The sequence below is a fragment of the Miscanthus floridulus genome, chromosome 5 (genome assembly GCF_019320115.1).
Source record: "Miscanthus floridulus cultivar M001 chromosome 5, ASM1932011v1, whole genome shotgun sequence".
In the NCBI taxonomy this organism is placed as follows: Eukaryota; Viridiplantae; Streptophyta; class Magnoliopsida; order Poales; family Poaceae; genus Miscanthus; species Miscanthus floridulus.
The window spans coordinates 25,786,954-25,859,042 of record NC_089584.1 but is presented as its reverse complement, the minus strand read 5'-3'; the positions used below and the strand labels follow the sequence as shown (position 1 = coordinate 25,859,042).

The 72,089-nt window shown below is 45.9% G+C and overlaps 2 protein-coding genes across 3 annotated transcripts; one reads left to right on the top strand and one right to left on the bottom strand.

The window, feature by feature from the left end:
- Window positions 1-40,084: 40,084 nt before the first annotated feature.
- Window positions 40,085-45,876, top strand: LOC136451817 (probable glycerol-3-phosphate acyltransferase 3). Of its 2 annotated transcripts, none has more exons than XM_066452501.1 (2): window positions 40,085-40,904; window positions 44,807-45,876. In XM_066452501.1, the coding sequence occupies exons 1-2, from the start codon at window positions 40,208-40,210 to the stop codon at window positions 45,706-45,708; spliced, it is 1,599 nt and encodes a 532-aa protein (XP_066308598.1). In that variant the 5' UTR covers window positions 40,085-40,207; the 3' UTR covers window positions 45,709-45,876. The 2 variants fall into 2 exon arrangements, with proteins under 2 accessions (XP_066308598.1, XP_066308597.1); XM_066452500.1 differs by having other exon boundaries at window positions 40,085-40,942.
- A 15,055-nt stretch (window positions 45,877-60,931) lies between these two features.
- On the bottom strand, window positions 60,932-61,432 carry LOC136454427 (uncharacterized). Its single transcript, XM_066454856.1, has one exon. The coding sequence runs from the start codon at window positions 61,430-61,432 to the stop codon at window positions 60,932-60,934; it is 501 nt and encodes a 166-aa protein (XP_066310953.1).
- Window positions 61,433-72,089: the final 10,657 nt, after the last annotated feature.

The following is a 72,089-nucleotide window of genomic DNA, read 5'->3' as shown; positions in this document are numbered from 1 at the left end:
GTCGCTAACACGAAGTGTCGAGTGCCAACCCAAGCATCGGGCATGGCCGAGGGGTTAGTCTAGTTTCTTGCGTTACCCTGTTCATAGTTTCCGTAACTGGAGGGGTTGAGCTAACGTCACTTACCTCGATGGCTCGAGCAATGTGCTCGGTGAGCTCAATAACAGGTATGTTCGAGTGGAATCCGGGTCCATCATTCATAACGGGGTCGGCATAGCCCTCATGTGGCATTCCATTGCTCCTTAACCTGCCTCCTGGTAGATGCCCAAGCTGTTCCAAAGACTGATTCAGGTGGCCCGCTGGCCTCCCCTCGATGTAGATTCTATGGGCATGGCTCGAGCTAAGAACAAACGAGAAGGTCGAGATGACCCTGTCCGCTTTAGAGTGGATTGGGCGAGAGCCACTGGGGCTCATCTGCATTTTCTCACCTGACTCTATTTGATGCGAGGTGGCCTCGAGCCCTTCATGGGCCAGCCTTTGAACCCCAGTCGGTTGTCGCTCATATCGAATGAGGCAACTACCGCTTTGTGATGCAACGCGAAGTGTTGTGATGCAACAACTACATATGCAATGCTTGGATGTATGGGATGAATGTATGGGTGCATGTATGAAAATGGATGAATAAATGATCATGCACCAGAAAACAAAAAGGGGTTTTGGTAAAGTTACCTTGATGGCTCAAGTGATGGGTTTAGGGAGCTCTTTATCAAATATGTCCAAATGGAACCCAGGCCCGTCGTTCATGATGAAGTCAGCATAGCCCGCATGGGGCATCCCACTGCTCCTTACCTGTCTCTCGGTAGCCACCCAAGCCATCCGATCAACTCAGGTGACGAATTGGTCTCTCGATGGAGATCCTATTGGTGGGCCCTTCCAAACCCTACTTGGGAAGGCGGAGGGTCGTTTACATGCGATTGCGCCTTGTTTCCTGCACCCAGGTTGTGGTAGTGGTGGGCCCTACCCAGGCCACATCCCATTAACCAAGCGTCTTTTCATTGGGCAGGGCACGTCCCATCAGCCAAGACATGTCCCACCACATGCCTCTCCGTATTAAATAGGGGGAAGGGAGAGGGTTTTTCCTCCCGTTCCTTCGCCTTTCTCCAACCACTGCCTCTTCTCCTTCTTCCTTTTCGCCAAGCCCATTCATGCGCCGTGGTGGTTTCTAAGAGATAGGGTAAAGTGAGGGAGAGGAGAACGTATAGATCCGTTCATGAATCCGAGGTGTGATGTCGAACTGGAGGCCATCCAACGTGGATGAGGAGGTGCTAGCCACCTTCACCAAGAAGGGGCTGCTCCCATCGAAGGAGGTGGCGCATTGGAGGGCTCCTACATTGTGAGAAGTTGTTCGACAACCCTAGGCCGATGAGGTCGTCTCCTTCCTCACTTTCCATGAGCGCGGGCTTGGTTACCCTACGCACTGGTTCTTGTGCGGGCTCCTCAACGAGTGGGGCCTAGAGCTGTAGCACCTCAACCCGACTGGGGTGCTACACATCGCTGGTTTTGTCACTGTCTGCAAGGCCTTCCTTGGGATGGAGCCGCACATGGACCTTTTTTGGTGGATCTTCAGCGGGCGAGCCCTATTCGAGGGGAAGCCACCCAGAACCACACCGGTTGGGGGATTCGCTTTGTAGAAGAAGCTAAAGCTGTCGACCCCCTACCCTATGTACTCCCCCTATGACTCTAATTGGGGGTGGCACGATGAGTGGTTTTACATCAGGAACCCAGCAGAGGCGCCATTCCTGTCATTCACCTAAAGAAGGCTAGAGAGGTGGGAAAGCTGGTCGTGGGGTCCTGCTGGTTGGTAGAACAAGTTGGAGGTTATCAAGGTGGAGCTTTAGAAGCTTGTGTAGCATGGCCTCGATGGGTTGTGGATCTTCCACACCTTCTTCTACCAATGGGTTGCCCCATTGGCGGAATGAACGAGGCCGATGTGGGAATACATTGGCCCGATGGATCCCGATCGTGCATCCCCCGAGGAGTTGCTGAAGGATGAGCTCTGGAGTCGACTTGATTAGGTGCTACTGCTGAGGGATAAAAGACTCCCTTGAAGGGATGCCCAGACCTCTTCACGCCGCGAAGCTGTCCAATCTAGTATGCCCCCTTTTCCCATGACCTTTTTCCTCTTGCTCTTCTTGGTTTTGATTTCAAGTTGCCCGTTTCGTAGGGACTCATGGGTTACAAATCCTAGCCGCACCTTTCGAGGGGGATGGAGGGTGTAGCTCAGCAAGCTACTTAGAAGGAGGTGGCCCTAGCTAAGAAAAAGAAAAGAGCTGAGAAGGCCTGGAGGAGGTCCAAAAAGGACAAGGAAATCAGCCAGTGGGTTGGGGGGTGAGAGCCAGAGTGACATGGAGGCAGAGCTTGAGTCGGAGGAGCCCATGGAGGTGGGTGGTGAGGCAAGTGCCTCTGAGGACGAAGGAGACAGGGCACTATCGTGACCTCGGTGGAGCACCATGAGCCTACGACCGCATCCGTCGGCGGTGGACATGATACGGAGATGCGCGGCGATGTTCCTGAGTCAAGGAAGCATGCCACGATTGAAGACACCATTGTCGAGCGAGAGGCAAAGTGAGCACAGTCACCGCATCCTTCGGAGGTGTCATTGGCTCTACACCCCCCTTCTCCATGTGTGGAAGAGCACGACGGCCGATCAAAGGAACGTGTTCGTCCCCTACATCTTTGCGGTCGGCGCATGTGCGTGACCTCCAATGGGGGGATGTTCCACTAGTGGCTCTGGTGGTTCCACCACAAGCTGGTGGTCGTGGCCATTGATGGGCCGACCGGGGATCGGCTGGGTTAGCTCCTACCTCAGTCAATATGAGGGGGTGTGGGTTGTGACCCACGGGCAGACCTCATCTGGTCAGCTCACCGTCGGCTAGTTGAGGCTTTAGGGCTCTACCGCTTTCGGCTAGGTAAGCCTTCATGCTCCCTCCTGTTCTCATAGTAGAGCTTTTTGAGTGTGACTAACCCGTGTTTGTTTGATAGCAGCCAGGGGCTGGCGGGACTAGGTGTCTCCCCACCTCCCGTGCTAGAAGAGTGGAGACCTAGCTTGCAGCGGGTCTCAACACATGGAGGAGGAAGTAGGCTGGTGGCAGCGTAACCTTCCTTACTAGGGGTTGCGTCTTCCTAGCCAGTTGCAAGCATGGCGACAGCGGTAGCGGCGGTGATGGCGGCGATCCCTATGGTGACGGTGGAGGTTGGGTGGGAGGTGACCCTCGTGATCCCTCCCTCAACAACTACGGAGGAGGAGAGGAAGGAAACTAGGCTCCCTACCTCACCTGGTGGAGGAGTGCATGGTTCACCCTCCTAGTCAGAGCTGGAGGGGTTGAGAGGAGACATGGCTAGGCTAGAGGTAGAACATTCACCGACGAGCCATGGAGTCTAGGTGGTGGAGATCCCTTGCTCCAGCAAGGCAGGCACTAGGGTGGAGCTGCCACCTATGCTGCCACCATGGGAGTTGGTGATGATCCGATCATCGCATGACACTTTGATGGCTGGATCTTCTAGCAAGTCGGTAGCGACCCATGAGCTAGTGTGGCCTTGCCCTAGTGAGCCAGGAAAGGCCCGGTTTGTTCTTTGCAATGAGCAGGAAGTGAGGCTCTAGCTCTTGCTTGGGGAGAGAGGACTGTCAATGGAGTCCAATCTCACCCATACCAAGGCGAGACTCAAGGAGGCCTTGGAGCGGGTTTTGCTCATCCATTAGGCGGTGATAGTCGACCTACCACATGTTGCCAAGGTAAGTTCTTTACGTTTTTGGTGTTGTCTTTGACTTCTTGGCCTTTCAATGGTTGTCTTAGTATGCCTGCTTCTTGTCTCATAGGATCTGGAGGTAATGTCGATCCATAAGTCTCGATTTCTTTAGGAGGAGCATAGTCGGATGGGGCAGGAAGCAACAACGTCATGGCGGGTTGATGATCTCAGGCACCAGCTGGAGTCCACCCGCCATGAGTCCCAAGACTGGGCGGCTGAGGCGATGGGAGCACGGGCAATGGAACAACGTGCGGTCGAGTAGGTGACTACTATCGAGCAGGAACTCAATGTGGCTATGGTCCACTTGGCGGAGACTGAGGTGGTGCTTCAGAAGTCCTTGGAGGCTCTAGAGGTGGAGTGGAAGGCCCGGTCAGATGTTGAACAAGAAGTGGTCGCACTTCGAGGGCAGGTGCTCGGGGCAGAGGAGTCAAACGCCTGACTGCTTGAGAAAGTGACCCAACAAGAGGAAGGACTCTCCATCCTCAAAAGCGCCCACCTTGGTATGTATCTGTTCCACCTTCGGTTGATGCCTTTTTTCCTTTCCTTTGCTTCTAAACTTGTCGTCTTCTTCTAGAACTAGGTGGAAAAATTAGCTCTTTAGAGCAAGAGCTAGAGAAGACCAAAGTGGCGATCAGTCATGGCACAGAGGCGTTAGCCAAGTCCCTTGAGGAGCGACATGCTCTCGAGGGAGAGCTCGACTAGATTCATAACATCGCTCAAGTGGTTGTCTCCGAGGTGTTCGAGCTAGGACCAAGGACCAGTACGCCTACCGTCTAGCTGATGGAGGTCCCAATTGAAGTTCAGTCAGTCAGCTCTGATGGCATGTTCTATAGGATATCGGGGGTGTTGACCTCGGTGGCAACCCATCACCCCAATCTAGACTTCATGTCCATCTATAGAGGATATGCTGATAGGTGGAGCGTAGATGAAATCCATGCGCTGGGGGAGAGCTTTGTGCCATACGCATAGATGGTCACCAAGCAGGTCAGCGCATAGTGGGTGATGGAGGTTTGTCATTCGAGCATGGCTAAAGATGCACGCTAGGAAGATGTTGTCCTGCCTATGGAAGGAGTGGAGACTAGGTTAGAGGCGAGCATCGTCCTACCCCCAATAGAGCCGAGCATCATCCCAACCAGGAGCGAGCTGCCTTTGTCCTCGTTGATCATGCCATCAGCCGATGCCGCCGGGCGGCCATAATATAGTTTAGAGTGAAATAGTCAGTAGATGTAAATGAACGAGTTCATGGGGAAGCCCCTGTGTGAACAAATTTACACTTGTGACTATTTTGAGTTCATTTTTTGTGATGAAATCACTCATGAGGGGAAGCTTGTCCCATCCGCCCTTATTTTTACCCTAGCGTAGCTTTGTTTCTTGTCCTTTTTTTTTGCACCTACCCGTTGACCCATAGGCTGCAACCATAAGAACCTAGGCGTGGCCCATGAGGCTCAGCTACTCGTTACCATAGGTCATGGAGGGGTGTGATCGATCAGGAGGTTAAAACACAAGTTATGTAGGGTAATCAAAGGAACAAAATGCCCTTTCGTTTGGGCAACACCCTTTCATTTGGGCAAAAAGTATTACTATATGATAGTAAAAAAGGAGGGTGGTATCACACCCCCATGGAGCCCCCGAGCGACCCAGGCCAAGAGTGCTCGGGCTGGGGTGTTGTAGGACCAAACATTGAATGGAAAGAAAAGCGATAAGACTAAGCTGTAGGGGAAGAAACGACGTACCTGTTCAATGTTCCATGTGTTGGTGAGAATGTTGCCGTTGTCGTCCTTCAGCCGATAGGCGCCCGGTTGGATCACCTCAATCACCATGTAGGGTCCTTCATATGGTGGGGAGAGTTTGTGTTTCTCTTTGGTTGACTAGGATCTTCGGAGCACAAGATCACCAACCTTGAGGATCCTCCCCCTAATTTTTCTTTCATGGTACCTGCGAAGAGTTTGCTAGTAGCGGGCAGAGCGTATGACGATCATCTCATGAGCCTCCTCAAGTAGGTCGACCGTGTCCTGCTAAGCCTCCATGGCTTGGTCTTGATCAAAGGCCTTCACTCTTGGGGAGCCATGGTCGAGGTCAGAGGGCAACATTGCCTCAGCCCCGTAGGCTAGGAAGAAAGGTGTGAATCTCGTGGATCGGTTCGGGGTCATTCTTAGGCTCCAGAGGATCGCTGGGACCTCTACAACCCATCACCTGGCATACTTATTGAGTCAGTCGAAGATGTGGGGCTTGAGTCCTTGGAGGACCATGCCATTAGCCTGCTTAACCTGACCATTAGTACATGGATGTCTGACTGAGGCCCAATCAATCCTGATTCCATATCCATCATAGAAGTTCAGGAACTTCTTTCCGGTAAAGTTTGTTCCATGGTCGGTGATGATACAGTTTGGAACACTAAACTGATAGATGATGTCGAGGAAGAACTTGACCACCTCCTCTGAGCAGATGTTGGTGATGGGCTTTGCCTCTATCCACTTGGTGAATTTGTCCACGGCTATGAGCAGGTGAGTGAAGCTGCCCGGGGCATTTTTGAGGGGTCCGACTATGTTGAGGCCCTAGACCATGAATGGCTAGGTGATGGGGATGGTTTGAAGCTCCTACATCGGCAAGTGAGTTTGCCGAGCGTAGAACTAGCATCCCTCACACCTGCAAATGATCTCCTCTACATCTCATAGTATGGTGGGCTAGTAAAAACCTTGGTAGAAGGTTTTCCAACTAGCGACCTTGGGGACGCGTGGTGTCCATAGATTTTGGCATGGATTTTGAGAAGAAGCTCTTTCCCTTGGTCGGTTGGGATGCACCTCATGAGTACTCCCAATGGGCTTTGCTTGTAAAGTTCATGACCAATGGCGACGAACGTCTTGGCACGTCAAGTGATTCGTTGCGCTTTAGTACTTTCTAGTGGGAGAACCTCCTCGAGGAGGTAGGCGACCAGTGGTGCTCTCTAGTTGACTAGATCGAGCACCACCATGGTGATGTTGGCATGAAGGTGGCAAGGGTGGAGCCCTTGAGCACTTGGTCAGGGTCGAGGGCACATTGGGAGGTCGGAGCCCCCGGGTGCCACATTGGTGTCAGAGTGTGTCTGGATCAGATCCTCTAGAATGCGAGCAGATGGCTCATGGAGATCATTGATGAAGACCCCATCTAGAGATAGATCCCACCTGGCAGCCAATTTTGTGAGGAAATCAGTGGCATCATTATCCTTTTGGGGGACATGATGTAGTTCGATCCCTTAGAACTTGTTCTCGAGCTTGCACACCTCCTAGCAGTATGCTGCCATAAGGGGGCTCTTGTAGGAGGACTCCTTCATGACTTGGTCAATGACTAACTATGAGTCACCACGGACATACAGCTATGTAGCATTGAGCTCGATGGCGATGCGTAGTCTGTTGATGGGGGCCTCGTGCTCCACGGCGTTGTTTGAGGCCGAAAAGTGAAGATGAATTAGGTAGCAGAGCCTGCTCACATCCAGGGAGATCAGAACCACTCTAGCCCCTGAGCTAGGTGCCATGACCGACCCGTCAAAGTACATCATCCAGTACTCATGGGTGACATCTTGGGTCAGGAGTTGGACTTCTGTCCATTCAGTAATGAAGTTGGTGAGAGCCTAAGACTTAATAGCAATGCAGGGGATATACCTGATGTCATGGCCCATAAGCTTGAGAGCCCACTTGGAGATCCATCGTATAGTGTCATGGTTGCGGACGATGCCTCCCAGTGGGTATGAAGTGATGACCATGACTTTGTTGTTGGTGAAGTAGTGTAGGAGCTTCTGGGTCACCATCAGCACGGTGTATAGAAGCTTCTGCACCTAGGGGTATCAAACCTTGGTGTTGGTGAGTACCTCACCGATGAAGTATACTAGTTGCTAGACCTTTAGGGGGTGTCCCGTCTCCTCCCTCTCGATGACAAAGGTGGCGCTCACAACATGGTTGCTTGCCGCAATGTAGAGGAGGAGGGATTCTTCATGTTCGGGAGCGATGAGGATTGGGACCAATGTTAGTGATGTTTTGAGGCTTTCCAAAGCCTGTTGTGCCTCCTCTATCTAGATGAACACATTTGTCTTCTTGAGATGTTTGTAGAGAGGCATCCCCCGTTCGCCTAGTCAGGAGATGAACCGGCTCAGGGCGACCAAACAGCTAGTGAGCTTATGTATGCCCTTGATGTTGCATATAGGGCTCATGTTAGAGATGACCATGATTTTTTTGGGGTTGGCTTCGATGCCACACTCAAACACAATGTATCCAAGTTGCTTCCCCTTTGGAACCCCAAAAACACATTTTTGGGATTTAATTTGATGTTGAACCTTCTGAGGTTCGCGAATGTTGCGGCCAAGTTTATGATTAGGTCACTGGCTTGAGCTGTTTTCACCACTATGTCATCTACATAGACGATGATTGTTGGTTTTGGCCGCTTGACTTGGTTAGGCTGGTCAGGCAAGTCGATTTGGTCGGCAAAGCACTGCTGCATGCACCATTGATAGGTGGCGCTAGCGTTCTTCAGACCGAAAGGCATGGTTACATAACAATATGAACCATATGGGGTGATAAATGAAGTAGCAACCTGGTTGGACTCTTTCATCATGATCTGGTGATAGCCAGAGTAGGTATCCAGAAAGGAGAGGATTTCGCATCCTGAGGTGGATTCGACTATCTAGTCTATGTGTGGTAAAGAAAAATGGTCCTTTGGACATGCCTTATTGAGGCCAGTATAATCAACATACATTCTCCATTTCCTAGTCTTCTTTTTAATATGAACAGGATTGGCTAGCTAGTTGGAGTGGTATACCTCTTTGATGAATCTGACTGCCAGGAGTTTGGCGATCTCCTCGCCTATGGCCCTACGCCTCTCATCGTCAAAGCGGTGCAAGCATTGCTTGGTGGGCTTTGAGCCCAAGATGAGGCATAGTGTGTGCTCGGTGACCTCCCTTGGTATGCCCAGCATGTCAGAAGGTACCCACTCAAAGACATCACGGTTGGTGCATAGAAAGTCAGCGAGCTCGCTTTCCTATTTGGCCCAAAGCTTGGTCCCAATCCGCATTATCTTGGTTGGGTCGGCGAGGTCGATTCCCACCGCCTTGGTTTCCTCAGTTGGGCGAAAGACACTCGATAAGGTCAGCTCATTGTAGTCTGGGACTACAGAGATGATGAATTCCTGAGCTTTGGGAGCTTGGTGGAGTTGATGATGGTAGTGGCGAGCTCGTAATGCTAGCAGTCGCACGTGTAGGCATGCGAAAAGGTGCTATCCACGGTGATGACGTCGTTTAGACCCGGCATCTTCAACTTGAGGTAGGTGTAGTTGGGAATCACCATGAACTTGGTGTAGCATGGCTGCCCCAAGATGGCATGGTAGGACCCTAGGAAGTCCACCACCTTGAAGGTGAGGACCTCCAAGCAGAAGTTGGCTTGGTCGCCAAACATGACGGGTAGGTCAATCTACCTGAGCGGATATGCCTACATTCCTAGGATCATGCCATGGAAGGGAGAGCCCACTAGGTGGAGCTCTAACCAAGGGATGCACATGGCATTGAGGGTATTGACATAGAGGATGTTGATATCGCTACCTCTGTCCATCAACACCTTGGTGAGGCGCTTCTTGTGGATGATGGGGTCAACAATGAGCGGGTAGCGACCCGGTCGGGTGACGTAGGAAGGATGGATGGCCAACTCGGTGATGCATGCCTCTCTGTAGCATACCTTGTGCTAGTGCTTGGAGTGGACATCGTTAGATCCCCCAAAGATCATGAGGCATTCCTTGGAGTTGGGGAAGCCATCATCATCCTTGCATGTCGTGCCTCCTTTCCTAGCCACCTCCTCCTTGCCTTTCCCTTCCTTTGGCTTGCTGGTGTGCCACAGAAAGCGCTTGAGGAGCTCTCAGTCGTTGTAGAGGTGCTTGATGGGGTAGGCATGGTTGGTGCATGGACTCTCCATGAGCTTGTTAAAGTGGTTAGGCTAGCCCTGCTAGGGCTGCATGCCTACACGATCGGTCATGGCGACCAAGGCTAGGCTAGCCAGTTGGCACCGATCCTTCTTGTTCTTCTTGCCCCTTTGTGCAGAAGGGCCTTCACCTTGGTCCTCGCGCTTGGCCTTGCCCCTATACCAACTACCACTAAAGACTACCCCAACTGCCACCTCGCTAGAGGCATGGTTTGTGGCAATGTTGAGCAGGTCACGGGTGGTCTAGGGCTTCACATAGCCAAGCTTGTGGATCAAGGACTCACAGATTGTCCCATAGAGGAATGAGCTAATGATGTCTGCATCGACGACATCAAGAAGGGAGTTGCACTGCTTCGAGAACCTAGAGATGTAATCTCATAGGGACTCATTGGGCTCCTACTGGCAGTTGTTGAGGTCCCAAGAATTCCTAAGGCAGACATACATCCCCTGGAAATTGCTGACAAAGACCCTCTTGAGATCCACCCAGTCATGGATGCTGTTGGGTGGAAGGAATTCGAGCCATGCTCAAATAGTTCCCCCACACAGATGGGGAGGTACTGGATGATGGAGTGGTCATCATCCACTCCTCCGGCTCAGTAGACGAGCTAGGAGTCCTCGAGCCATATACTAGGGTTCGTCTCCCCAGTGTATCTGGTGATGTTGGTGGGCAGCTAAAAGCGCTGTGCGAACATCGCTCTCTAGATGGGATGACCAAAGGCATGTGCCGCTAGGCCATCCGAGTTGGGACTCCAGTTGTCTGGTCAGCATCCATGCCTAGGGTGCGTGTCCCCACACTCCTCGATGGTCAAGTCAAGGCCTATATCGCTTGCCCTCGCCGCCACTCGACAAATGTTATCATCACGCTGGGCTTGGCACCAATTGTTGATGATGCTATGAGCATCATGGTTTGGCCCGAGCCGCTCGCACATAGGCGGTTGGTGCAGAGCGGGCGCCGTGTCAGGCCATGGTGTAGCCGTGGCCTCCTACTCCATGCCCGACAACTGTAGTGGTGAGTAGATAGAGCGATTCGACTGGTGTGGCCCCATTTCCCTGGTGGGGAAAAAAGGCCATGAGTTGATGTCATGACGCGAAGCTCTCCACCTGTTGAACGGCGGTGGTTTCCATGAGCGCCCAGGGAGGCCACGTAGAAGCAACTCCGTAGCAGCGATGTTTTGGCTAGCCCAAGCGAACTAAGGGGGGTCATTCCCTCCATCCAAGATGTTGCACTGGACCTAACGGCCATGACCCCAGGCGCCGCTCATAGGGTTACGCGCGCGTGGCGTAGCGTGCTACGCTGAGCGCGCTAGCCTAGGTGGTGGCTAGCTCTGCCACCATTGTTGTAACTACTCGTTGTGATCCTAAACACGCATGAGGGCCCCCGCACGAGGGTCCAAAGGCGTGTGAGTCTGTAGAGACTCTACTACCACCGATGGCCATCCCAAAGCATCCACCATAGCGCACTCCCAGGACAGAGGGTGGTCGGGTGCTATGACATCGCCGATGCTGGAGCCATCGCTTTTGACCTCGTCATCCACAAGGTCATGAAAGGAGACGAGAGCGTTGCCTACCATCCCCACGAATTTGGATGTGAGAGGTGGTAGCATCAGCATCCTTTAGAGCCCCTGTGCATATGTGTCCCATAGGGGACGCGAAACCATAGGAGAACCGGTCACACAATGGTTGTGGTGGGGACAATGGGGTCCCTCCGGAGAGTCGACGGAAGGTATTAAATAGCGAGTAAAGAAAAATATGTACATTACTCACCAAGGGGTTCAAGCCCAGGATGGGCTTGAGGCGAAGTACAAGTGTCTCGACATTGAGGTCGTCGAGCGGCCCGAGGCTAGTGGAGGGCGCTCCTCCTCTAGTGGAGCACGCCGAGCTAGTCTAGAGCGGCTCGAAGATAGTAGGAACCCACATCCCAATAGGTGAGAGCGTGGGAAACTCCAGCGAGCCAAAGTGAATCTTATTGCTTGAGCCTGCCATGTCAAAGATGGTGGAAAGATGGGCCATCCGATGACCAAAAGCATGAATGCATGACGCATTCCCCACGGACGACGCCAACTATCGGTGCGAAAAGTGACCAACATGTAAATATTTGTAGTTTTGCCATGCGCTACGATCGAATGTGGCCTAGCACTCAATTACATAGGATTTGTACTAGTTCAGGCAACGTGCCCTACGTCTAGTTTCAATCGGTCGGTGACTTTATTCCTGAGCCCAGGTGCTCAAAGTTTACTGTGGGGTTACAAATGAGTTGGAATAAGAAGGGGGGTGCTAATGGCCCGGTTGGACTCTGAACCAAAAGGCTAAGAGTGACGGGGGCTCTAACCTGCACTAAGTATTAAAGCGTGTACTTTGTGTAGCTTTAGAGTTCTAGAGCTATGGAGCTGTTTGAATGCTCAGATTGTCTAGAGCCAGCCTAAGAGAGAGAGAGAGAGAGAGTCTGAACGACTGTCCCTGTTGGGAGAGAGTGCATCCCCTTTTATAGGTGAAGGGGATGGCCTTACAAGTTAGAGAGAGGAAGAGAGAGAGTGTGTACATGTGCTACCTAGTCTTGTTACTCATGCCATCAGGTACAAGATGATTGTCGGTGCCCACAATACTATTCATGCCCAGATGCGTCTAACAGGTTTTACCGTGTTCGCCTGGTATGGTAAATGTCATCGCCTACAATACTATAAGGCAAATGTTGGTGCACATAACACTGTTTGGGTTCTGACATGCCTAGAAGGTTGCACAATACCCATCTAGCATGGCCCGGTGGCACTGTCCTATAGGTGTGCGGGGTGTGGTCCTCGACATTGTGGTTTACTAGAGCGCCTTATCTTATCTGCTCCGCTTGATCCTTGGGTCCTCACCAAGTGGGCATCCCTGGTTGGTTGTTCCTAGTTGGCTCTGACCATGTCGGTCAGGGAAGAATCATAGGCAAAGATCCGGCGTATCCCCAGTCAGAAAAAGCAGGTTGGAGTCAAACTGTGTCCCCTCCTTGGTTAGGCCTTCCGATCGGAGACCGGATCGTTCTCCCGGTCGATCGTTAGGTAACTAGGCCGGCCTAGGAGGTGTGCGTTGTCACTATGCTGTCTGCTAGGCTGAGTTTTTGCTAGGAAGCGGGTCCATTGGGGACCCTAGGTTTAGGAACCCAATAGGTCCCGACCTTTAGTCCTGGATCCGTAATCCCGGTTGGAAAACTGGGACTAAAGCTAGTTCCCAACATGGATTGAAACCCACCAATGTACTAGTGCGAATTCCATTTGATTGTTGCATAATTGTACGTGTATTGGAAACTTTCTGTAAGGACTTGTTTGGAAGTTTAATTGCAAGCTCTTATGTGTCCAACAAACTATCGCTATAACACACATGGATTGAGCTGAATATGAGTGTATCTATACAAGGTTTGAGCGAGCCTGACATGCATGATGCATGGCGTCCATTGCCATGAGACAAGTACATGTCTACCCAAAGCCCCTAGTCTTCCACTACAACCATCTCGCCTTCGTGCCCATGCCGCCCGCAACACTCGCCATATAGAGCTTCCTCTCATTCAGCATCACGCTAGTTGTCTTCTGCACCATCTCCATCTCCTTCCTCCCCTACCCTGCATGCCACCCGCCACGCTCGCCATGTACACACCTACTAAAGCATCAACATAATTAGCCATGTAATTACTATAGTAGAAACCAAACCACAGATACTAAGTTAAGTAAAAATAGGTCAACACTTTACGTGAGCAGTCAAGCACATACAAACGCCCATTGAAGCCAGAGGACAAGTACACACTGCTACAGAAAGTTCACCACAATCGGTTGTCTGATTCATAACCCCCATCATAGCCATTTTTTACCAACCTGCTACAGAGAATGAAATAGCATGAACAGCCATGTGTTTCAAGGGACCTACTATGCGTACTATAGAGTAGTACACTTTATACGTGTGTGGCCCTTCCCCCTTCCCTCGAGCACTCCCAATGGGTGACTCAGGGGTGACCATGACCACGTCTGAGCACCCCCCTCCTGGCCTCCTCTCCGGCCACTGTCGCTACCCTCTAGCATGTGGCAGCGATAGCCAGCGGCGGTCCTGAAAAGCAGTGCCCATTCACACTTCCCCCTTGTTCCCCCTTGCTCCTCTACCTCCCCCTCCACCCTCTTCACTTCCGGTGGCGACTGGCTAGATCCAGGCCCCCTAGGGTCAGATCTATCATCTGGTGGTGCCCTGGACATCCGCCCTCCCCTCCTCGTCGGTGGCCAATGGTGTTTCGTCCGAGCGGTCAATAGCGAGGCTTGGGCCACGCGCCTATGCACTGGTGCTTGGATCTGCTCCTCTATCATGGTTGGCCGTGGCCAGGCCATTAATAATGGTGGTCGGGGCTTACGGCTGCTGGCCACTGGTCGCCTGATCTGGCAGCTAGGAATCCTACGGCCATTGGCTGGTGTCTGCTTAGGACTGGGCTACCAGTGACTAGTGGCTGGTTCTGGATGGTCGGTGTGTGGATGCACCCTACCTCGACTCAGCCATGCCCTACAAGGTCTCTGCCTGCCAAGCCGCAACTAGCTACTACTCTCCTATCGCTGGCCAGATCCTCCTATAGGCCAGCCTATAGCTCGCCTCGTAAGGCTAGATGACGCTGTGGTGGCCGGGGTATGGTGCTCGTGGGTCTCTCGAAGATGCGGCGGTGGTTGCATGGGTTCTGGGTGAAAGCTCTACCTAGCTATGGCTAGGCGGATGATGGTGATGCCTCAGGCGCCACATACCTCCTTGGAGGCATCGTTGTTGAACCCAAGCTTCTGCATCATCATTGCCAGATTCTAGGTGTAAGCCTTGCCTTAGATGCTTCTAAGGCCCATGCCAATGGCATCTAGGGTGCTACCCTTGGGTGTCACCTCCTTCCTAAAGGTGTTAGTGCAAAAACATGTCGATGCGCCTAGCACACAGCAAGCCAGAAGGATCTGCTTGATGGAATAAGGCTAGAGATCTGCTTGGCTTCAACGTAGGGGTAGCAGATCCTATGAATTCTTCTCGAAGGCGTGCTAGTCAATGTGACCTACAATTGACAAGGAGAGAAAGTTTATCAGTAATTTAAGGTGGAACATGTTGGTTTTGCCTAGACAGTTCCAAGTGTGCCGCTACAGGAGTAGGTAGACAGGAAAAATTGACTAAACGGTCGATGCATGAGGAAATCGGCTGTTATGGACTATAAAGCTCATGGATTGTGATTGATTTTATGTTGATAAGTACAATACACATAGATTTATGTGAAAATCATCAGCTAGGTGGGTATTACCAGTGTAAAGCATTGAGCCAATGAATCTAACGAGAAAGGATATAACATGCGAACAAATCGACTGTTTAGTACAAATGGATCTACAAATGCTCTGAATCTAATATGTTACCATCAATAGTGAGGTTCGACTGAATCGATGGCAGCTATGATGATAATAACAAACTAAAACCGAAGAATCCGCAAAACCATCTATACATTGACAGGCTTTTCGAAAGACATGCTATATGTGTGAAAGCTCAAGCGGATCAGCTAAAATAGCCGATTCAGGTGGAAAAGGGACTATAGCATGTGAGCAATCGAGTATTTAACATGGACAAATCTATGAACTCATCAGATTTAACATGCTATCTCTAATAGTGGGGTTTGACCGGATCGATGGCAGCCATGATAAAGACAACGAATCAAACCTTTAAAATAAACAGATCTATTCATATTTAATAGAATCATGGAGACACACTGTAGGAGTTAAAGCATAAGCGATCGGCTATTTAGCTGATGTAGGCACAACAAACATTCAAGGTCACGCCTAATCGAAAACAAATCTACCAACTAGCATCCTCCGATCTAAAGTGCCATCAGTGGGGATTGATCGGATCATTACAGCCATAATAGAGAACTATAAACCAGATTTAACTAGCCAGGAAACCTCCTCAAGATCATACGTGCCTTAACCGCATACTATGCATGATCAAGATTGAGGTAGAACAGCCAATGAAACATAACTCATCGCTCAAAGTAAGAAACATCATATTGTAACAAGGCAAACGATGGACTAAAAGGATGTGAGACCGATCAAGATCGATCTCGACCGGGCAGGTTGATGTTGCTGAAACTAATGGTAATAAGAACATCAGCAAGATCGGTAACTTAATGAATCTACCCAAAGATGCCACTCTTAGGTAGAGCCGATAACTTGACCTTAATCTAATTCGAGCAGTGGAGGTCGAACTTAACCGATGCAGCCGTACTTGAACTAGATAAAGATCGATAACTAGCTTATGTTAGAGCTCGCAGTGGAGGTCAAACTTAACCGATGCTGCCTTATGAACGGAAGTATAAGCTATGACGGTACTTACAGACAAGCCAAAGGTCGGCCGGACTGATGTAGGCCTACTTGTTGAAGAACTCGCCGTGATCTACACTACCTCTACTCCTAAGGGTTGGTGTAAAGCCGAAAAAGTAATTTGTATTGATTGATTGGATGTCCTTTTTACAATAGCCGAGGTCTAATATTTATAACCGGAGCCTAAGCATGAATCCTACACAAGTACGACTCATTACAATCTTTGGTATAAGAGAAAACATTCCTAACTTAAGATAACTTGGACCCTAATCTTTCCCTATTTGTTGAGTCCGACATGTATTTCCCGACGCCAACTGTAGCTTATTGACGTTATCTGTTGATGTCATCTAAAGGGAGCCGATTCCAGTGCTGCATCTGAATCAGCTGATATTGACCCTTATGCAATTGATTCCTTGATGATACAATCTTGGAAGCTTCGAGTTCCCATGTTCTTCTTCTCAAATTTTGGTGCAAACACATGCCACCCAATTTTAGGATAAAAGTAATTTTATTCCAAAATTACCATGTCTGTACCCCCGATAGGTCCATGGTCACGGGTAGAGAATCTTGATCTGAGGTCTACTATCTATCACCGTCCTTGCCTGCTTATGAGCCCATGCTTCAAAGCTTCACAAGAGCACCATTGTTTCACGGGCGCTTGGATCCATCTTTCTAGATCGATTATAAATGTCTATCCAACTCAGGCGAGAACAACTCAACAACTCAATTATGTTTCTCTTCTGCTTGCTTCTTCGAGTGCCTTTGGCTCTCATCATAGTACCCCCTCAGAGTATCTTCTTTACATTCATATAGGCCAATCAACTGATTAATGATTAACTGCGAATCTCTAAATACTTCAATTGCCTCGGCCTTTACTTCATGAAGAAGTTGAAGCCCCCTGATAATAGCTTCATATTTTGCTTGGTTGTTGGTGAGCATTGGTTCAATTGGAAAAGCAAACTCAAAACTTGCGCCCCGAGGTGAAATAAGAACAATACCAATGCCACCACCTTGCTTGCATGATGATCCATTAAAGAATAACGTCCAAGGTACCGGCTCTACATAGCCAATACTTGGCTGGTGATGCTGGGTGACAAAATTAGCTATTACTTGCCCTTTGACTGCTTTAGCCGATTCATACGTCAAGTCAAATTCTGACAACGCAAGAATCCACTTCCCCATTCTTCCATTTAATATTGGCATTGATAGCATGTGCTTGATCACATCAGCCTTGGAAACAACTGTACACTCAGCCGATAACAAGTAATGTCGCAACTTAGTGCAAGAGAAATATAAGCACAAGCATAAATTTTTGATGGGAGAATATCTTGTCTCTAGATCCAAAAGCCTTCTACTTAGATAGAAAACAACTTGTTCTTTCCCTTCAAACTCTTACATCAAGGCCGACCCAATTGTTTGGTCATCGGCCGATACGTACAACCTAAAAGGCTTACCTTGCTGAGGAGGGACCAGCACAGGTGGACATTTCATGTATTCTTTTAAACGCATTTTGTTGTACGTCGCCCCACTTAAATTTTTGATCATTTTTCAACTTCAACAAGGGAGAAAATGGATGAACTCTTTCTGACAAATTTGAAATAAACCTCCTAATAAAATTAATCTTACCAAGCAAAGATTGTAACTCTGTTTTAGTAGTCGGGGGCACTGCCTCATCAATTGCTTTCATACTTGTTTGACCAATTTTGATTCCTCTCTTATGGACCATGAAACCTAAAAATTGTCCAGCTGATACTCCAAAGGCACATTTATTGGGATTCATCTTTAGACCATGTTTTCTTGTGTATTCCAGAGTCTCCCGCAAATTAGCTAGGTGTTCCTTGTAACCCTTAGATTTTACCATCACATTGTCAATGTAGATTTCAATAATCCTACTGATCAACTTATGAAAAAGATAATTCATTGCCCTCTGATAAGTTGCACCAGCATTCTTCAAACCAAAGGTCATCACAACCCATTCAAATAAACCGATTATGCTAGGGCATCTAAGAGCTATTTTTGCTATGTCGCCCTTAGCCATAAAAATTTAATTATATCCTACATTGCCGTCCACAAAACTAATAACCTTGTGCCCGGTTGCTGCATCTACCAACTTATCGGCTATCGGCATCGGATAACCATCCATGGGTGTAGCCTTGTTTAGATCTCTAAAGTCGATGCAAACTCTCAACTTCCCATTTTTCTTATACACAAGAACAATATTCGATATCCACTCTGCATATCAGCACGGTCAGATAAATTTCGCTTCTAGTAATCTTTCAGTCTCCTTTTTGATATCATCAAGAATGTTTGGGTTGAATCTCCTTGGAGCTTGTTTAAATGACCAATATCCAAGTTTGATTGGTAACCAATATTCAACAATCGATCGGTCTAGACCAGGCATCTCATAGTATTCCTAAGCAAAACAATCTTTAAATTCCTTTAATAAATCCACTAACTCCTGCTTATACTCAGGATCCAACTTGGCACTTACATACGTCAGCCTAGGCCTATCTCCAGAACCAATATCTATCTCTTCTAATTCATCGACCAACGTAAAGCCATGTCCTAGTTTACCATCTGTACCATCTATTGGATTATCTATTAAAACAACTTCTCAAAGTGAACTGCTTGGATCGGCTGTTGGCTTTCGTTATTGACTTTAATGAAGCCTCCTTCCCATAGCTTGCTAGAAAAACACTTGAAGTCTTCTAGTTCCCAATATACTGGATCGATTGTTGCAATACTTACAGAATCATCAGCGTGAACCAGCTCGACATCATCTCCATGCCACTGAATCAAGCACTGATGCATGGTCGATGGTACATAATAGTTTGCATGGATCCAATTACAACCAAGGAGTAAACTATATGACCCTTTTCCATCAATGACGAAGAATGTGGTGAGCAAAGTCTTACTTCCAATTGTCAATTCGACGTTCATTACCCCCCTAGTCCTAGATGTATTACCCCCAAAATCCTTAAGCATCATATCGGTCTCAATCAAGTCTTTTGGTCCCTTCCCAAGTTTATGGAAAGTGATGTAAGGCATAAGATTGACAGAAGCACATCCATCCACCAACATCTTGCTCATTGGCTTCCCATCAACAAAACCTTTTACATATAAAGCCTTTAAGTGTCGATGCTTGACTAGCCTATCGAATATAGCATGTTGTATCACTATCAACTTGGCAACTATCTTCTCATACTCTAACTCATCGAAATCTAAATAGACTTCTTGATCTGCTAGAGCCCTAAATTCTGACAGCAACAGAAAAGCCATTTGAATATCAGCCGATGGTTGACCCCTATTGGTTGTTTGTTTAGCACGCCATACTTGAGGTCTACTAGATGCCTGAGCTTGTTCTAGTTCTCTGTTCCTTAGGCGTTGCACCCTTCTTTTCTAGCTTCTTATCAAACCTCTTGGACACCATTGTCCTTCCTGCCAAACATACTCCTCATTACTTTCTTCTTCATAATTAGCCCAGTTTTGATCAATAACTTGCTTCCCAAGCCGATCATGAATACTTTTATTTTTTAAGCACCAATCCATATTATTGTGATGATACTCATCTCGAGCATGGATAGACCGGTGGTTGGCTTAAGATTGCCTAAACTTCTAATATTGCTCACTGCACTCTAGGCAATTATTTCTAGTAGGCAATTTCAAACCTTCATTCCAACAATGTTTGAAGAAAGGACAATTTCAATGTGATTTAGCTTACTTTCTTTCATACCTCTCTTTCTCTTATTGATGCTGGTATTTTTTCTCTTCTAACCAATGCTGATAATCAGTTTTCTTCTGCCGCTATTTATTCAACAAAATTTGAGATGTAACACGTGGCCTTATTGCCTCGTCCCTTGATGTCTCTCCCCATTTGTATTGGCTCTTTTGTTGGTTACGATGCCTTCTAATCTCTCTATATTCATCAGCCGATATTTGTATTTTGGGATCGACTGTTCTAGTTTCTCTTGCTCTTGTTGATGTTAGGACTTTAGTCTTCCCTTTGAGCAACTTAGCATCAACCATGTTCTGATCTCTTAGGAAAGGATTATCATCAACTTTCATCTTTTGAGGTGTATCAAATTTGAGCCTCCCTTGCTGAATAGACCTCTGTATATGTTGCCAGAAAACTCTACACTTATTAGTAGAATGAGAAGTGGTGTTGTGAAATTTATAGAACTTATTCTTCAACTGATCGGAAGGTAACATAACATGATTGTCAGGCAACTTGATCTGTCTCTTCTCAAGCAAGAAATCAAAGAGCTTGTCCGATTTTGTGACATCAAAATCATAGCTCTCTTCGACTCCTCTTTCCCAAGGATTTGACACCATTACTATCTTCTTACCCCAATTCCATTCAGCCGTGGTAACCTCTTCTTCTTCATCTTCTTCATAGCCATCATCAACTGAATATGGATTATTTATTTCGGTAATTGCAGCACTTTTCTAGAATTAGGTATCTCTACATATGTTCTGGAATTGGCTATTGAGCACTACCACTCATTGAGCCAACTGACCTAAATTATCAAACTCTTGCCCAAGCAGCTTCTCTCTCCACATTGGCAACATTCTTTGAATGGCCAAAGCAGCAGTTGATCATCAGTTAAGTTCAATGAGAAGCACAAATTCCTGGTCTCTCGGAACCTCTGAAGAAACTTGGTGCCTGATTCATTAGTTCTTTGCCTTATAATCGTCAAATTGGTAATTTTCCTTTCTCCTGTCCTAAATATGTACAAAACTTCTTCTCTAGGTCAGCCCAATTAGCAATGGAGTTAACTAGCAGCGATGAAAACCAAGTAAAGGTTGGTCCTGATAGAGACAAGGAGAAGAAACAAACTTGATGGGCCTCTTCAATGGATGCTTCGCCCAGCTGTGTAAGATACCGACTAACATGTTCTATTATGCTTATGCTATCTTGGCCAGTGAACTTAGCAAACTCCAAGAGCCTATAATTTGCAGGAAGAGCAACCAAATCATACCACTATGGATATGGGCGTTTGTATGAGATGGTCTGCCCTTTTGGCTTCAAACCGAACTAATTCTTTATAATCTTGGTTACTCTAAGCAACAACTCATCAGAATTTGAATTTAGATTTCTTTGCAATTGCTGACCCATCTATGGATTAAAATTTTAGGTACCTTGATACCCTGGATTTGGAATCATATGAAGGGTATTGTAATCTATGCCATAATGATACCCTTGTTGAATTTCTATCTGCTGAGTCCTTTGCTGGTTTGCTGCTTGAAGTCTCTAGTTGTAGATGTTAGAATCTGTATCTCTACGAATCCTTTGAACTGATGGTACTATTTTTTGAGCCGATGATGGTATTTGGCCTGATGTGCCAAAATTGGCCATTTGATTCTGAATTTGCCCCACCGGCTGTTGCATATGCTGCACTAATGATCCAGGATTATACTACATCTGATTAGTAGTGGCACCCTAAACTTGCTCAGATGAGCTCTGGACTGCCTAGACATCATCATTACATGCTGGTGCTGCTTCTTGATGGCTAGTACCAGCTTGATTAGTCCCCTGAGTCAATGGAAGTGGAATATTGTAGTAAACTAGTCCAACCTGATCAACTGGATATCCATGAAACACCTCTTTCATGGTGTTGTGGAATGTGTTCAAGAAAACTACATTATGGTTCAATATGGCATCATGAACAGATTTGTTTACAACCTCTATGAAGAAACACCTATCTTCAGCTTCATTTATATCTGACTGCCCATGCAACAAAACTCTTGGTAGTGGATATTTTTGAACAACAATATTGTCACGTGTCTTGGTGTAGGACAACAAACACTTGTTCTAAAATTCTTCTATAGCTTTGTTGATGACATCATTATCTTCATCAGGTAAGTCTTCATAAGGCACCATAAGGATGTCACTGTTGTTGTGAGCTGCCATGACGATTGTGGGGTCCTATCGAGCATGTCAGAATGTGTGGCAGTGCAAAAACATGTCGATGCGCCTGGCACATAGCAAGCCAGAAGGATCTGCTTGATGGAACAAGGCTAGAGATTCGCTTGGCTTCAACGCAGGGGTAGCTGATCCTATGAATTCTTCCCGAAGGCATGTGAGTCAATTTGACCTGCAATTGACAATGAGCGAAAGTTTATTAGTAATTTAAGGTGGAACATGCTGGTTTTGCCTAGACAGTTCCAAGTGTGTCGCTACAGGAGCAGCCAGATAGGAAAAATCAACTAAACGGCCGATGCACAAGGAAATTGGCTATTACGGATTGTAAAGCTCATGGATTGTGATTGATTTTATGTTGACAAGTACAACACATGCACATTTAAGTGAAAATCATCAGCTAGGTGGGTATTACCAGTGTAAAGCATTAAGCCGATGAATCTAACGAGAAAGGATATAACATGCGAACAAATTGACTATTTAGTACAAATGAATCTACAATTGCTCTAAATCTAATATGTTACCATCAACAGTGAGGTTCGACCGGATCGATGACAGCTATGATGATAATAACAAACTAAAACCAAAGAATCCGTAAAACCATCTATACATTGACAGGCTTTTCGAAAGACATGCTATATGTGTGAAAGCTCAAGTGGATTGGCTAAAATAGCCAATTTAGGTGGAAAAGGGACTACAACATGTGAGCAATTGACTATTTAACATGGACAAATCTATGAACTCATCAAATTTAACCTGCTACTCTAACAGTGGGGTTCGACCGGATCGATGACAGCCATGATAAAGACAACAAATCAAACATTTAAAATAAATAGATCTATTCATATTTAGCAGAATCATGAAGACACATTGTAGGCATTAAAGCATAGGCAATCGGCTATTTAGCCAATACAGGCACAACAAACAGTCAAGGTCATGCCTGATCAAAAACAAATCTACCAACTAGCATCCTCCGATCTAAGGTGCCATCAGTGGGGATCGACTAGATCGTTACAGCCATAATAGCGAACTATAAACCAAATTTAACTAGCCAACAAACCTCCACAAGATCATACGTGCCTTAACCACATACTATGCATGATCAAGATTGAGGTAGAACAACCGATGAAACATAACCCATCTCTCAAAGTAAGAAACATTGTATTGTAACAAGGGAAACGGCGGACTAAATGGATGTGAGGCCGATCTAGATCGATCTCGATAGGGCATGTTGATGTTGCTGAAACTAATGGCAATAAGAACATCAGCAAGATCGGTAACTAAATGAATCTACCCAAAGATGCCACTCTTAGGTAGAGCCGATAACTTGACTTTAATCTAATTCGAGCAGTGGAGGTCGAACTTAACCGATGCAATCGTACTTGAACTAGATAAAGATCGATAACTAGCTTATGCTAGAGCTCACAGTGGAGGTCAAACTTAACCGATGCAACTTTACTAATGGAAGTATAAGTCATGACGTACTTACAGACAAGTTGGAGGTCGGCTGGACCGATGTAGCCCTACTTGTTGAAGAACTCGCTGAGATCTATACTACTCCTATTCCTAAGGGTTGGCATAAAGCTGAAGAAAGTAATTTGTATTGATTGATTGGATGTCCTTTTTACAATAGCCGGGGTCCAATATTTATACCTAAAGCCTAAGCATGAATCCTACTCAAGTATAACTCATTACAATCTTTGGTATAAAAGAAAATATTCCTAACTTAAGATAACTTGGACCCTAATCTTTCCTTTTTGTAGAGTTTGACATGTATTTCTCGACGCCAGCTGTAGTTTATTGTTGTTATCTACTGATGTCATCTGAAGGAAGCTGATTCCAATGCCACATCTAAATCAGCTAATATCGACCCTTATGCAATCGATTCCTTGATGATATAATCTTGGAAGCTTCGAGTTCCCACGTTCTTCTTCCCAAATTTTGGTGTAAACAGAAGGCATCGCTGAAGAATCAACTATGGCTCATCACTTTTCCCTCATGTGGTCGCTGTCATCCGTGGTTGCTGTCAAGCCATTAGATTCTGGTGGACCTCCTCACTGTGCCTATGTGTGCCTTAATTATACTCGCTTTAGTCTGTCTTGCAGCTCTTGACATTCTTGAGCATATGCTTTGCCGCTGTTGTTGCTGGTCTCCTCTCTAGCAGATGCTTTGCTACCAAGGGTGTGTCGATGTTTGACCACCGATAGCCTACCACGGGGGTCCCTGGGGCAGTATGTTCAGGCTTCAGTGAATGTGGAACTCAACAGTGAACGCAAGAGACAGTCGATCTATCCTGGTTCGGGCCCTCGATTGTGATCGAGTAATAGCCCTACATCCAGTCAGCGTTAGCCTTTGTGTTGGATTAATTGTGTGTTGTTGTGTTGTTCAAAAGTCATCATCCAAAGTCCCATCTCAAGGAACCCTGCCCTCCCTTATATAGTCAGGAGGTCAGAGTCCTAGTCGGTTTACAATGAGAGTTCCTAGTAGGATTATGGAATAATACTACTATTAAGATTACACTGGAAGAATCCTAGTTGGACTAGATCTTCTCTCTTCCTTATAGGGTATCATGTGGGTCCCGCATCGACAAGCCCCCGAGCACTTCATGGTTGAAATCTGGAAGCCTCATCTTTTCCTCTTGTCGAGTAGGAACAAGGGTTGTCCGAGTGCTTTCTTGAGTAAAACCATGTAGCGCTTCTTTGGATCTTCGAGTGGTGTGTGTTTTTTTTTAAAAAGTTCATCCATCTTGGTGTAGCCCCCGAGCCTCTTGCGCTTTGGCACAAGGAGTTAGAGGATCTTGTCTTGATCTCTTTCTTTGTTGAAGGTCAAAAAGAACTCGGATATTGCTCGGTCCGGGTTCTTTTTGTCATAAGGTCTTGAAGTGGTCTGCCCTGAAGAAGTCTTTTCTATGACGTGCGCTTTTGAGAAAAAGTGCACTCACTGAGTGTAGCCCCTGAGCCTCTTGCTATTTGGAACAAAAAGTTGGAGGGTCTTGAATCTTTATGCTGTTTGAAAATGAGCTGGAGGATCTTGTCTTGATCTCTTTCTTCGTTGAAGGTCAAAAAGAACTTGGATATTGCTCGGTCCGAGTTCTTTTTGTCATAAGGTCTTGAAGTGGTCTGCCCTGAACAAAAAGTTAGAGGGTCTTGAATCTTTATGCTGTTTGAAAATTCCTGTTCTGAAGAAGTCTTCTGAGTGATGTGCGCTTTTTTGAAGAAAAAAGTGCACTCACTGAGTGTAGCCCCCGAGCCTCTTGCTATTTGGAACAAAAAGTTGGAGGGTCTTGAATTTGAGTTGTTTAACGAACTGAAAACTTCCCCTATTGCAGCCTCCGAGCATTGTTCAAAAAGAACTCGGATACAGAATCTTGACATATTCTCTGGTAGTCTGCTATTGTCAGATGTAGAGTCTGCTGCTTTCAGATGTAGAGTCCGCTGTTGTCAGGTGTAGTTATATGGTGGTGGTTGAGTGTAAATGCCTTTTGTTCACGGGTTGTACTGTGTTGGTATATTCTCCCGAATATGCTTGTTGTTGAGTACTGTTCCTTCACGCCTGAGTTCCCTTTCATTATTGAGTTCTGTCTTTTCACTATGTCCTTTGTTAGGCTTGTTCTATTGGTGCTCTTGGTCCATGTGCACTGCTCCTTCAGTCTATAAATAGCCCCCTAGAGTGCTGTTTTGATTCATTGAGCATTTTGTTGCTTGTTCTAAAGTCTCTGTAGTCATGAATATGGTAGTTTATGAAGTAGAGCAGCCTTCGGGCGCATTTTGTAGTTCTCGTATATCTTGTCATAGCTGGGGCAAGTCTTGTGATAGGGATTAGAGGTAGACTAATCCCACAGCAGCAATATACCAGGAAGTACGTGGCAGTAGTTGGAGGAAGTCTTGTGATGAGGTCTTCGTTCCTTCATCTGGTAGTTCTGGGTTGATCCTCGCCGCTTGTCTTGAGACTATCTGGTGCAGATCAACACCATATCTAGCATCACATTAGACTTGGGTAGACAGATGCCTGCCGGCCTTCTCTGCTCCATGTTGTCCCACCGTTCTGCTGATTTCCGCCTTGGATGCACTGCGTCCGTCCTTTAAAGAAAATAGTGTAGCCGAGTGCGGTTTCTTCTACCGAGTAGCGATTTGGAACATGTAGTCGTTCTAGAGCCTAGTTGTTTTTGGGTTCCTTTTTGCTACTTGCCTATCGTAGTTCCAAGTTCGTTGGGTCTTGTAAGATGTGTAATCTTGTATCTTTTGAAGTCATTTGTAATAGAGAATCTTGTCTTCTGAGTTGTCATTCTTTGTTCTGCTGATGTCTTGGTTGTCCATGAGATTCCTGAGTTCTTTATGTTAGGACCAGGTTGTTATGTTCCTTGTGGCGTAACCTTCCATTGCTTCATGGCTGATGAGTTCTTTTTGCAGCAATATGGTAACTCTGCTGTTTTGCTGGATGGATAAGTCCAAAATCTGCCCGTTGAACTGTACCGTTGCGTGGATTTGTGCCTTCCATCATTTTAGTTGTGTCAGTAAATGGACCATTGCGTTCTCACACCATGTTTTAATGGGCCTGGTGGGCCATGCTTTACTGCTGTAAAATCTATTTAAATGCCTTTTGTCTTCTTCTTCTTTACTGCTCCGCCTTTGCCTTGAAACCCTAGTTTTTAGAAATCCACCGCCGCCATTGTCGCCATCATCTGAGCACCACCGTCTTAGCCTCGTCTTTCCCTAGTGCCTTCCTACTTCCGCTAGTACATGGGTACGAAGAAAGCCGCAAGCAAGTCCCAGGCAGCCTTCGTGGATGAGGAGTCATCACTTTCCATGATCGAGAACCAAGAGTTCGTGGCCATGAGGGCTGCCCAGAAGGCTTGGTCGGCTCCAACAACGACTGAAGACCAGCTTCACAAGCTTGTTAGCGATGGTCTGATCTAGAGCAAGGACATTGCTGAATGGAGAGCTCTAGGCGAGCATCAGGTCCCTGCTCCAAGTCCTGGTGAGATTATTCTTTTCGTCTCCTTTATCCGTGCTGGGCTTTGCCTTTCTGCTTCCGCCTTCCTTCATCCATTTCTCGGTTATTTTGGGGTTAGTTTGAACCATCTTACTCCCAATGACATCCTCCATCTTTCTATTTTTGTTCATCTTTGTGAAACTTTCCTTGGAATTCCTCCTTCTTTTTCTCTCTTTCGTCACTTCTTTCGCCTAAAGCCTCAACCCCGCCGTGAAGACACCAATGTTCTTGGTGGCTGCGGGATTCAGTTTCGCTAAGGTTTCAAAAGCAAATTCTTTGATTATGACCTGGTCGATTCTGTGAGGGATTGGCATGCCGACTGGTTTTACGCCGCCAATTTGATTCCCCTCGCGCTCGAGCTCCAAGCGATCTAGCCATTTCTTGAGAGGATAAGTACTCTTAAATAGCAGGGCTTGACCGACTTCGGTATTGTCTCGAGTTTTCTTCACCGTCGTGTTTAGCCTCTGAAGGAGCAAGAGAACTTCAGTTTCAAGTACTCTGGGGCTAAGGATCCTTCTCGCATGGTCCCTGTCCTTGAGTTGACTGACAAGGAGGTACTCGAGCATCTTTAGAAGATGCTAAAAGGAGCAAGCGTTGTCCCGCTTACTGTCTCCGAGTACCATGCAAACAACCCACCTCGAGCTGTAAGTTGTTGTGCGGGTACTTTTTGTATTTCTTTTGCTGTATCCATTTTTTGCTTAATCTTCCTTGTCTTGTTGTTTTATTCTTTTTGTAGGAATTGGGACGTAATTTTATTGACCCGATCCCCCTTGATGCCTGCCCTGCCATTGTGGGGACTGGGGATAGTCTTGCTCGGGCTTCTTTAACTAGTAAGTTTCAAACCACCACAACATTTTCTAGTGTTTCTTCCATGGTTTCTGATGTATATGTGGAGTATGTTCCTCGTCTAGTTCCTCGAGGCCCTCGTAGTGTCGGAAAGAGGGGGCGAGCTGAAAGTTCTTCTGGTTTGTCTTCTGCCAAGAAGTCTCGCCAGTCGAGTACTCATCTAGGTACTCTAGTTGTAGCTAGCATGCTCTTAGGTGAGCATATTAATACGCTCTGTCCCTTTATTTTATGTTTTTGTCTTTAACTGAGTACTTTTGTCCTTTTTCAGCTGGTGCTTTGGCGACCTTGGTCGAGCGTGAGGAGGAAGAGGACAATGATGCTGCCCTTGTTACTCATTGGTGAGCTGTTTTCTTGCTTTCTTGTAGTTGAAACCTTCTTTTTGTTCTGACTTTGGTCTTGATCTCTTTGTAGTAAGCGGTTGTCGGGTACAAGTTCTTCTAGGGCACCGGCATCGAGTTCCTCTAGGATTCTAGCACCGAGTTCCTCTAGGGCTCCTATGCTGAGTTCTTCTAGGGTTCTAGTACCGGCTACGCCGCTCCCATCGTAGAGTGGCGGTGATGTCTTTGCTACCATAGTCCCACCTTTAACGTCTTCTTTTGGTTTTATGAGGAAGAAGATAGCTGAGTAAGTGATTCCTTGTTATGCTTCTTTGCTTCTCTCTCTATTTTTCCCTGACTCATATTCTTATCATCGATTTTTCTTATGATTTTGTAGACCCTCGCCTTCCCTTAACCCTCCACCAACTTCTTCTCAGTCCTCTCACCTGCCTCTATGCGCTGAGTGTTAGGACTTGGAATGTTCGGTCGGTGATGTAGCTGTGAGGGAAGCCGGGTCCCCTGCCGCTGCTGATCCTATTGCTCCAGAGGTGACCATGGCCGCGACGATGGGTACTTCTGGGGAGGTAGCCAAGGCTTCCTAGGATACAGCCCTGGTTTTGCCTTCTTTCCCTGCACCGGCTTCTCCCTCTGCTCCCCTTGGAACCAGCAGTCAGCGTTTGGACAACGATGTGTTGCTACAGTTCGATGCCACCCATCATTTGTCAGAGTTGACTGCTGCCTGGGGGGCTTTTTGACTTCTTTTGGTGAAAAGCTTCAGGTGAGTTTTTCTAGAGTTCTTTCTTTGGATGTTCAATCTTCATTTTCTTCTTATGCCTTCTCTCTCTCTCTCTCTCTCTCTCTCTCTCTCTCTTTGTTCAGTCTTTCTCTCAGGATCATACCGGCTTCTTTTTCTCGTTCGAAAATAAGAAAAAGTTGTCTTCTGAGGTAAGCGCCTTGAAGGCTAAGCTTGACCTCCTCCGAGCCAAGTTGGAGACTGAGCGTCAAACGCACCAAAAGAAGGAGAAAACTCTTCGTGCCTGGGTGGTAGAGGTAGAGAAGCAGAAGGATGCTGTGAAGAACGAGTGTAAACATATTGCAGGTTCTTTTTGTTTCCTTTTGTATTCTGACTTCCCTTTCTGCTGACTTTTGTTTTTTTCTTTTGTACTCTGATTTTCCTTTCCGCTGACTCATTTCTATTGCCTGGTCTAGCTCTCCGAGTTAAAAAGCAGAAACTCTCAGAGGGTCTTGAGGAAATGAAGACCACCGCCCACAATAGTCACAATAGGGCTGAGGAGGTAATTACTCGTGCTGAAGAAGAACTCGCGCTTGCCCAACTGATTAGGCATGGAGCTGACAGAGATCTTGTGCAGGCTTAAAAGACTATTCAAGACTTGTCTGATAGGTTGGCGACAGCTACTAAAAACTAGAATGCTTTGTGGAAATCATTTCGGTCAGTAGCCGGTCTCCTCTGGACTTCAGCGGATGATGGTCAGTCTTGGGGTCAGTTTATTCCCTAGGTTTTGACCCATTTCCAGGAGTTCATGAAGAGGTGCGCCCAACTGTGTACTAGGAATGTTCTTGCCTAGGTCTGGGTTCTTTCTTCGGAGTTTCCCCTGTCCAAGATTGCTAACGAAGCCGAAAGTCAAGAATATGTTGATGCTGTTGAAAGGGCGGAGCCTGAGGTCAAAGACTTAGCCAGTAGGATTGTTGATAACCTTAATATTGATATTTCTACTCCTGATGACAATGCTTGAATGTAGTCGACCTTTGTACTCTGGCTTTTGTAACAGAATACTTATACTTCTTCTTGAATGAAGATCCTTTATCTTTGTTGATGTCTTCTTTGTCTATTCTTTAAATGTGTCGTCCAAGTGATCAGAATTTTCTCTGAGTAGTTATTTGTTTTGACTTTCATCTGCGTTGTATAAACCACTCGGTGTATGTAGATCATTGCATTTGACAATTTTTCTTGATTTTGCCGAGTACTTGTCTGGCTTTCGTCTTCGCCGTGTAAAACAACTTGATGTAGACCATTGTCTTGACAAACTTTGTGTTCTTGTTAGTACTAAAAAGACTTAGGACCAGTGATCTCAACTTTTTCGCTTAACTCGAGGTGTGATCAGCATCTGGTGTAGCCCCCGAGCACTTCATGGTTGAGCTCTAGAAGCCTCGCCTTGTTCCTTCAGGTCTTGCCGAGCAGGTACAGGCGTTGTCCGAGTGCTTTTCTGAGCAAAACCATGTAGCGCTTCTTGGAATCTTCTGAGTGTAGCCCCCGAGCCTCTTGCTATTTGGAACAAGGAGCTGGAGGGTCTTGTCTTGAAATTGCCCTAATTTATGCTCAGGCTTAGTTTTAGTCGTTTTGCTTTTTGGTTCGGGTGTTAGCTTATTAGCTACCCTCATCGGTGGGCTCAAGCATCTTTTAGCTCTTTTGCTCTTGGCTGGTATGCTCAGGCATGTTTCAGCCATTCTACTTTTTGTTTTTGGTGTTAGCTTATTAGCTACCCTCATCGGCGGGCTCAAGCATCTTTTCAGCTCTTTTGCTCTCGGATGGTATGCTCAGGCATGTTTTAGCCATTTTGCTTTTTGTTTCGGGTGTCAGCTTATTAGCTACCCTCATCAGCAGACTCAAGCATCTTTTCAGCTCTTTTGCTCTCGGCTGGTATGCTCAGGCGTGTTTTAGCCATTTTGCTTTTTGTTTTTTGTTTCGGGTGTCAGCTTATTAGCTACCCTCATCGGTGGGCTCAAGCATCTTTTTAGCACTTTTGCTCTCAGCCGGTATGCTTAGGCATGTTTCAGCCATTTTGCTTTTTGGTTCGGGTGTTAGCTTATTAGCTACCCTCGTCGGTGCTTTCGGCCGGTATGCTCAGTGAAGACAACTCGGAGAAAGCCATAATAGATATATGTTGTCAAAGAATATCTTCTTTATTGACATGCTTAGTGAGAATAACTAGGGGAAAGTTACAATAAGGCATGTGTTGTTGAGGAACTTCTTCTTTATTGATCATGAGCATTGATATGCTTGTTGCTTGTACATATATTTTTCCTTGAGTTGTTTTCACACGTAGAATCTTCTTAGTTGACTGATGTGCCATGTGTTGCTGACTTCTTTTCCATCCTCAGTTGTCAGCTTGTATGTGCCTGGTCCGGTGACTTTTATGACAATAAAAGGACATTCCCATGGACTTAGTAGTTTATGGCGCCCATCAGTTTTTTGTATTCTTCTTAGTACTAGATCTTCGATTTGGCGTGATCGAGGCTGGTTACTCTTGTTGTAGTGGCATCTTAGACCTTGAAGGTATCTAGCTGATTGAAGGGTAGCGTTTACTCTGACTTCTTCTGAATTGTCAAGTTCTAATCTTCTGGTGTGTTCTGCTTCCCCTTCATCATACTGTTCTATTCTCGGTGATGTCCAGATCAAGTCTACAGGTAGTACGGCTTCTGACCCATAGACTAGGAAGAAAGGTGAGTATCCGGTGGCTCTGCTTATTTGAGTTCATAGCCCCCATACTACTTTTGGTAGTTCTTCAATCCATTTGGATCCATAGTCTACTAGTTCTTTATACAGTCTTGGCTTTAGTCCAGCTAGTATGAGTCCATTAGCCCTTTCTACTTATCCGTTGGCTTCTAGATGTGCGACTGACGCATAATCTATGCTGAAACCACAGTCCTGTGCCCAAGTTTTGAATTCTGTAGCTGTGAAGGGAGAGCCCAAATCTGTGATTATTCGATTGGGCATGTCGAATCTGTGCATAATGTCTTGGATGAACTCGACTGCTTTGGCTATGCTGTATTTTGCGAGTGGTTTGTATTCGATCCACTTGGTGAACTTGTCAATTGCTACGAAGATGTACTCAAAACCGCCCTTTGCTTTCTTGAGAGGTCCTACTTGATCCAGCCCCTAGCAAGAGAAAGGCTAAGCAGGTGGGATGCAGATGAGATTATGAGCTGGCACATGAGCTTGTCTTGCGAACATTTGACAACCTTTGCATTTTCTAACAAGTTCTTCTATGTCTTTCAAAGCGGTTGGCCAGTAGAATCCGGTGCGAAATGCTTTGCCGACTAGTGTTCTTGAAGTGGCATGATTTCCACAACAACCTGAGTGTATTTCATCTAAGATCTCTTTGCCTTCTTCAAACGAGACACATTTTAGGAGTACTCCTGATGATGCGGCTCTTCTATATAGTTTGTGCCCTACTAGGACGTAGTTCTTGCTTCTGCAAACAACTATGGTAGCCTCCTCTTTATCTGCTGGCAACTTGTTCTCTTTGATATAATCAATAAAGACCTAGGTCCATGAGGTGTTGATTACCAAAATCTGGTTGTTATTAGCTAGGAGCTCAGGGGCTCTCTCACCGGGTTGTTTGATAGAGGGAGCTAATAACTCCTCTATGAATATGCCGGGTGGAACCTTTGCCCTATCTAATCTGAGCTTGGCGAGGATGTCTGCTGCAATATTAGAATCGCGTAGGACATGTAGAATTTCCAATCCTTGAAATTGTTTTTTGAGTTTTCGTATTTCAGCACAGTAGGCACCCATGTTTTCTTTGGTGCAGTCCCAATCTTTGTTGACCTGGTTGATGACTACTATCGAATCGCCATATATGAGTAACCGCTTGATTCCGAGGGTAATTGCCACTCGGAGCCCGTGGATGAGGGCTTCGTATTCTGCTTCATTGCTTGTAGCTTGCCATAATATCTGAAGAACATACTTGAGTTGTTTTCCATCTAGAGAAATGAGGAGAATGCCTGCCCCGGCTCTGCCTAGCTTGAGTGATCCATCAAAGTACATCTTCCAATGGTCAAGGATGGCATTTGACATAGGCTGTTGAATTTCTGTCCACTCGGCCACAAAATTGGCTAGGGCCTGAGATTTAATTGCTTTTTGTGGGGTGAAATCGATGTTGAGAGCTCCAAGTTCAACCGCCCATTTGGATATGCACCCTGTTGCATCTTTATTGTGTAGGATGTCTCCGAGTGGGAAATCTGTCACTACAGTGATCTTGTGGCTTTCAAAATAGTGGCAAAGTTTGCGTGAAGTGATCAGGAGGGCGTAGAGTAGTTTTTGCACATGTGGGTACCGGATTTTTGATTCTGATAGTACTTCACTGATGTAGTATACAGGACGTTGTGCTTTATATGTGCGCCCTTCTTCTTCTCTTTCCATGACTATCGCTGTACTGATCATAGTAGAAGTCGCCGCAATGTATAGCATCATGTCTTCATATCTTTTGGAGGTGTGAGAATAGGCGAGGATGTGAGGTATGCTTTAAGTCTTTTAAAAGCTTCATCGTCTTCCTCTGTCCACTCGAACTTGTCTGTCTTCTTTAGCAATTTAAAGAAAGGTAACCCTTTTTCGCTGAGTCTTGATATGAAACAATTAAGGGCCGCAATGCAGCCTGTTAGCTTCTGCACATCTTTGATACTTTGAGGAGGGCCCATCTCTGTTATAGCTCGAATTTGCTTGGTGCTGGCTTCGATTCCACGTTGACTGACCAAGAATCCGAGTAGTTGTCCTGAAGGAACTCCGAATACATACTTCTTTGGGTTCAATTTCCATCTCCACCTTTTTAAATTTTCGAAGGTTTGCTTTAAGTCTTCGATCAGTGTGTCTGGGTTCTTTGTTTTTACTACTACGTCATCCACATATGCCTCTACATTTTCACCGATCTGATCACCAAGGCACGTTTGAATAGCTCTTTGGTAGGTGGCTCCAGCATTCTTGAGTCCAAATGACATGGTCTTGTAGCAGTAGGCACCGAACAGAGTGATGAAAGATGTCTTGCTCTAGTCTTGTTCTTTTAATGCGATCTGGTGATATCCTGAATAGCAACAAGAATGGATAATAGGGCGGATCCTGCCGTTGAATCAACTATCTGATCAATGCGTGGTAGCCCAAACGGATCTTTCGGGCAGTGTTTGTTGAGATCTGTGTAGTCGACGCACATGCGCCACTCGTCTGTATTCTTTTTCTGTACTAGGACTGGGTTTGCTAGCCAATCTGGATGAAGAATCTCTCTGATGAACTCGGCTACCAATAGCTTCATGATTTCTTTTTTAATTGCTGCCTTCTTGTTGGGTGAGAATCATCGTAGCCGTTGCTTCATGGGCTTGGAGCGTTCATTGATATCAATTCTGTGCTCAGCCAACTCTCTTGGGACACTTGGCATGTCGGCTGGCTTCCAAGCGAATATATCTTTGTTGTCCCAAAGAAAGTTTGTGAGCGCGAGTTCCTATTTTGCTGAGAGGTAGGCGCTGATGGTTGCTATTTTGGAGGGATCGCCAGTGCCCAGGTCGATTTGCTTGACGTCGGCTTCTTTTGGTGGTGCGAGGATGCTGGGCTTTTTAGCCGGTATCTCTAGTTCTTCTTGGCTTATTTCTTTGGCAATAGTGGCTATCTCTTTTCTACCATTGTCAGCTTGTGCTTTGGCTGCAATTTGGATTGCCTGAACATCGCAGTCGAAAGCGCGCTTCAAATCACTTCGAAGAGAAAGGACACCGTTAGGTCCTGGCATCTTAAGCAATAGGTACGGATAATGCGGTATTGCCATGAATTTTGCTAGTGCTGGGCGCCCGAGGATTGCGTGGTATGATGAATCGAAGTCTGCAACTTCAAACTTGATGAACTCTGTATGGTAGTTCGAGGGAGTCCCAAAAGTAACTGGTAGAGTAATTTGCCCAAGTGGCATGGCTGCCTTACCGAGTACTATGCCATAAAAAGGTGCACTTGTTGGTGTAATCCTCCTGGCGAGTTGTAATCCCATCTTCCTTAGTGTTTCTGAAAAGATGATGTTGAGTCTAGCCCCCCCCCCGTCGATTAGTACTTTGGTGACAGTCATACCGGCAATAGTTGGATCTAGAACCAATGGGTAATGGCCTGCGTTTCCTATGCTAGTCCATTGGTCCTCTCTTAAAAACTGGATTGGATACTATGACCAATTGAGATATCTTAGAGTGACCGGCTCCGCTGCCATGATGGTTCGTAGGGCTAACTTTTCTTAATGCTTGCTTCTAGAATCTAGGGCCCCGGCGAAGATCACTGCTACCGTCCCCCTAGATTTTTGGAATCACTTATCTTCAAGGTTGTCTTCTTCTTTTTTTTGACTGTCTTCTTTATTGTTCCCCTTACTATCTTTCCTTGTGTATCGTTCGTTGAAGGTGTAGCAATTTCTGATGGTGTGCTTTCCATTGGGGTGCAAGATGCAATGCATGTTTTCAATATCGTCATACCTTCTGGGTTTTGAAAACCTCTTTGATTTGTCAGCCATCGCTACTGTGTTATCTGGTCCACGTTTTCTTTCCTGATATCTGTTGTTTCGATGACTTTGCTTGTCCGGGTTGTCTCGGTTATTTTTATCCGGGAACCTTTCTCATGTCTTCTCTTCTGCAGTAATCATCTTTTCTACTGTTCATCTAAATTCTTCATTGTTTTTTGGGTTTTCTTTGCAGAAGTCCTAAAATTGCCACCTAGCCATGATTCCGTGAGAGAAAGCTTCGATTACTTCTCGTTCGGTGATGTCATGTACTTAGGCACGTAATTCGCCAAATCGTCGATAGTAATCTCTGAGACTTTCACCTCATTTCTGCTTGAGTCCCTTTAGTTCTGCGTGGGTGATTGGGTGCGTAATGATACTCGCAAAATTTTCACAGAAAGCCCTTTGCAAGTTCTCCCAATTTCTGATTGACCCTGGATTTAATTTATCGAACCATTGGAGGGGCATGGTTTCTAGGGCCATGGGAAAGAACAAGGTCTTGATATCGTCGTCCCCTCCAGCCAGTTCAATAGATTGTGAGTAGATTCTAAGCCACTGCCTTGGTTCAGTCTTGCCATCGTATTTAGAGTGGTTGGACGGCTTGAACTTGTGAGGTAGTCGTATTGAAGCAAGCCTGCTTGCAAAACAGGGGAATCTATCATGTGTCCTAGCTTCTCTGTATTCTGATTCGGCACCTCCTTCCAGCCAACTGTTGTTTTAGTGAGAGTAGTTCTGTGAGGCTGTCTGAATGGGTGCTTCGCTTCTGATCTGCCTTGGTTGTTCGGCTTGGTAGTTTTGATTGTGGTCCCTTCTACTTTCTCTATTGTGACTTCCACTTGGTCCAAGTCTCTCGAATGCGGACTTTCTTTGATTTTGATCTTCCTTCCTATGAGATGTTGACCTAGCGGGTAGTCTTGAACGGGTTCTTCCATCATGTGTCTTTAGGGCTGCTGTCCGAAGAAGTTCCTGGAGCTGTTCCTACTGCTCACTAGGATGCGAGGTTGTTCTGAGTTCTTCAAGTGCTTTTTGGATCCTGTTATAGGGTGTGTTCGCCGCACGTCTTTCTTTGACTTCTTGTTCTGATTTTCTTCTATTATACTTGGCCAGATCTAACTCATATTTGATCCAAGCTTCCTTGCGCTGCCTAGCACGTCGCTGGCGTCCTTGTTTCAATTTGTTTCTTCTTTCTCTGGCTTGTCTCTGATTCTCAGTCTCACCATCGTAGCCTTGGGCAAAGGGTGATATGTTGGACTCAGACTCATCCGATGACCTGACGTTGGGTGCTTCTGGAGGGATCAATGGTGATCGAGGATGGTGAACCATGAGTACTTCCCGTGCGTAAACTGTTCTATTATTGGCGTTGGTTTCTACACTGTCGGAGTTGCTGATGACTTCGGTAGAGGCTTCAAGGTCACAGATTGAGTCTCCTTGGTAGGGTAGAATTGCTGTTGTCGTCGTGCTGACCAGTCAGGTACTGCTATCCTCAGGAATAGAACCTGGCCAGTGGACAATGCAGTCTTAAGATGTTATAGTTAGCATGAGACCTTCCTGAGCTCCTCTTAGTGGCATTCTAAGCACCGGATCAAGGGATCCTTTGAGTTGTGCCTGGTAAGTCCTTGCCGTGTTGTGGAATCCAAACGAAAAAAGATCCGACTTCTTGGAAAGATTCTAAGTGCACTCCAAGTTGTATTCTTGATATGCCGAGGCTGCATTCTGGAACCCCATTGGAAAAGAACTCGGATTCTTGAAAGAACTCGGTCCATACTCCATCTCGGATGTGGAGCCTGAATTCGAGTCGGATGCACAAAGTCATGGAACCTGAGTTGAATCGGACATCACGAGCTGTGCGAATCTTTCGGTGATTTGATTCGTCATAGTCGCTGAAATAGGAAAGTTTTCATGGTGATCCGAATCTTCGAGAAGATGGCTTTGAAGCTTGCCATCGTCGCCTGCCTCGTAGATCCACGAACCAAAGATGAAGGTTGATCCCGTTGAAAAGATCATGTTGTTGAGGTCCATCGAGCTCTTAGATGCAAATTCACCGAAAGCCCCTACCTGGCACGCCAGCTGTCGATGTTTGACCACTGATAGCCTACCACGGGGGTCCCCGGGGCAGTATGTTCGGGCTTTAGCGAATGCGGAACTCGACGGTGAACACAAGAGACAGTCGATTTATCCTGGTTCGGGCCCTCAATTGTGATCGAGTACTAGCCCTATGTCCAGTCGGCGTTAGCCTTTGCGTTGGATTAATTGTGTGTTGTTGTGTTGTTCAAAAGTCATCATCCAAAGTCTCATCTCTAGGAACCCTGCCCTCCCTTATATAGTCAGGAGGTCAGAGTTCTAGTCGGTTTACAATGAGAGTTCCTAGTAGGATTATGGAATAATACTACTATTAAGATTACACGGGAAGAATTCTAGTTGGACTAGATCTTCTCTCTTCCTTGTGGGGTATCCTGTGGGTCCCGCATCGACAGGGTGTCATGGCCGCTGCCCTCTACGGATGCTTTGACGTAGGAGGCATCTTTGTTTCTTTCTTGGCGGATACTTATTGGCCACCGATGGAACTCTTGGCGGATGCTTTGCCGCTGTTGGCTCTTTGGTCCCCTCTCTGGTAGATGCTTTGCTGTCGAGAGCGTGTAGGCCCACTTCATGGAGGGTGCTTGGCCGCTGTGGTCACTTGGTCTTCACTAGCGGATGCTTTGCTGCCGTTGCTACTGGATATTGATGTGTCTTCTCTGGGTGGATGCTTTGCCACCACGACTTTATCTTTGTTGTGGGCAACCATAGCGTTGATTACTTTTATTGCAGGCACAGTTGTAGGTTTAGGGTGTCGAGGGCAATCGCTCTTTCTTATGTCTTTTTATTGTTCCTATGTTTATTTTAGGTCAGTCACTACTGTCTTAGTGGTTTGTAATCTGTGTTATGAGGGTTCTTTCATAGCTGACTTGTAATTCACTCCTCTTAATTAAAAACGGGCTATATCCCCAGATCCAGAAAAAATGACTAAGGGGGTGTTTGGTTCTTCAGTCGCTCCTAAAATTCATGTCACATCGAATGTTTAGATATTAATAAAGAGTATTAAATATAGATTAATTACAAAACCAATTACATAGATTGAGGCTAATTTGTGAGATGATTTTTAAGCCTAATTAATATGTCATTAGCACATGCTACTGTAGCATTATGTTGTCAAATCATGGACTATTTAGGATTAAAAGATTTGTCTCATAAATTAGCCATAAGTTGTGTAATTAGTTTTGTAATTACACTACTACAAAAACGATTTATAGCAACGCCTTCATTTCTTTGTAGGGGCGGCTCTATATTGAGCCGCCCCTACAAATGGTTGTCAAATGAGCCGTCCTTACAAATGGATTTGTAGGGGCGGCCAGTATTATCAGCCACTCCTACAAATGGCCTGATTTGTAGAGATGGCTTTATATCCAGCCGTCCCTATAAATCAGATTTGTAGGGACGGCTCAAGATTAAAGTGCCCCTACAAATAGACGTCGAGTATTAAAAATTAAGAACTAAAATTCAAATTTTGTAAACGAGCTCGGATGGAGAAACAACTAAAATGAAAGTTGTAGATCTCGAAAAGTTTTGAAATTTTGTAGTTGACAACTTTTTGATTTGAAATCATCTTGTCAAGGAAAACTATGTTTGAATTTCCAAAAATTTGAAATTTGAAATTTGTAAACGACCTCGGATGGATAAACAGTAAAAATGAAAGTTGTAGATCTTGAAAAGTTATGAAACTTTGTAGTTGACAACTTTTTGATTTGAAATCATCTTGTCAAGGAAAAATATGTTTGAATTTCAAAATTTTGAAATTGAAATTTTTTAAACGACCTCGGATGGATAAATAGTAAAAATAAAAGTTGTAGATCTTGAAAAGTTATGAAATTTTGTAGTTGACAACTTTCTTATTTGAAATCATCTTGTTATGGAAAACTACGTTCGAATTTCTCAAATTTGAAATTCAAATTTTATAAGTGACCTCGGATGGAGAAACTACCAAATGAAAGTTATAGATCTCGAAAAGTTATAAAACTTTGTAGTTGACAACTTTTTCATTTGAATTAGTTTAGGGCCTTAAATAATCAATTTATGCTCAGTTTTGTATAATATGTGAGGAACCAAAATGGAATATAGACACAAATGATCGTGAGGTGCATTGGTAGAGGAGTTTATGCGCGAGCGAGAGGTTGCGAGTTCGAAACCTAGCAAAAATCGTAAAAAAAAATGCTGCAACGATAGAGTGGGTGTGTGTGGCTGCTGGTGGGGACCTCCTCGGATAAAAAAATTGCTATTTTTTTCCCCTTTTTTCGTAATTTCTGAAAATTAATTTGTAGGGGCGATTCAATATCCAGCCGCCCCTATAAATCAAATTGTAGCCACCATTTTATAGGGGCGGCTGGCAAAACCGCCCCTACAAAGGGTTATGAGTAAAAATTGTTTTTTTACGTAGTGTTAGTCTATATTTAATACTCTATATATGTATCTAAACATTTAATGTGACAGAAATTTTAGGAGCTCTAAACAGGGCCTAATTGACCGGCCAAAGTCTTTTTGCTGCAGCAACACCTACTCTAACGAACACATTGCTAATCCTCGTGACGTTAACTAACACCCGTGCTGATCCCCGAGACGGCACGGCACACGCCGGCACGTCTACTAAGCCGAGTATATAATAAATAAGCCACAGCGCTCTACTTGTGGCTCCTGAGCAGATACACAAACGTCCATCGAAGAAGCCAGACTGCATGCCAGAGGACAAGTACATGCAACACCTCGACACAGACTATAGGGCTCGCGATCGAAGGCAATAGATACCTACCCAGCAAGGTATAGACAGCCATGACCATGAAATCTTCATCATTGTCCAAGCCATTGGTCTCCTTGTTCTTCCTCCTCCTGCGGAAGTTCGCCGGTCGTCGGCACCACCGTGCCACCAGGATGGCAGTGACGATGAAGCCGAGCCCGCCGCCGCCGCCGCTGGACATGCTACATGGCCAGACCCTAGTGGTCGACGTGGAGGCGTGGATCCTGCAACCGCCGGTGTCCGCCTTCCCGTACTTCATGCTCGTGGCCGTCGAGGCCGGCGGCTTCCTCCGGGGCCTTCTCCTGCTGCTGCTCTACCCGCTGATGTTCCTCCTCCCCGGCGACGGCGCGCGGGCTAGGGCCATGGCCACGGTCGCTCTCGTCGGTCTGGAGGAGAAGGAGGTGGCCAGGGTCGGCAGAGCAGTGCTCCCCAAGTTCTTCCTTGAGGCCACGGCGGCGGAGGGCGTGGCGGCGGTACAGGCAGCGGCGCGGGTGGTGGCCGTGAGCGCGACGTTCCCGAGGGTGATGGTGGACGGGTTCTTGAAGGAGTATGTCGGCGTGGACGCCGTCGTGGGGCCTGAGGTGAGGTCGGTCGGTGGGGTCCTCGCCGGGCTGATGGACGAGGAGGACGCAGCAGAGATGGCAGCGAAGACGCTCCGGGCGCTGTTTGGCGACGAGTTGGAGGTGGCCGGAAAGAAGGGCGCCGTGGGGCTCGTCGGACCGGCGAGCAGCGGTAGGGTGCACTACCTTTTCTCTCCTTACTACTGCAAGGTGAGACCGTCAGAGCATTGCTTATTACTCTCCTAACATTAACCGTCCGATATACGTGATGTTACAGTACGTCAAAGACGCATAAAACGTTGCAATAATATATATAACACCCAGATATTATTTTTCTTTTAAAAAGTTGCTTTTCTCATCTTTTAGGGTAGTTTTAAAATTTACTATTTAGAGAGAAGAAAAGGTCAAGCAATACGGTAGAAGTGTAGCCATAGTGGGTGGAAAAAAAGAACTCTATATGATAACGGTAAGAACGCCAGCCACGGGCTCATATATTAGGAAGGTTGTGTGAAGTGTAGCGTAAGGGAAATGAGTCCAAAATTTCAAATGGTAAACTAGGAAGTCAACATTGGTGGTGAACCATAGAGTGTACAAGTAATATAGTTAATAAGTATATATAGTTAATAACGGTGATATCATACATAGATATATACTTTCTTCATTCCAAAAATTATAAATCGCTTTAACTTTTTTAGTACATTCATTTTACTATGCATCTACATATAATATTATGTTTAGATACATAGTAAAATAGATGAACTAAGAAAGTCAAAGTGACTTATAATTTGAAACGGATGGAATAGTATAGAAGTGTTGTAGTAAGAATATGAAGAAAACCATAAGAGTGTACAAGTATATATATATATAACCAGTAGTGGACCTAGAACTTTCTATAAGCCTGGGCGGATCTCATGGCTAAGTATGAGATTAAGCCTAATCTCTTAAAAATATAGGCTAAACACTGATTTTACTTAGGGAAATTGACGCTGATGAGCTCGAGCGGCAGCCTAGGGTCACCGAGCCTTGGGTCCATATAACCATGTTTGTTTGCAAGTCTTAGTCATGCACGAAAGTGTCTTTTTTGTATTGGTTAACCATACTCAATCAACAGGTTCAGTTCCCTGCAAACGACGCTTATTATGTACCTCCATCCTAAAGAGAAAGTTATTCTAATTTTATATTGGTTAACGTCGAAGTCCATGTTGGCCTATATAGCAGTGCGATACACAACCTCCTAATTAATTAGCCTTTCACATCGCTTATTATGTACCTCCATCCTAAAGAGAAAGTTATTCTAATTTTATTCTAAGCCACGCTATCTTAGATTTGACTAATATGTTAAGAAAACAACTGTATTTATGATATCAAAATAAACATGACCAGATTCATCTTGAAATATATTTTCATAGTTTCCCTATTTCACTACGGGGAACGGGAGCTTCTAAAATACTCGGCAAAGGGCACACGACAAAAATTTATCGGCAAACTCACTTTGCCGAGTGTTTTTCGTCGGGCACTCGGCAAAGACGTTGCCGAGTGCCAAAAAACACTCGACAAACATTTTTCGTAAGAAATAAAAAAAAAACAAATTGCCACCGCCCACCATGCTGCCACCGACCGCTGCCCACCACGGCCACCACGCCCACTGCCCCACGCCGGACGCCACAACGCCACCCACGCCACGCGCCCACCACGGCCACCACGCCACCAAGCCCCACGGCAGACGCTGCCTGCCACCACGCCACCACGCCGCCCGCCATGCTGCACGCCACCCGCTGGATCTGGGAGAGGGGAGGGTCGGCCGCCGGGAAGCCGTCGGATCCGGGAGGGGAGGGGCCGCCGCTGGATCTGGGGAAGGAGTGGAGGGGGCGGCGCCGGGGAGAAGGGGAGGGGGCGGCGGTCGGGGCAAGGAGGGGTGGCCGGGCTGTCGAATCTGGCCAGGAGGGGAGGGGGCGGCACCGGGGAGAAGGGGAGGGGGCGTGCGGACGTGGGGCGGGGGAGAAGGGGAGGGGGCGTGCGGACGCGGCGCAGGGGAGAAGGGGAGGGGGCAGCGGCGGGGGGAAGGAGGGGTGGTCGGATCCGGCCAGGAGGGGAGGGGCCGCCGATGGGAGAAGGGGAGGGGGCGTGCGGACGCGGCGCGGGGAGAAGGGGAGGGGGCCGTGCGGGGAGAAGGATAGGACGCATCCATGGTTAAAAAAACATTTTTTCCTTTGCCGAGTGTCCTGGATCTAGGCACTCGGCAAAGTTTTTATTTTTTATTTTTTTCTTCTCTTTTCCTAGAAAAAATATTTTTTTCCTTTGCCAAGTGTCCTAGATTTGGGCACTCGACAAAGTTTTTTTTTTATTTTTTTTCTTCTCCTTCTTTCCCAGAAAAAAATATTTTTTCCTTTGCTGAGTGTCCTAGATCTGGGCACTCGGCAAAGTTTTTTTTTATTTTTTTTCTTCTCCTTCTTTCCCAGAAAAAAGATTTTCTTTCTTTGGCGAGTGTCCTGGATCTGGGCACTCGGCAAAGTTTTTTTTTTATTTTTTTTCTCCTTCTTTCCCAGAAAAAAAGATTTTTACTTCTTTGTCGAGTGTAAAAAAACACTAGGCAAACCCCATCTTTGCCGAGTGTTTTTTTTGACACTCGGTAAACCCCGTCGTTGCCGAGTGTTTTTTTTTTGCCGAGTGTTTTTAGCGCAACACTCGGCAAAGATCTTGTTTGCCGAGTGCTCGAGAGAATACACTCGGTAAATTTAACGTTTCCGGTAGTGTTTGTGGTCTGATAAATCTTGTTATTTTTTACATAAATTTGGTTAAACTTAAGATTGATTAACTTAGTAAAACACTAAAATAACATTCTTTTTTGATGGGGGAGTATATTCCTTCCGTGGATCATAATTAACGTAGACCATGATGTTCTTGCGAAATAATTTTTTATTAGCATAAATTGGTTCATAATCATAGCATTGCAAATATAACAGTTAAATTAAAAGCATTTATATGTGTGTAAATTGCACCTATAGTAGGTGCTACAATTTGAACTCTGATCGTGGAAACATAACCAGGAACAAGCGATTTCCTGGTTATCATGGAACATTAATAGCTTGAAACCCACATGTATAGCGTTTTTAGGCCTTGTTTAGTTCCCTTCAAAATTCCAAGTTTTTTCACTCTCTCTCCGTCACATCAATTTTTAGTCACTTGCATGGAGTATTAAATGTAGGTAAAAAAAATAACTAATTACACAGTTTAGTTGAAAATCACGAGATGAATCTTTTGAGCCTAGTTGATCCACGATTGGACAATATTTGCCAAATAAAACGAAAGTGGTACTATTCATCAGATTGAAAAAACTTTCAATCTAAACATAGCCTTAATATAGGTCTCCAATTACAAATAAGTTAGACTTTTTTACACATCAGTCTACAAATCATAACTTTTATTTAACTACATTTATTGTTTTCATATATCGGTTACACATAACAAAATTATATTATTAGAAAACTACTCATTTCGTCTCAAAAAATATATAATCCTAGAGTATTGCTTAGTGAAAGCATCTTAAATTTCATTAAATTTATATAAAAAATATTAACGTTTATCTATTGTACTAAATAAACATCATTAGATGTTCATGGAAGATATTTTCATAATATACATTTTTAGAGTCTTAAATGTTAGTATCATTTTTTTTCCAAACTCAACTAAAGTTAAGTTAGTTTGACTCTAACTAAACTTAGAATTGTATTATTTCTGGAACAGAGGTAGTATTTTTTGAATGACCAGGAGAGAGGGCCAGGCTAGGAGTAAAATTGTAAAAAGTATAATGACCAGGAGCCCCATCAGATCAAATTGAAAATGAAATCCTATCCACGTACGGACTCTGAATAATCTTCCGTAATTTGCATTAACATTATTATCAGCAATTAAAATGTTCCTCGCCAAATTAGCAACAAAAAGGTTTATTATATATATATTTTTTGTCATAATAAATATAGTCGCAGTCAACTAACGCCAGTGCTGAATGCTGATCCTCGTGACGGCACACGCCAGCGCCCTTGACATTACGTTGCACACCTTCTGTGCGTGCAGGAAACTTTCGCTGTGAGCGAGGCCGACACGCGGGGATGGCGACCGCTGCCGCGGGACAAGTACCCGAGGCCCCTCGTCTTCCACGACGGCCGCCTCGCCTTCGCGCCCACGCCGCCGGCCGCGCTCGCCATGTACACCTTCCTCCCGTTCGGCATCGCGCTCGTCGTCTTCCGCACCATCGCCTTCTCCTTCCTCCCGTACCGCGTCTGCTTCCCCGTTGGCGCGTTCACCGGCATGCACTACCGCCTCGTGGGCGGCCACGTGCCCACCGCGCGCCAAGGCGGCGAAGGCGGCGGCGGCGGGCGACTGTACGTGTGCAACCACCGCACGCTGCTGGACCCCATCATCGTGGCCGCGGCGCTGGGGAAGCCGGTGACCGCGGTGACGTACAGCCTGAGCCCGGTGTCGGAGCTGATCGCGCCGATCCGCACGGCACGCCTGACGCGGGACCGCGAGAAGGACCAGCGCAACATGGCGGCGGTGCTGGCGAGCGGCGACCTGGTGGTGTGCCCCGAGGGGACCACGTGCCGGGAGGAGTACCTACTCCGGCTCAGCCCGCTTTTCGCCGAGCTCGGCGTCGACGTGAACCCCGTGGCGCTGGACACCCGCGTCGGCATGTTCTACGGCACGTCCACCAAGCCGGGGGCCAAGTGGATGGACCCTTTCTACTTCATGATGAACCCGCGGCCGGCCTACTGCGTGGAGTTCCTGCCGCGCGCCGCCACAACGCCGGTGGACAACGGCGGCCGCGGCGACAGCATCGACGTGGCGAACCGGGTGCAGCGCGGGCTCGGCGAGGCGCTGGGGTTCGAGCTCACCGGGCTGACCCGGAAGGACAAGTACATGACGCTCGCCGGCAACGAAGGCGTCGTGCCGACCGCGCCCAAAAAGCACTGACTTAAATTGTCCGAGTACAGAATACTCAGGAGTATCATGTGGTTTTTCCGTTCCAGTGAGCACTCAAAAATAAAACACACATTTTATTTGTAAGCGTGTAAGGTTACCATTTAGATTGCAAATCAAACAATCTATGAACAAGCTCAACAAAAACAAATCAAATCTATATTGAATATGCGCAAATAAGCTTTACTGGAGTCTGCTGGAGTGATGGACTGATGGTTTGAAATTTGAAAGGTGGCTTTGATTCTGTTTTTCTGCCACCAAACCTGGCACCTTCTTACGTCCAACCGACCACACGCCTCACTATGATTTTTTTTTCTTATAATCTTAATTCTGTTGTAGTTGTACGATTTTACGATTGGAAGCAATTTATGATTCTAATCACAAAATACGTAACCTTCATACTCTATTAGTTCCAAATCATATAGGTTATTTTGTTTTTTTAATATAGTTTTACTAAGTGTCTAGACATACTCCACCCGTTCCAAAATAAGTGTCATAATATTGACTAGGTTTGTACAAAATATTAGTAATATTTAAATCTTTAAATAAGTTTATTATAAAAATATATTCAACGATTCATCTCATGATACTAATTATGCAACATAAATATATTAATATTTTCTTATATATATTTTGGTCATAGCTAAAAGTGTTTGACTTCTTAGAAAGTGAGGATGACACTAATTTTGGGATGGAGAGTAATATATATCTAGGTGCATAGATATAACTATGCATCTAGAAAAATCAGAATGATTAATCTAGAATGGAGTATTTATTATCCTAAAAAAATATGGTCTCAATGTATGGCCTCCAATCATTGTAGAAAATATAGTATCATAAAATGGCATCTTTTCCCCTGTCTGACACATTCAAAGAAGACACACACTCACACATACAACAACCTCTCTTTCTCAATCTCCGTCAAAATAAATTCTAGGTCATGAGTTCTCAGAAAGTCGGCGGGCAGCCAGTTCCCCACCCTACCTTCTGCTCCAATCCACTTCCAACTTGATCTCTCCACTAGATCCAACCCCGAATCGACACCTGCTCATCAATCTGTTCGCTCCCAACCTCATCGGACCGGCAGATCGACACCTGCTCAGTAAATCGACTCAGCTCCCCACGCGTCCACCCCTCCTCCCCCATCGGCCTGATTCCACCGCTCTTCTTTTCACTGATCCGAATCCCCCAACATGCTTTACTCCGATGATGAGCCCTATAGATTTGTTCTTCTCCTGTTTCTGGCCAAGTTGTTGTTTCCCCTCGCCACCATGGAAAAGAGTCACTCTCTCGATAGGGCTCCACCATCAATCCCACCCTCTCCGCTAGATCCTCCCCCGCATAACTGACAAATCCCTCGATCCACCAACTCGCCCCACTTGTTGTGGAGCTTGCAAGGTCCATGCAGGCTCTGCAACTTTCATCACGTGCTGCAAGGAATCAATAATGGGTGCATGAAGAGGTGGATGAATCGCAGTTCACCCTGCTTATGAAGGTGGTGGACACCCAGACCACAACGACTAAGGATGAAAACGGAACGGAAATATCCCGAACTGAACCGCATCGTTTTCTATATTTAATCCGACCGAATCCGCATTTTCTTGTTCGACTTTACCATTTTCGCTTTCGCATTTGAGATGTTTCGTATTTCGAATGTAAAAGTAGAAAACGGTTTACACATTTTTTCGACCGTTTTCTACTTTTCTACTTTTAATTTGAAATATTCCGAATTCAAAATTCGGTTTAAACCGAATTTGGCCAACTGCACAGGTCATACAGCCCAATTACAGGCTGCTCACCACGCAGCTGTGTTCTTTCTACCGGTGGCTAGCTGCCCTCTCTTATAGACGGCGCCCAGCCTCATCTCTCTTATTATGTATTTGGTCGTGCACTTTTTAATGCTATGCACTTGAACTAGATCATGCACTTGTTAGTTGTGAACTTGTTATGTATTTGGTCGTGCACTTGTTTAATGCTATGCACTGTGGGTCAGTATTTCGTATTGAATTTTCGCATACCGACCGTGTTCGACATAATTCCGCTCGAATTGGTTCGTTTTCGAAATTCTAGATATTCCGTAAGTTCGTGTTCGTTTTCGTGTCCGGCTTGTCCGCTTTCGCTTTCGCTTTCGTATTTCAAATGTAAAAGTAGAAAACGGTTGAGGAGTTTTTCGACCGAGTTCGACCGTTTTCATCCTTAACAACGACTATATATCTCTCTAGGCAGTCCGGTCGGACCTGAAAAGAGCATGGAAATAGAGCTATGGAGTTATCTCTCAGGACCCACTCTCGCCTCAAGGCTGTCATAGGCCTCGCTCGTAGTCAAGAACTAGAGGAACATCAAGCTACATCTGCAGTTTGAGGATCCGCGGGAGGAGACACATCCGACGACCCCAACACCAGATCTTAGGTTAGCGTTCGTCGCTGGGACGCAAAGTCCCCAATCGGTGTTAGAGATGTCGACATTGTCTCTCACGGATGGATCCAAGTATTGGTGGCACACGAGGTACAGGATCGGCTATATAGGCCTCTATAGATGATCTTTTTTATCCTCTTGGCCTCTCTAGCAACGAACCTCTAGGAGAGGTGTTGCGCCCTTCTCGCAGGTTGGCTCAAAGCCAGATTCAACAACCATAACTCCATGGGTTTGCCCCCTATCATGTCAAAGGGCCAACTACTACGGACAACATGGAGCTCTAGGACTACCAACATTTGCCACAAAGGGGTGTTCCTCCTCCTCTCGCTTCCCTAGTCGGGGGGAGGGGGTGGTTAGATCTGGCCACTCATCCTCAGCTTGTGTAACGAGACCTCCCAAATAGGCATCCAAATGCGCCATAGGATCTCCATTGCCAAGGATCTTAGCCTCCAACTGAAGGCCTACACTGCCACTCTGCTAAGGACAACATACAGCAGGCTCTGACGCTAGCCTCTAAGGCACCATGGGTGCCATGAGTCTCCTGGCATGGAACCGTCGGGGTTCAGGCGGGAACCTCAGTAGTTCTAAAGTGTTGCACGTCGCCCACCTCATTGCCTCAACCAAAGCACATGTTATTTTCATTTCAGAAACAAGGAACTCTAGATTGACTAAAATTGCTCTAATAAATGGTTTTGATGTTGATCATGCATACATCGTTCCATCCCAAGGCCTTTCTGGAGGTCTTTGGCTTCTTTGGAGTCAGGAAGTAGATGTTGATGTAGATAGCTATAGCCAGAACTACATCCTTGATTTGTGTGTTTATAAGCAGACCATATGATGAACTTTGGCCAGAACTACATCCTTGATTTGTGTGTTTATAAGCAGACCATATGATGAACTTTGGCTTAATCTGCATGTATGGAGATCCCCACCACCAAAACACTACTAATATTTGGTCCCAAGTGCAAGCTTTTGATGTAAAATATCCTAAATTACAATGTTATGCATGGGGGATCTAAACAATATCATGAATGCCAATAAAAAAGCTAGGGCCTAGACCGGCAGATGCTAGACATATTTTTTATTTTTGTTGCATGGTTATGCAATGTGTTTTGTTTGATTTGGGTTACACCTGGACCAACAAACGTTTCAATTCTAATCCCACTTATGAGTGCTTGGATCATTGTTTAGCAAATGCAGAATGATGTACAGCTTTCCCAACTACCATGGTCTACCATCTCCCCATGATGAGGAGTGATCATGCGCCCATTCTTTCTGTCCTCAATTCCAACCGAACTAAAACTAACAAACCTTTCAAGTTTGAAAATTGGTGGCTTTTGGAACAGGATTTCCAACATGTAGCAAAGACAAGCTGGAAACGTTCAACTCAATGCCCTTTCACCAAAAAATAATTTTTTTTACCACTGAGCTCAAAATATGGAGAAAATCCAAGCCAAAACTCTCAGACCAGCTAGAAACAATCGAACAACAACTTCTACAACAACTGGCCAACCCACCACACCTCTAGAACCAATCAATCCAAAGAGAACTCACTCACCAACACCACATTATCCTTACCAAACAAGACATCTTCCACCGATAAAGATACAAAAAAGACTAGGCTACCAAAGGGGACAAACACTTCTTTTTCCACCAAACCATCCTCAAAAGAACCAGACACAACTGAATCACCCACCTTCACAACCTGGATGGCACCATATCTACAACTCCTTAGCAGCTTGCAACCACTATGAATGACTACTTCAGCAATATCTTCACATCCCAAAATCACTCTCTACCGCCTAAGGACAATGACAACTCAAATTACCCCAACCAAGTAAACTAAACAAATGAATATATTGACCCCATAACTAATTTGCAGGAACTTCAGCGAATTGCTAAACGAATGAGAAGCAATGCCGTTGTAGGTCTAGATGGCCTCAATGCAGGTTTCTACAAATCCACTTGGCATCGGGTTGAACATGACGTTCATCAGGTAACTTAGTCTTTCTATTAGACAACAAGTCTTTCTTGTTGACGGTGACTCGGTGAGAAATTGTCATATTTTCACATACTCAAAACACCACCAGCAGTCTCGAAATAAAAGGAAGATAAGCATATCATGAGCATAATTTTATCAAATAACAGGTTCCACATGTATATGGAGTATTTCTCTGCAGGACTTAGCAATGGGGAAGAAATGGAGCTTGTGGGCCCACACTAGGGGGGGGGGGGGTCGGCTGACCACCCTAGTGGGTCCCACTACCCTCTCAAGCTTCCCATGATCCAAGAAACACAATCCAAATCAATATCCACCCATGGATGCAAGTTGTGCTTCTTCTCAATAGCCCACAATCAAAGCACAAGGATTGGATGGTTGACATCTCCACAAATTGACGTGACAAGAAGGTCCCACATGTATATACCCACTCTTGATTATGCTAAGAGGGCCTACACTTGAGGCGATGGCCCCAATTGGCAAGGAGGGGGTTAGCCTATGCCCTCTATGGTCGGCCGACCACCCTTATTGTACCCCCACCGACCTCCAGCATGTTCCCATGCAAAGAAACACACTAAGTGAAGATCCTCACCATTGATTGAATGGGGGTTTGATCCAAGGGAATAGAAGATGCATCACATGGATCTATGGGCCCACTCTAAGTAGTATAAATAGAGAGGTATCGCTCACTCTCAAGACACACCACAAGGAGGAAGACTCTCCACTCTCTCTAAGATGTAGTAGTGCAATTGTGTGATTAAGATAGAACCATAGAAGTAGAGTTAGAATCATTGGAAACCTTGTGCTCACTCGTCCTCCGTGCTAGCTAGACTGCTATTTTATCTTTATGTTTGGATTTCTGCTATGTGTGTCATCACTCATATCATATATATCACTTACCCCCACTCTAGTCTAGTTGGTATATTAGCTGGGGAATACATCATGGTTAGCTATCACATTCTTTAAGTATGGCTAATGGGGCCATGTGTTGTCGCTCGGTCCTTTTTGAAAGGAAAAAGTTTAGAATAATACATCATTATCAATTATATTAGGATTCATGTCATTATAACAAAGCTACTAAACATGAAATCAGTGTAAAGAAGATAAGATACTAAAGGGTACGGGCAAAATAAGATGCGCCATCTTTTCCTTTCTTTTAAAGATAATATTTACTATTAATTTCACCATATTAATATATCTTTTTTTTGGGACATATGTAACTAATTCATATTTTATTCTTTATGAGTTTTATCTAGTTTATATTTACTTGTATATATATATACTTCGTAACTCCTAACTTATCTTTCTTTCCCTATTGTCTGCTTTTTCCCAAAGGTCCCTACAACTATAGTATTGTGGGTGTTTTGATCAGTTCCAACTACTGCAGAAATCTGGAAATGTACTTGGCAATACATGCCCATTCATCTAGGACAAGATATAACCATGCAACATACTGAGGTGAAATTGTGTTGCCGAAGAGAACAGTTACTGCAACTTTTAAACAGACAAGAGTATGCTCAAGCAAAAAAATTTCTAACGAGGGAAATCATACCATTGGAAGATTCAATTAACCCTTAAGTAAACATTGAAAAGCTCTAGGCAGAAATTGACTACATATCTCGCTGCGTCCTTCAGAGTGAGGCTTCCACCCCTCTGTAAATTATCTAATTTGTTCTCTATCTAAATTTAATTTCTTCATCAAAATTTCGTTACGTTGGTGGACAGGGCTTTTACAAACCTAGAGACCGATATCATGGATACAATCAACGATACATACGATTTTACCTGCCAGAGGAAATAGGGTATAATTATGTTATCATGCACGTATTTTTATGCATAGATTCATACATATATGGATATGCATGTATTTAATTGTAAACTAATTATTTATTTTCTACCAATCTAGTTTTCAGCAAGCCGGGCTGAACAGTGCTTATTGGCGGTTTGCACTACTGATTAAAGCCTTGAGGACTCCAGGTGTGGTCACGGCTCGTTGCTGCTCTGCCATTGGGTCATGAAAGTCAATTCTATTAGGCAAGGTGTGGCTCATCACATTGGAAATCAACGCTGTCAGAAGCTAACTCCATATACACTTCAGCTTTACGAGTTAATTGTTGAAAATGAAAAACACAAAGGTATCAAGAGGAAGCCTAACGTTCTCATGACTACTGCTGACCATAAGAGCCGTGGAAAATCATCTCAGATTGGCACATCAGTGAACACAAGAAGAACCCATGGGATAAATCGCTTTGAGGATATTAGGAGAGACTTAGATGAGGTGCTGACAAGAGCCGATGAAATCAGAGTGCTACATCAAACAACAACAATTGGGGACTTGAACAGCTAAATAGAATCATACAACTTGTTGGCAACATTCAAATTTCAGTCAATCATATTGCTGGAAGTACTGGAGTTTCAGAGCTACCTTCCCATACGATCCCTGGCGTCGGTATCAATCCTCCAAATTCAACCACACATGTAACTATAGGTCAGAGGCAGACTGGTGATCAATTCAATCTTCAGTTTCTGCCTGGTGTCCGTACCAATCTACCGACAGAGTCAAGTGTGGATCCAGCTACAGCTCATGACCAGCAGCAGTTTGTTGCACCGACCAATGTCTGCCTCAGTCTGTAGGATTTCATCAGCACCTTTCAGCACTCCTCTGAGCAGACCAACATTGTTACCTCAAGTGCAACGATTCAAAACCTACAGAACCAAGAGTACGTTCGTCTGGATTCAATTGCTAGTTCAGAAGTAGCAATGTTACCCCAAAGTCTCCATGCTTTTGCTATGACTGTAGTGACTGTGCTCATTATGGTATAGACATTTTGTGATGATTCCTATAATCACGTCATAACCTCTGCATGTTTGATTGGCATTGTTTTGTTTTTTTTTCGATGAACTCTTTTTCTCAAGGAACGGACCTTGGTTTCTTATTTTTCAAGGAGTAGGATTGATGCCTGATCCTGTTTCCAGGCCATGTTGATGCATGTCAATGTTTTCCATGGTATCTGGTCCCATCTCCAGGTCATGATGATCATAACCGGTTACAACCTCACGGTGGACATTATGCATGTCTCCTTAGTCTAACTCGTAGTTGGTTCTTGCTCAGAGTATCAATGAATACAAATCATAGAAGGGAAGCCACCAATTTCACACTCAGCCTATATAATAACAACATAAGTGCTCTATTTTTTAAAAGTGCACGAATCATGTAGCAAATTAATCTTGGTTAATTGCCTAGCTCAGCCCAGCCAGGATCTGCTGGACCAACAGACCAACCTCATCCCAATAGAAAATCCCCACTGATCGCATCTTTATGTTTCACGCTAGCTTGCTCTTCGGTTCCTATGTTAGCGTGCTACTGCTACCGTACCCTTTTTGCCGTCGGCGGTGGACGGTCGCCGATTTTGTCGTCCACACTGGCACCAGACTTGCTTAAGAAAATAGGAACAAAAAATGATGCCCCATTGGATGAACGACTTCATGCATATCCCTGTCCAATCTTTACCCCTATCCTCCTGGGCCTCATCTTCCATATTTAAGAGCCGATGCTACTGCACCTATGTGCAAAGCTTGAGTGAATTTTAAAATGAATAGCTTTTGGGGCACACCAATGAAAAATGATAAATGAAAGTACCTGAAGCCTAAATGTCTTTCATGCATATTTTTCATTTGTTTCCAAAAGCCTTCATGATAAAGGTTCCTCAAAACCATGAGGACAGATCCGATGAAAAAAGGCTAAAAGATTGAAAATGGTGAAAATTGATTTAAAACCGTCCTTTAAAGTTCCGTAGAAAATTGGAAATTGGCACATCTTTTTTTGTGTTATTAACTTATTATGTACTATTTTTTCTCAAATACGCAAAAGACTTGCAAACTTTTGTAATTAAGATAGAAAGGTTGTGATTACAACGAGGAGCAATGCCCCTCTCCTTAGGCGGCAAAAGTTAGACAAAACCACATAGGCTGCCCAAGGAAACAAAGTTCTAGACTTTGCTACTCGGTAGCTAAACAAACCGAGGAAGGTCGCGACCGCTTCGATCCACACGTCCGCCTGCTACTTGATGGTCGCTCGTAGGTATGTGCTCTGTGGATGACGCTGCACCTCAGAAGCATCAGGAGTTCCGATCCTTCCAAGTTTCCCATGCCACCAGGGTGAAGAGAGGATCAGCCCCCCGCTTCTGTGAGCCAATCAAAAGCCGTTAGAGCCGCTTCCACCATCTGTTAGTTGAGTAGCGGGTGGCCGTAGGTAGTGGCTTGCCCAGTGCCGCGAGGACGTGGCACCAAAGGTCTCTGGTGAACGGCGTCAGAAAGCTTGTTGGCGGTTCTTATGTCTCACTAATCCGTAAGAGCACGGATACCATTATAGCTTTCACATCGAAGTATTCCAGGATATCGTATCCGCGAGGAACGAGGAGTGTTTCTATGGACCTAGCCGATTCTAATTTTAAAACAGGATAAATTGAACAAGTCGGGTACTGGAAAAGAGAAGTCAGATGTGAGCAATCCTTCGGTCCAGCTTCGCAAGATATTCACTTTTCCTTAGATATCAAATGGTCACCATTGATGTGGGATCACTATTCTTGTTTAAATTTGTGGATCCATGTTGATCTAGGTTTTGGTTTCTGGTGTCATTGACGAGGTGATGTCAACGATAATACTTTGTCTCTCTCTATATCTCCCTACCTCGATGATGTTCAATCTAGTGTCGGCGAAGGGCCAGCGAGAGTTTGGTCTATCAGATCTATTGTTCTTCAAATCTAAAAGGTTCTAATGGCTAGAGGGGGGTGAATAGCCTATAAAAAATCTACAACAACACTAAGCCAAGAGGTTAGATAATTATGAGGTGAAGCAAGTGATGCACTAGCCTACTAAAAATGCAAGCCACCTACCAACAATTCTAGTCAATTATGATCACTAAGCACTCAAGGGCTATGTCACTACTCTCTACACTAGTTGAGCTAGCTAGGAACTAATTACAACTAAGAAGCTAAGCTATACAACTAACTACAACTACCACAAGCTCTACACAAGATAAATACACAAACGTAATGCAAGATAGTGGTAGAGGAGATATACCACCGTGGCAAGTGATCAATCAATGAATATAAAAGAATACCAAGGAGACAAATGATGACACAATGATTTTCCTCCGAGGTTCACTGGCTTGCCGGCAAGCTAGTCCCCATTGTGGTGATTCATTCACTCGGAGGTTCACGCGCTAATAGGCATCATGCGCCTAACCCGCAACTGGGTGCCATACAACCAACACAAGATGAGGATCCACAAGCCATACGTAATCCACTAGAGTTGCCTTTGGTGCTCCGCTAGAGAAGGCACAAGAACCCCTCACAATCATAATGATCGGAGCCAGAGACAATCACCTTCCTCCGCTCGATGATCCACCAATCACCAGGCCATCTAGGTGTCAGCAAACACCAAGAGTAACAAGATCTCCACCAGCCCAGATCACCCAACTAGTGCCACAAGATGCTAGACCACTAAGCAATGCACTAGAGGCCCTCCAATCTCAATCAAAATGATAAAATCAAGTGTGCAAGTGAGTGGAGTGGAGTGCTTAGCTCCCAAAGGGTGTATGTAGGTGTGGGAAGTGCCAAGACAGTGGCCAAGGCCAGCCACCACCTCTATTTACAAGCCCACAAGCAAATAGAGCCGTTACCCCTTGGATCCACTTTCTGTGGGGACACTGAACATGTCGGTGTGGCACCGGACATGGGGTGGCGGTGCCCTCCAACGGCCGTTGGGGCACCGGACAGAGTGACGGTGGCACCGCCCTAGGGTGGCGGTGATCGTGGTGGTGCCTGACCCCGTTTACCCTAGTCTTTGGATAATTATGGCGTGGGTCTAGACTCAAGCGCGTGCGGGTCCAACTGTGGTTTGTCAGGCACAAAGGCGATGTGGCACGAGGAGAAGAATTAGACCCTCACTGTACGTGGTTCAAAATCTAGGAATGGACTGGGTCCGAAGCCATTTTGGTTCTTTGGATGCTTACTGGATCCTTTCGGACCTAGGGTATGCGTGGGTCCGGTTGTGCTGTCTAGGGTCAAGTCCGGAGGTGACTCAGAGGAGCAGTTGACGCTGATCAAGTGACCATTGAGATCCGACGTGTGAGATTCAAAGGAGGGATGCATGGCACGATCCTGTGAACCAGACCCGCACTATAGTGGTCTGGACCCTAGGTCCAGTTCCATGGTCCGGTTGCCCCGAGAGTGTAACAGCTAGTGGAGGTCTTGGACCTCTATAAATAGAACTTGGGCGCCTTGGGATCACTCTTTTGGACATTTTCACCTGTGATACATCCTTGTGAGCCTAAGCAAACACCTCCCACTCATCTCCATCATTGATTCATCATCATGGTGAGATTGGAAGTGATTCCAAGTGCATTTGCTTGAGTGATTGTATCTAGTGGCACTTGGGGATCGTTGTGGCTATGGAGTTCTTGTTACTCTCGGTGGTTGCCGCCACCTAGATGGCTTGGAGCAGCGGAGGAGCTTCGGCATGTATTGGTGATTGTTCGTGCCTGGCTCCATTGATTGTGAGGGGTCTCTTGTGTGATTGGATTTCTCCCGGTGATTGATTGGCTTCATCTTGTGATTGGGTCATTTCTCTTCGCGGCGGTATAATCATCCTACTCACTCCTTTACATTCCTTGCAAACTAGTTATCAAGCTCTTTAGTGTAGTTAGTCTTTGAGAGCTTGTTAGTTTGGTTAGTGTGGCTCTTTAGTTAGTCTTTTGGAGCACACTAGCTTAGTGAGTAGTGACCTAGCTTGTTGAGTGCCTAGTGATCATAGAAACTAGAATTATTGGATAGGTGGAGTCATGGGGTCAAAACTGCGGCAAGCATTGTTGTTTGAGTCAGTGTCAGAGTACATGTCTTCGGTGGCTCGGGTGGACTCAAGAACACAAGAATAACAGAGAGAATGCAACGGTTTATCCTAGTTCAGGCCAATCGATACCCTACATCTAGCAGCTGATGATCCTTATACTCAAAAGCACCTAAAATCAGGGGCTTCCAATAGGGTTGTAGAGAGATTTGGTAGGGGGTGAGCTCAGTGCTAATCCTAAGGTTGTCTCATCACCAGTGGTGCCTTCCCCTCGTTGGAGAGGAGGAAGACGACGGAATGCGGTGGAGGAGCTCTCAGTGCCCCTCAGTGGGTTGCCTTGCTCTCGATGCTAAGCCGAGGCCAAGGAATGGACTGATCTATCTTCTTCTCCATTGTTGGTTGTTTCTCCCCCTCCTAGATATGACCTTATCCCTTATATAACGAGATAGGTCGGGTACATAGCGGTTTGGGTGAACTAGTCTATGATCTACATGCAACGGAGTCCAAGAGGGCCTTGTAGCAATGCATTGTGAATCGTGGCGGTGTCATGGAGCCGAAGAAGCCTTGGGTGTCATCTAGCTGCTCTATTCTAACACTCTATGTGTCAGGCTGTGTTGGCTTGGACCAACCTCCCCTAGGTAGACCTTCTGGAGTCTTCTTGGTAGTGAAGGAGGTCAGCTTTAGGGGCTGATGCGCGGGCCCAAGGGCCTTTGAGCCCCTGGAGGCTATGGGGAAGCTTTGTCTTCTTGTGTCACGCCCCGTGCATGACCTTGTTGGGAAAGTGGCCAGCAATGCCATGCCCAAGGGGTGTGTCTTCCTGTGCCTAGGCCTTGGTTGGCGTCATTGGTGGGGCAGGAGCCAAGGGTTGGGCCAAAGTGTCATCGTAGATCGGGAGTCTAGGGGCTCAGGCAAGCCCTTGAGCCCCAAGCAGATGTCACATCATAGTTAGGCTTGGTAGGGTTTCTTCTCCAAAGGGTACGCACGAGCATACTCGATGGGTATAGCCCTCGAGCCCCTGGGTGATCCTAGAGGGGTCGATCGGGGGTCTTCTTTGTTTAGGAACCACTAGTCCCAAGGCTTAACATACCCATATGTTAGGATCTCATCAAGAGCCCCTGAGCCCTTTGTGGCCTCACTCGGTGTGATGACGATGAAGGGTTGAATTCAATATTCTGGTGTTCTAACCCTCCTTTGCAGGGACGATTTCTGCTAACTAGGGTGTTGTGCCCTGCTTGGGGCCTTCTTCTCTAATGCGATGGGCGTTGCTTGGATATCGGGGCTGAGCGATGATGGTGCTGATTCCTTCATGAGTCTATGTCACATAGGTCTTCAACCCGAGAGAGGGCTCGACGAATTCATCTAGGAGTTGCCAATCTTGAGCCTAGAGGTGCCCTCCTTTTTTATCAGAGCCTACCATGGGTTGGGTGATTGAGAGTGTCTGGGCTCTGGCTCGGGGCCATCTGATCATTCAGAGCACCATGCCCTTCTGAGGGTTGCGGTAGCAGGTCCCGATCCTCTCAAGCCAGCCTTCTAGGCCTGACCTTCTACAGTCATAGATCTGGGTGTGGGAAGCGCACCAAGCCTTAGAAGGGGGCCCTCATTGGGCCCACTGCTTAGCTGCTCCTGCCCCAACTCCAAGGAGTTGGTTGGTTTTGGGGGGGATGCGTCATCCGAGATCCTGTCGATCGAGGGGTCGGGTTGCTCCATCTGGGGAGCTGATGCAGCCCCTGAGGCTGTTGTGGGGCCTCCCTGTCAGTGGGAGTGGTGGCTTCTAAGCACATCCCTTCTGCTAACGTCTTATGTAGGAGGTTGATGGTGTCTGGGCCATTGTGCCTAGTGGAGGAGTTAAGGCATGCACCCCCACTCCGTCCCACTTTGTCTAGGAGATGGGACATCGAGGCCACATGGAGTAGATCTGGCAGAGAGGGAGCCACGACACTTGGTGTGTGTGGATCTAGGCCATTGATGGTAGCTGATGGTCCCGAGGGGAGTTAGATCCCCTCAAGTCCCACAAGGAGGCGTGCATGGAGTAGGCCACGTGCGTGGTGGAAAGTGGAGTAGAGACTTGACTCGTTGTCAGCGGTTTCCTAACTCTACCTTTACTATGTGACCGTCATCATGCAACCACCTAGGGGTGTGCTGCTAGGGTTGAGGGGACACCCGGTCGGTTCCCTAGGGCCTTTTTAGGCCATTGATGGCTGATTGGAGGGCCCAGAGCCGCTCATAGCACATCATCTAGGCTATAAAGGGGAGCCCCGGGGGACGCGACGTCTTCAATTCCTTCCTTTGGCCCCTTCTCTTCTTCCTTTTAGATTAATCTTCTTTGGTGATGATGGTGATGATGAAGTGCAATGCTTCCCTCCTAGTGAGCCTGTCTTGGTGTGTCGGGCAACTGCTTCTTTAGGGGTGGAAGGACTCCAGCAAGCCAAGGGGCATGGGCCTAGGCCACCTAGCCCGTGGTCTGTTGGCTCCTTGTCAGTGCAGCACCGCACCCACACCGGTGAAGGGTGGTGGGTCACCTGACCTACCACCTTGTGCCATCTCTATATCCTTGCCATCAGAGGTGGCGTTAGCAGGGGCATGGCAGCGCCTTGTGGTTGCCCATAGGCTTCTAGTCACTTGTAGGGCTTAGGAATGCCTGAGCCACCAGGCATTGTCAATGGGTTACGCCTGTGTCACCTCTAGCCTATGGTCGGGCTGGACGTGGCACTCTCTGGAGGGCTTGGGCTGCTAGTTGTGAGGCCAATCTCCAAGCTACAACTAGGAGATCTTCGCCTCTGCTTAGCGCGCTCTGCCCCTCCTACAGGCAGCTGACCAAGCTTCTGGGCTCGGAGTCCTCGACCTCCCCCTTCAGTCTCAATGAAGACCATCCCTCTAGGGGAGGTCGGGTCACTTGCATGGCTAGTCATCGGCGAGCCTTCTCTGGCACCTTGCCATGGCATCGGCACCTTGCATCTTCTAGCAGTTTTTGTCACTGTATATTGTAATCGGGTCATTCCCAATTAATGAAATGAAATTACTTTCATTTGCAATCTCATTGCTCTTGAGTCATACTTAGAGACTTTGTCCCTCATTGGGATGGGTTGTTACAATGATGGCCTTGTTGGCCAAGATCACCACACCCATGCTGCTAGCGGGTAAGCCCGTGAGAACCCTGGGTTTATGGTCGTTCTGTGCCCCGGTCATGTCCCCCAGAGGGGAGATCCTTGACTTCCTGATCGAGCCACTCGTATAGTTCTCGAGCCTGTCTGTCAGCACTCGGGGGCTTGTTGCCTCCCTCGTTGGGTCACCATGAGTATCTTAGAATTAGTACTTAGACATTGCTCGTACAGACAGTCAAGACGCTTCTAGGCATCCCAGCTACAACCGCTTGGCTCTTCTCCTGAGCATCCCTCGCACTTAAGGTTCTTTGGGCAGCCTTGAAGCCTAGTGGGCTAGCCTTAGAACCCTCGGTGATGCCCCTTCTGGGGGGCCCTGACCATCATGCAGTGGGGTGGCTCGATCCAATGAAGGATCGGGAAATAGGTAGGTACCTACAAAGAAAATAGAATGGGCAGGTACCTACAAAGAAAACAGAATGGACAAAGAGATGGGAAAGATGACATAGCTGGTAATGCGGTGGTTGGGGTCATTCCATTAGCGCCTTGTCGATCCTTCACCTAGTCCTCTTGCTCTGTCCATCCCATCCTTGCTTCACTCAGGGGCCTTTTGTAGTGGTTGTCCTTCAGAAAGGACAGCAGGTGGTTAGCTTAGTCGATCCTCTAGTGTAGCCAAGCTTCCACTTAGGTGGCTTGGGTTAAAGGAGACAATCATAGAGACAAGCAAAGGAAGAGGGTTAGCAGGACATGACTTATCTTGGTTTTTGTTGTTGGAGAGGTAGGTCGGCGAAGGTGGTCGATAGGCGGGTCATGGCTCAGGAGACGATGCTTCTGGGTGGATGGCTCGATGTTGGCCATCCCTCATGGGGAAACATTAGAACTCACCTCGATTGGGGCAACCCCTTCTGAGGGGCCAAGCGCCTGGATGGAGGGGCTAGTTGAGCCACCACTGTCGCTAGGAACCTTGTTCGCCTCATCGATGCTTGGTCGATCGAGCACTGCTACTACCTTGGCTGCTTCCTCCACCGGTGCCCTTCCTATGACATGGCAAGAGCCATCGGGATAACATGGGGTGATGAGCGTGACTGCTTGGGTGATGCAGTCCTGCTCGTAGTAGTAGGCTTGCTTGAAGCTCCCTTCAATGGTGATGACCCCGTTTGGGCCAGGCATCTTGAGCTTGAAGTAGGTATAGTTGGGGACGGCCATGAACTTGGCAAAGCATGATCGGCTGAGGAGGGCATGGTAGACACTGAGGAAGTCAACCACCTCAAAGGTAAGTGGCTCCTTGCGGAAGTTGTCTGGCTGGCCAAAGGTGATGTTGAGCCTAATGCATTTGAGGGGCACAGCTTCCTTCCCTAGCATGATCCCACAAAAGCAGCTCCTTGTTGGGGCACATGTTGCTATAGGGGATGCCCATCTTGTCGAGGGTGCTAGCATAGAGTATGTTGAGGCCACTGCCCTTGTCCATCAGCACCTTAGTGAGGCACGTGGTGCCCATAATCGAGCTGACCATGAGCGGGTAGCGCCTTGGATTAGGGACACTATCGGGGTGGTCTTCCTAGTTAAAGGTGTTGGACATCTGGGACCATCAGAACTGTGTCAGAGCGGTAAAGGTGTGAACGACGTTCATCACCTATTCGGTGATGTGGCACTACCAGTAGGATTCATAGGTGTGGGAACCCCAAAGATCATGAGGCAGCACTCAACCTCTAGGAACTCAGTGTCTTCCTCCTGGGCACCTCCTGTCGGGTCACTGCCTTTTAGGGTAGGCTTTTGGGCCTTGCCCTGTTGGCCAAGGGTGACATAGATGTAGCCCCTCATGGTAGCATAGTCCCTGAGGAGGTGCTTTGCCTACCTCCCGTGGAATGGGCAGAGGGCCTCGAGTGCCTTCTTGAAGTGTTCTGGCCATGTGCATTACCCGTGGCACTGAGGTCCGGTAGCATGGTTGATCACAGCCACCATCTCCTTCCCATGGTGCTTCTGGTCCTTGTTCCTCCTATCGTGGCATCACTAGGACAAGGCAAGATGGTTGCCGCCGTCACCTCTACTGAGGTGACCGATAGCCTCGGCTTTACCGATGAAGTAGGCCTATACCACCTCCTCACTGTGTCATGCATAGGGTCTCGCTATCGAGCACATGGATGAGTGCCTCATAGGTCAAGCCGTAGATAAAGGCATTGATGACGTCGGTGTCGATGATGTTGGGGAACTCATTGCGCTTCTTAGAGAAACGCTGGATGTACACCCGAAGGGTCTCATTGGGCCTTTGCCTATAGTTGCAGAGGTCCCATGAGTTTCCAGGCTGAGTGTACATACCTTGGAAGTGGTCGATGAAGACAGAGCAAAGGTCACCTAGTAGCGGATGCTGCCAGACTCAAGTAGCTCGAGCCAAGATCTGGTAGAGTTTGACAGAAGCAGAGGAAGGTACTAGACAATGAAGTCATTGTCTGACCCCTTGGCCTTCATGGTGAGGCGGTAATCCTCTAGCCAGAGATTAGGGTTGGTCTCGTCATCGTACTTTTAGATGTGTGCTGGTGGCTGAAAACGCCTAGGGTAGGGAGCCGCCCGGATCGCTGCCCTAAATGCCAGGGGCCTAAAGTGATCCGAGGTGGCACCCCTGCCATATCGCTCAGGGGTATGGGACCATGCCTAAGCGTGGCGCTTAGCCTTGATAGTGCCATGGATGTCTTGGTCGTCACTGATCCGGTGGCACGTGGTAGGACGCCAAGGAGAAAGGTCACGCCTTTGCTCCTACCAAGGCTTGGTGCCCTAGGTCCATGGCCGGTCAGAGCTAATGCTAGAGGTGTCATCGTTGCTCCCCCTGTCTATGGGGAGTGAGCGTTGGCATGGTTCTCGTTGGGAGTGGCCATCATCTACGATGGCCAAGAGAGCACATCATGGTGCTGGAACACCGAGCTCTCGGCTTGTTGCTCGAGGGCGACATGAAGGAGCCGCTTTGCCTTATTCAGCCGCTCATTGGTCTTCGAGTCTAGCATGTCAGAGATGTCTTCTAGGCAGCAAGCAGTGGCCACCATGTTGTACGTCGCATGGGGAAAGCAAAGGCCACTAGGAGCCCCTGTGCAGGCATCGTTGTTGTCACAGAACTGATCAATTTATAAGAGCAGAAGTACAAAAACAATCACCGAAACGATCAAATTCTCGCACTTAAGCCCATATAAACCCGGTAGTCAACTGAAACCATGAAGGATTTCAAACCAACTTGCATACAACCAAGATCACAGTAATTCAACATAACACATCACATGTTACAATATTTCATAGACGGTTTGTAGATAGATTACAACACCTCAGAGTCATAGTTATTACAAATCAAGTCTTGTAAAGTAGCGGAAGCAAATAGTTTAACTCACACACACGAGTTCAAATACAAGTACTAGCTTGCTAATCACATCCCACAAAAGCATTCAGATAAGATAAACAGAGATCATGCCCATGACCTAGTCTTCATCACCCGTCGGATGGAGACAATACTTACAGAAGCTCTGATAAAGGTCATCTGCAACAAGAGGGAATAAACCCTGAGTACGAGAATGTACTCAGCTAGACTTACCCATCGAAAACCAAAACAAATGACACCAAGGATCATGCATAGCTTAATTTAGTGGATCTGGCTAACACTTCCTTTTTGCGGAAAAGCATAAGTAATAATGATCAGCTCTTAACCTGAGCTAGCAGTGACTTTTAGCCATTAACCTGTTATCTATATTAGCACCTGTACTAAGCAATCATTTGATTAAGATGCAAACATTAATAACCATAGCAGGTATAAATCATGGCAACATTATCATCATCATCCATTTAATCATATCGTCAAATTAATTGAATCTATGTTGCTGCTGCTCAGTCAAGTTCTCACTATCCAGGAGAGACGGCAATTCGAATCGATTCCTATCCAGCTGGAGGGGTATTCCTAAACACAAACCCTACTTCCCTCGTCAAGGTCACAATCAAGTCACCTTTGGCACAATTCAGGAGTCACAAGTCTGAACAGATCGGCATTCTTAGAGAACCACTCTGCCAAGAGTGATCGGGACTCTAACCTGCCTTGGGCTTACGCCAATGGCTCTCTGCACATCCTTACTACCTCCAGAATGTGCGCCACTACTCGCATTCCCGGCCTGAGTCAAGCTACTAGGCTTTATGGTCAGAACGAGTTATCCGGCCAGCTAAGTGTTAGGCTATGTTCAACATGTCATGAGGACGTATAGCATATCGGTCCTTAAACGACACAGACGGAGTCACTATGTCCAACCCTACACAAGACTCCGCCCGGTCTTCATTCATTATTAACACGGTTCTTTTCCACGATAGCAAATATAGCCAACCGTGATCCACCTCATCCTAAAGCTTGCAGGTGACAGGAAATCATCTGACTTCTACCACACTAAGCATGGCTAAGCATTTAACCCATTCCTGAACATAAATAGGATTCAAGTGCGATATCTAGACAAGGATAGATATATATTGCAACAATTGGTTCCAACCAATTTATATACTTAATGCATCATCAACAATAAAAGATACTCAAGATATTTGTAAAAACATGGGAGACTTAGAATGCTCCGGGGCTTGCCTTTCAGGAAAGAGGATGGGCGGTGGTCAGGGCACTCGGGCAACTCCTCCTCGGTGGCTGCTTCGTCGATTGCCTGGACCTTGGGCTCCTCCTCCTGGCTTGCTCCCTCGAACTCCAGAAGTGTCACTCCCTCTGGCACACCTATTGCATGTATGTGCAAGATAAATATCATGGATGCACATGAACGAAGTTAGGAATGCTCGGGGAATGCACATGATTACTACAGTCCGCATTTTCCGACTTAAGCTCTATTCAAATCACTTTAACTTACCAAGTGTATACAACCTAATGTACAATTGCTCATCTTCAGTTAAGGACCTAGCACCTGCACCTAAGCATGTTCTCAAGTTATGCTAGCACCTAAACAATCAACAAGAACATTGCAACAAAGCATACACACAAACATTCGTATTTCAGCAAAACAGGAACTATGCTATGGTACAGTAAACTGATCATAACCGGAGATCTACAAATCAAAATGATAGGAAACAAGACAATCTGGAAAGATTATGAAATTGCCTACAATTCATTTTCAGACCTCAAGGCATGATTCCAACCTTTACCAGATCGAATTTATAGAACCACATAATCAGGTCCAAACAAGACAGAGAGCAAGCAAAACTGTGATCCAACTTTGAATGGCTGTAGCTCCTAAACTACTAGGCCAAATGCCACCAAATTTTGACAGAAGCTAGATACATAAGTTATCTACAACTTTTGTACTCACCACTTTCCCAGCAAACCAAATTATCATAGTGAACTTTGTAAAGTTCTGAGAACTGTCCAAAAAGACATAATGCAAGAAAATATTTATTAACTTATATTGCAAACATATAAATAGACAAAACCAACTTTACTCACTTATCATACATATCACAAGAACACTAGAAAGTAAAGTGTTCACCACCAATTCATTTCTTTTAATGCCTTTCTTAATTTATTTAATTATTTAAGAGGAATGATAAACATATATGAAAACTACACCATTTAATCTACAAAAATTATAGTAGGTACTACATGCTCCAAGTAGCCTACTGTAAAAATTTCACATAATTTGAACAAGTATAACATCCTACACAAAAATGACAAGGCATAAAGGCTTAAAATGCCATAAATAGGATACCCTAGTGAAATATGTCAAGCAACATATTTTATATTTTTCTTATCACCCTTAAGGTACTAGGACAACCTCCAATAAATTTCATGGTCATTGGATTCATAGATAAATTACTAAAATTCACACAAGGATCATCCAATGATAAAAGGAAAATCTATAACTCAAAAACCATACAAGCACCGACTCTCAAATTTTTATCAGAGCTTCTACTCATCAAGAAGAGCTCACCATCACAATTTCATAATTTTTGGAGCACGGGAACTCAAGATATAAATTAAACAAGTTTGCATTCATTTAAAAACATATTTCAAGTTTCAATTTAATCCTTCCAGAAATTCGACTACAAGTGTTCATGTTATATTTTTCCTAAATACTACACTTCATCATGATCCTAACAAAATTGGAATCACCCAATTTGGATCTACAAAACTGGAGATACAAATTTTATAAAACAGCATTCAAAACTAAACAAATGAACTATCCTTCTAATATTCAGTCACTGACAGGTGGGACCCATCGGTCAGTAGGGCCCGCATGTCATTGGCACCAAATAGGGGAGGCGGCTCGGGACGGCGCAGAACCGGCGAAGCTCACCGACGACGGTGTCACCGGTGACGAGGAGGGTACCTCCATGTTCACCATGATCTCCCGAACCGATTGACATCCTAACCCTAAACCCTACCGGCCTCTAAGTACATCGGCCATGGCACACGGCGGCGTGCGGCCATGTTCTGGCTCGGCTGGACCGGCATTGACGGTGGCACCTTCACCCAAGCATCTACACGTGATGGAGAAGGCTAGACAAGAGCTAGGGAAGGAGGAGAGAAGCAGTGTTGTGCTGGCCACAAAGAACACAACTCCAGCGAGGTCCGGCCAGCGGCGGAAACAAAAATGCAGCCTCTACCTTGGTTCTTCGGCTCAACGGCGAGGTGGACGAGCTAGAGGAGACTACGGTGGAGTTGTGGGTTAGCTAGAGGCAGTGATTTTTGCGGTGGCGAGGGAGCTAGGCAACGGTGGCGTGCTCGGCATCAATGGCGGAGGCGGTGGCCATTGCGGCTGCTGCGGGAAGCGAAGGAGGAGGCAGAGAAGGCAAATGCGAGCACAGACGGTCACGTGCGAGTGTGGCGCTTGAGTGGGCGAGCTATGGCCCGATGTGGCCTGACCGAGCGTGCCAACGGCGACGCGCGGCCTCCACGCGGCGCTGAAGCCCTGACCCGATCGGTCAGTGTAGCTCGCCATCAGCTCTTCGATTTTGGCCTGATAGCCTGAGTTGATGCAGTTCAAACTCTTAATCCATAGCGTAATAGAGAAAACTATGTGAACAAAACTCGAAGCCCTATGTACCAGCTACAACTTCTATTAAAAGACCAAGACCTAATTCTCCAAGAATCATGAGTAAAATCATCACCAAGTCGAGCCAATGAAACTAAAATTTGCTTTGTGACTTAGAAAATTTTCAGTCTACAAATGGACCTAAAAACTGACTTGTGGGCCCCTTTTGAGCATGTTCTGCACATTTTCATGAGATGGTCATAAAATAACTTTTGTTCCTTATAAAATTTGCTACAACTTTGCTTTAGGTTGCTTAGACATGCAAACACTCTAAGCTATACTTTTTAAATAGTCAAACAAAGGAGGTCTAGGGTCAACACAAGTCAAACTATCACTTGGAAACATAATTAGGCAAAATGATCAACATGAACATTGTTCCTAATGACATTCTAAGTGTAGCTAAGTTGTTTAAGAGGATAATTAGCCACACCACACATTAATCACACCAAAATCAAGCATCACATGCATTGAAACAAGGAAAAACAAGTGAATTGCTACTTTTGTTTCAAAGCCATGTTTCATATGTTTCATGAGTTTGTTGCAGGTACTAGCTGACCATGTTTGACTAAAGTGAGTTGCACATGTTGCACTTGAGTGTTGCACACTATTCATTTCCTAAAACAAACACACATGGAATATAAACACATGTTGCATTGTTTTAAGAGCATGTTCCAAATAATCCAAGCTCATGAATGTAACAGAAACGACCAAATCATAAGAACATAAGTACAAAAACAATCACCAAAGTGATCAAATTCCTGTACTTAAGCTCCCATAATCCCGGTAGTCTAGAAATCATGAAGGATTTCAACCAACTCTCGACATACAAACCAAGACCGTAGTGATTCAACACAACACATCGTTCGTTACAACATTTCACAAGTAGCATTTGGATTACATCCATCAGAGTTCAAATAAAATATTATAGACCAAGTTCAAATTTGTGGAAGCAACATAGTTTAGTACATAACTTCATAGTTTCAAATACATTGCCAGATCTCAGTCATGTCCCACAAAAGCATCTTTAGGTATGAGAACTACGAGAGACCGCGCCCAACGGTCTAGTCTTCATCCCCAGCCAGGAGAAGGCAATACTTGTAGGAACCAAAGTAGAACTGGTCATCTGCAACAGGTGGGAGATAAACCCTGAGTACGAGAAGGTACTCAGCTAGACTTACCCGTCAAAACCAAAAATAAAAGACACCAAGGGTCATGCAAGGCTTATGAGGTGGGCTAGCTGGACATAGTTGCATAAAAGAACTTATGAATATCGTAACCAATTTAAACTTCGCATCAAGTTTATCATCATTTACTTGTCCACTAGATTTGCACCTGTACTAGAGCACTCACTTATTAGGAGCAAACAATATTAACCATAGCAGGTATAATAAGGTTGTCATCATCATATCATCTTTCAGAACCATTATTTATTTAGTGTATCTACTTTGGAGATAAGCCCGTCAAGTTCTCACTAACCGGGAGAGACGGCGACTTGAATCGAATTACAACTCAGCTGAGGGGGTATTCCTAACTCTCACCCTGGCATACTTTGCAAGGGTAGCCATGGGTCACCTTTGGGACAACTCAGGAACCAAATTCGTGGGTTCGATCAGCGCCAGCACTCTCAGGGATTACCCTTCTGCCAGGACGATCAGGACTTTTAAATCACCTACCCTTGGACTCACGCCTATGGCTCCCTTCTGAGGCGTACTTTATACTTATCGACTCCCAGCCTGAGTTGAGCTACTCGGCTTTGCGGCCGGTCTTTGGACACGGCCAACTAAGAGAGAGGCATGCATTCAACATGAATAGGAAAGGCTCCAAGATTTAGTCCTTAAGCGACACAGACGGAGTCACTGCAAACCGGCAAGCCTCCGCCCGGTCTTCATTTCAAATTAAGACAGGTTCTTTTCCACGATAGCAAATATAGCCAACCGTGCCACATGTATATCCCTATATCTCGCAGGTGATAGGAAATCACCTAACTTCTACCGCATTTAAGCAGGGCTAAGCACTACACGAGCCTGAGCTACATAGGATTCAGGGTATCAATATCTGGACAAGAATTGGATAACCAATGCAGCAAGTGTTTGCATCCAACACCTAAACTTAATGCAACAATATATATATATATGCAACAATAATACTTTAACTGCATTTCGGAAATTAGGAGGCTTAATATGCTCCAGGGCTTGCCTTTCACAAAGTTGCACAGACAGTGATCCGGGCACTCAACGGCGACCTCGTCTGGCACTTCTCCCGAGGGCTGCACCTCCTGAACCTCCGGTGTTGGCTGCTGCTGCTCGCTCGGTTCCTCGAATTCCAGCAGTGTCATACCTTCTGGTACACCTATTGCATGCTGATGCACAAGATAAATATCATGAATGCATAAGGAATGACATGATGCTCATGATGAATGGATCACAGTAAGTGTTTAACGAAACATCACTGGACACTTGTTTACCGATTAAGAATAGCTCTATTCAAATCACTTTAAAACATGTATCTAACTTAACTTGAAGAACGAGATCTACTTACCTAACTTGCATAACCTAAGATAAAGATGCTCATCTTTAGTTAAAGGCCTAACACCTAGGTACATTACCACAAGCTTAGGAAATAGTAAAGGCATACTTAAATCAAATTTAAGGTTTTACATGCAACGAGTAGTTCCTTAATTCAATCATAACCAGAGTTCTATAAATTCAAATGACTTGCAAGAGGACATTCTGGAAAGATTATGAAATTCTCTACAAATCATTTGTAAACATCAAAGCATGATTCTTAGGTTAACCAAATCGAATTAAGGTAAACATAGAATCTGTCCAGAAATGACAGGTTTACTAAATTAATTATTTAGTGATGATGCAAAAGCATAACTGGACCAAACCAAGTTTACCAACTTGTTGCACATACTAGAGGAACATCAGAAAGTATAGTGCCAACTTCTAAATAAATTATTTAATGCCCTTTTCTAATTTATTTAGTTAATTAGGTGATTAAAGCAATATATAGTAAAACTATTCAGAAAAATCTACAAAAATTACAGTAGCTATCTCATGCTTCACATAGACTACCATAAAAATTTCAAAGCCATTGGGCAAGCAGAACTTGCTGTATCCAAAATAACAGGTGGCATATCTATTTCTAGCATAATTAGGAAATCCTAATGAAAAGTGTCAAGCAATAGATTTCACATTTTTCCTAGCATCATTCTAGCATAAGAATAGCACTCACCAAATTTTACCTTTACTAGATCTATAGAAAAATTATGAAAATTCACACAAGATCCATCTATGCAAACAAGAGAATTTCCTATCTCCAACATACAGTGTCCAAAATATATGAAAATTTAACTACAAGCTATTCATGATATGAGCAGTACACCAAAAAAATTTCATGCCATTTGGAGCTACATAGAAAAAGATATAATTACCCCTATTTCCTTCATGATTAAAAGAGATAATTAGCAACTCCATTTTTCATAACAGAACATGGCATAAATTATATTTTTAATATAAACCAGACATTATCATGAACTCAACAAAATTGGAACCACATCATTTGAATCTACCAACTAGGAGATACATATTTTTGAAAATGTACACAAATCTGTGAAAAAAATAAACAAAACAAATTCGAAACCCTAACCCTACTGCTGGGCCGGCCCGAAAGAACACAGCGGCCCACGAAGCACGCGCTGACGTGGCCCAGAACTCAGCGCAGCCCACGTTGGCTCCCGCCTCTATTCAGCGACTGACGCGTGGGTCCCGCATGACAGAGAGACAGATAGGGGAGGAAGAAAGACGACGACGTAGCTCGTCGCCGGTGATAGCTCCGGCGAGACCATCAGTGCTACGGTGTTCACCTCACCTGTGCGCATCTAATGGAACCATCTATTGAAGATATTGCCACGGCTAAAGGCAATGGCGATGGCCATGGCAGCGCACGGCCCTAGGTTGGCCGGCTCCGGCGAGACGACGGCGTCATGGCCCTAGTGGGTGACCCTACGAGCATTAGCATCACACCTAGGACCCAGAGCAAGGAAAAGATGAGACAGAAAGGGACTCGAGCGGCACAACCGCATGCGAGCTCTACCGGCAGCGGTCATGGCGACCTGGTGGAGCCGCGCTCACGGTGAGCTCTACCTTAGGCGAAAACGCGATGATGGTGAGGTCGCGGACATGGAGGAGCTCATGGTGGTGCTGTGGTTTTGATGAATCGGACCAAGGCGCTCGGTTGAGGTGGATTTTGGCTCGGCGGCTACCATGGCGTCCCGGTCGCCGTGCTCGTGGAGGAAGGAAATGGCAAGTCTGTGAACTGGCGAGATGAAGAGCGAGTGGCGAGGCGCTGGCTTTCATCTGGAGCTCGGACGTGCGACATGGAGACGTTGGCAGAGCATGCGCACCACGCAGTGTTCAGCTCCTGAGCCAGTCGGCCACGGCGGGCTCTGTCGGTTTTCTAAAACATTGATTCAGTGTTCTACGACGATGACTGACAGCATGAATTCGACGATCCGTAACTCCCAAACGGTGGTGATCTGGTTCATGGTATAGTTGACAAAATTGAAGACCTAAGTGAGTACAACAACTTCATCAATTGGAGCTTGAGTTGGTTCAGCCTGGTTAGGGAGATACAAGCCTCCATACATTGGTACACGAAACTGTAAATCAACTCTAGGACTTAGAAAAATTCTAAGTATGAAATCAGAAGGGAAATATGACTTGTGGGCCTTGTTTGAACATGTTCTAGCCATTTTCATGAGTTGATCATAAAACAACTTTTGTTCCTTGATAAATTGGCTACAACTTTGGTAAAGGGTGTATAGCCATGCAAGGTCTCTAGGTTAGTCTTTTGAATCAGTCAAACAGTGTCACTCTAAGGGTCATTCAAAGTCAAACCTCTACTTGAGGGCATTTTTGTCATTTTGATCCACATGAACAATGTCCCATCAATTACCCTAAGTGTAGTTAAGG

Bases quoted from the DNA above. Each gene is read 5' to 3' on its own strand.
- LOC136451817 (XM_066452500.1), top strand. From the start codon at position 40,208: ATGACCATGAAATCTTCATCATTGTCCAAGCCATTGGTCTCCTTGTTC. The intron at 40,943-44,806 runs GTGAGACCGTCA...CTGTGCGTGCAG, and splicing joins TCTCTCCTTACTACTGCAAG to GAAACTTTCGCTGTGAGCGA.
- LOC136454427 (XM_066454856.1), bottom strand. From the start codon at position 61,432: ATGCTAGGGAAGGAAGCTGTGCCCCTCAAATGCATTAGGCTCAACATC.